This window comes from Schistocerca americana, chromosome 1 (genome assembly GCF_021461395.2).
Source record: "Schistocerca americana isolate TAMUIC-IGC-003095 chromosome 1, iqSchAmer2.1, whole genome shotgun sequence".
Classification (NCBI taxonomy): domain Eukaryota; kingdom Metazoa; phylum Arthropoda; class Insecta; order Orthoptera; family Acrididae; genus Schistocerca; species Schistocerca americana.
The window spans coordinates 1,268,079,756-1,268,151,844 of NC_060119.1; the positions used below are offsets into that span (position 1 = coordinate 1,268,079,756).

General features: G+C 43.5%; 1 pseudogene; it reads right to left on the bottom strand.

Annotated features, from left to right (window-relative positions):
• Positions 1-46,400: 46,400 nt before the first annotated feature.
• Positions 46,401-46,518, bottom strand: LOC124557260 (annotated as a pseudogene).
• Between the last annotated feature and the right edge of the window lie 25,571 nt (positions 46,519-72,089).

Sequence of the window (72,089 nt, forward strand, 5' to 3'; positions counted from 1 at the left end):
AATGTGCTGAACAAAGAACATGGGCTAGGAGGTGGCGAACGTCCCCCCATCAGTTCGAGAACAGACCAAATAGCGGGGGAAGTACTTCGCCCCAAGCCGGCAGGCCTGTCCCTCCTCCCAGGGATTTTTTTTTTTTTTTTTTTTTGGTAGGGTTTAAGGGCGCTCAACTGCTGAGGTCATTAGCGCCCAGTCACTGGTGTTAGAGCACAAGGAACCTGCTAAAACTCAAGGGGATGGGGGGACATCAAAAGGACCTGACAAAGATGCAGATGAAATAAGTAAAAAGGTTAGATGTCTTTGGTCAAGCCAGTTAAAGTTATAAAACGCAGAAGACGAGCAGCTGCTCGAGCGTCATCAGCTAAAACATCCGGTAAGGTAGATGGCAGGGACAGGACAACACGAAATTGACTAAAACGGGGACACGACAATAAAACATGGCGCACCGTTAATGCCTGACCACAAGGGCACTGCGGGGCTGGGTCACCAGAGAGCAGGTAGCGGTGGCTAAACCGGCAATGCCCAATCCGCAACCTGGTCAGAAGGACCTCCTCGCGCCGAGATGGTCGGGAGGAAGTTGACCAAGCAGTTGGGAGCGGTTTGACTGCCTGGAGCTTGTTTCCTTGGAGGGATGACCAAGCATCCCACCACAAGGACACAAGCCTCTTACATACAGCCCCACAAACGTCAGATGACGGGACACAATGGGAGGCTGGCCGAGGCTGGAGGACTGCAGCCTTGGCTGCAGCATCCGCAGCCTCATTCCCAGGCACTCCTACATGTCCGGGGACCCACAGAAAGCTGACAGAACCGCCATTATCGGCGAAACAATGGAGGGACTGCTGTATTCGTTGAATCAAGGGATGGACCGGATAGGGAGCCCCAAGGCTCTGAAGAGCACTGAGTGAGTCAGTGCAGAGGACATACGATGAATGGCGGTGGCGGCGGGCATACTGAATGGCCTGATGGAGAGCAAAAAGCTCGGCCGTAAAGCTGGAACATTGGTCAAGGAGCCGGTATTTAAAGGTGGCGGTCCCGACGACAAAGGCACAGCCGACACCATCGTCAGTTTTGGAGCCATCGGTGTAAATAAAGGTGTGACCAGCAAGTCGAGCACGAAGTTCGACAAACCGTGAGCAATACACTGCAGCCGGAGTACCCTCCTTCGGGAGTGAGCTGAGGTCGAGATAAATACGAACCGGAGCCTGGAGCCAAGGTGGTGTCGGGCTCTCACCCTCTCTGAAGGTGGTAGGGAGGGCAAAATCCAATTGTCGAAGCAGGCGACGGAAGCGGACTCCGGGGGGCAGCAGGGCAGACACATATAACCCATACTGACGGTCGAGAGAATCAGCGAAGAAGGACTTGTAAGAGGGGTGGTCGGGCATAGACAACAGCCGGCAGGCATACCGACACAGCAGTATGTCGCGCCGGTAGGTCAACGGTAACTCGGCAGCTTCAGCGTAAAGACTCTCGACAGGACTAGTGTAGAAGGCTCCGGTCGCAAGACGTATCCCCCGATGGTGGATGGAGTTGAGCCGGCGTAAGAGGGATGGCCGAGCGGACGAGTAGACGAAGCTCCCATAATCCAGCTTCGATCGGACTATGGACCGATACAAGCGAAGCAGGACAGTGCGATCCGCTCCCCAAGATGAACCGCTAAGAACTCTGAGGACATTAAGGGAACGTGTACAACGGGCCGCCAAATAAGAGACATGTGGAGACCAACACAGTTTCCGGTCCAACGTGAGGCCTAGAAACTTAGTTGTGTCCACGAATGGGAGAACAACGGGACCGAGATGTAAGGATGGCGGAAGGAACGCTTTATATCGCCAAAAGTTGATACAAACCGTCTTCTCTTCAGAGAACCGGAAGCCATTTGCCACGCTCCATGAGTAGAGGCTGTCTAGACAACGCTGGAGGCAGCGCTCCAGGAGGCATGTTCTCTGGGCACTGCAGTAGATCGCGAAGTCATCGACAAAGAGAGAGCCTGAGACATTAGGTGGAATGCAATCCATAATTGGATTGATCGCGATGGCAAAAAGGGCTACGCTCAAGACGGAGCCCTGAGGCACTCCGTTCTCCTGGAGGAAGACGTCGGACAATACTGAACCCACACGTACCCTAAACTTTCGATCCGTTAAAAAGGAATCAATAAAAAGGGGCAGACGACCACGTAGGCCCCACTTGTGCATAGTGCGGAGGATACCTCCTCTCCAACAGGTATCATAAGCCTTCTCCAAGTCGAAGAACACGGCTACCGTTTGGCGCCTTCGCAAAAAGTTGTTCATGATGAATGTCGACAAGGTCACAAGGTGGTCAACAGCGGAGCGGCGGCGACGAAAGCCGCATTGGACATTAGTAAGTAGTCGTCGAGATTCAAGAATCCAAACTAACCGAGCATTAACCATGCGCTCCATCACCTTACAGACACAGCTTGTAAGAGAAATGGGGCGGTAACTAGAAGGAAGGTGTCTATCCTTCCCGGGTTTGGGTATAGGAACAACAACGGCGTCACGCCAACGCATGGGGACCTGACCTTCGGTCCAGACGCGATTGTAGGTACGAAGAAGGAAGCTTTTGCCCGCCGGAGAAAGGTGTGCCAGCATCTGAACGTGAATGGCATCTGGCCCCGGAGCAGAGGACCGGGACAGTGCAAGCGCACGTTCGAGTTCCCGCATAGTAAAGGGGGCATTGTAAGTCTCCAGATTCAGCGAGTGGAAGGAAGGTCGCCGAGCCTCGTCTGCCTCTTTCCTGGGAAGGAAGGCAGGATGGTAATGGGCGGAGCTTGAAACCTCCGCGAAAAAGCGGCCAAAGGCGTTGGAGACAGCCACAGGATCAACAAGGACCTCATTACCTGAGGTCAGGCCAGGTACTGAGGAGTGGGCCTTAATGCCCGACAGCCGGCGCAGGCTACCCCAAACAACGGAAGAGGGAGTAAAACTGGTAAAGGAGCTCGTGAAAGAGGCCCAGCAAGCTTTTTTGCTGTCTTTGATGACTCTACGGCATTACGCTCGGAGTCGTTTGTATTCAATACAATTCGCCAACGTAGGATGGCGGCGAAAGGTGCGTAAAGCACGTCGTCGAGCACGGATAGCGTCCCTACAAGCCTCGTTCCACCAGGGGACGGAAACGCGACGTGAAGAAGAAGTAGTACGAGGTATGGAACGTTCGGCAGCATTGATAATAACAGCCGTAAGGTATTCGACCTGACTGTCACAACTGGAAAAATCGCGGTCCGGAAAGGTCGCCAGGGAGGAGTAAAGTCCCCAGTCAGCTTTCAGTATGTTCCAGCGCGAAGGACGTGGGGATGGGGTGTGGTGCAGGAGACGAACGACACAGGGGAAGTGGTCGCTCGAATAGGTGTCAGAAAGGACATACCACTCAAACCGACGGGCAAGAGTGGTAGAACAGATCGAGAGGTCCAAGTGGGAGTAGGTATGAGTAGAGTCCGAGAGGAAAGTCGGGGCGCCGGTATTGAGGCAGACAAGATTGAGATGGTTGAAGACATCCGCTAAGAGTGAGCCTCTTTGACAGGATGCAGGAGAGCCCCAAAGGGGATGATGGGCATTGAAGTCGCCAAACAATAAGAACGGCGGGGGAAGCTGATCGATCAGGTGCATCATGTCTGCCCGGCTAACAGCAGATGACGGTGGAGTGTAGACGGTACAAACTGAAAAAGTAAAAGCAGAAAGAGTAATGCGGATAGCTATTGCTTGGAGTGGGGTGGTCAATGGGATGGGATGGTAATAGACATCGTCCCGAACGAGCAACATGACCCCACCATGAGCTGGGATACCGGCCACAGGGGCGAGGTCATACCGCTCCGAGGTATAGTGGGAAAAGGCAATACGGTCAGTCGGGCGCAACTTGGTTTCCTGGAGACCAAGGACGAGCGGACAGTGCAGGCGGAGGAGCAGTTGTAATTCCTCCCGATTAGATCGAATACCTCTTATGTTCCAATGAAACAACGCCATTGCTAGTCAAAAAGTTGGGGGAACGAGACGGGGAAGAGCTGGTCACCTCGATGGCCGCGGAGGGCCAGGTTGCGAGGCAACAACGCTACAACTGACGGCAGGCGGATATGGTTCCATCGACTCGTCGCCAGCTGCGGCCGCTGTCCCTGATTGTGTAGGAGGGGCCGCATCATTTGCCGACAAAAGGCCGGCGGAACGCCTGGCAGCAGAGCGTCCTGGCGAAACTGAGGACGGCCGGGAGCAGCGACTCACGGATGAAGCGTCAGATGAAACGCGCCGGGGTGGAGAGGGGGAGAGAGATTTCTTCTTGGAGGCCTTCTTGGAAGGCCGAGGAGGCACAGGGATGTTGGGCTGGACCCGAAGAAGGTCCTCACGCGCGGGATCCGTTTTGGAACGCCGGACCTCGGAAGCTGGGGTCCGGAACGTTTCCCCGATGGACGCCTGAGAAGAGGATCGCTTCTCAGGTGGCGTGGGGGGAGGAGGAGGAGGAAGGGTGGCCCCTGGGGCAGGGGGGGTGGGGGCCGCGGGGGAGGAGGAGTTGGAAGGGAGGGATTTGGGAGGCGGAGGCAGAGCCCCCTGACGGGCAGAGGAGGCGGAGGGGGGACAGGATAAAGGTGAGGATACAGCGGAAGGAGTGGACACAACTGAGGCAAACGAAGTGGCCAGTGACACGGGATGAAGGCGGTCATACTTCTTCCTGGCCTCAGAATAAGAGAGCCGATCCAAAGTTTTGATTTCTTGTAACTTTTTCTCCTTCTGATACGCGGGGCAGTCTGGGGACCTAGGCGAGTGGACGCCAGGACAATTAGGGCACCGAGGTGGTGGGGTGCAAGTATGTTCCTCACGAAGAGGACGTCCACAGTCGCCGCAAAGGGGCTCAGCCTCACACCGGGACGACATGTGCCCAAAACGCAAACATCTAAAACAGCGCATAGGAGGCGGGACGTAAGGTCGCACGTCGCACCGGTAGCACATCACCTTTACCTTCTCCGGGAGAACGTCCCCCTCGAAGGCGAGGATAAAGGCCCCGGTGTCGATGCGACGGTCTTTGGGGCCGCGCTGGACTCGCCGGACGAAATGCACGCCGTGGCGCTCCAGGTTGGCCCTGAGCTCCTCATCAGATTGTAGCAGGAGGTCACGATGAAAAATGACCCCCTGCGTCCTATTGAGTGCCAGATGTGGGACAATGGAGACCGGGATGTCCCCTAGGCGGTCGCACGCCTGGAGTGCCGCCGATTGTGTGGCAGAGGTGGTCTTGATAAGAACGGACCCAGATCGCATCTTGCTGAGAGCCTCGATTTCCCCGAAGACGTCCTCAATGTGTTGAACAAAGAACATGGGCTTGGAGGTGGCGAACGTCCCCCCATCTGTTCGAGAACAGACCAAATAGCGGGGGAAGTACTTCGCCCCAAGCCGGCGGGCCTGTCCCTCTTCCCATGGAGTGGCCAAGGGGGAAAGGGCAGGAGAACCAGAACTAGAAACGGTACCTTTTCTTTTGGAAGACTCGGCCGCAGAGCGACCTGATACGTGCTGACGTTTCATGTGCGAAACATCCGCCCCGATACCACCCACTCCGACCAGGGGCTCTCCCCACGGGCGCCACCCAGCCGCAGCAAGGGCCACCTGGCAGGATGACCATTGCCGGGAGTCCTGATGCCCCAAGGAGACGGGCATCTACTCCTTGGCCGACGTGGGGAGGGTGCAGCTTAGGTATCGGCAGTACGATCCCTGTGTTGTCAGGGGGCTACAACCTAGAGGGTACATGACGACCCCACCACAACGGGCTGGCTACCGTGCTGGATTTCTGGTGCCATGGAAAGTCCATCATGATCGCTGGTGCAGATGGAGAGGCACTATGGGCGTAACGTGGACAACCCATCAGGCGTTTAGGCCCAATTTGAGGAATAGTGGGTATGGTTACAACGCCGGTACAATGCTGAGTGCCAATGTCTTAGTGCACTTAGGACCAGTGGTACATCATGTAAGGTGTCCTTCCCCAAAAGGCTCGTACTTCTGTAGAATTTTGAAAAATGGAGGTCAAACCCCAATGGGGACCATCACATTAAAGGCCGAAACAGTTGAGACTCCTTTTAGTCGCCTCTTACGACAGGCAGGAATACCGCGGGCCTATTCTTACCCCCGAACCCGCAGGGGGGATGCAAAAATAAAAGCGCTTCACAAGTCACCTCTTGTAAAAAAAGCGACATGACAGTTATTATTATACAAAAATTTTTTTAAGATCATAGCCTTCTGCGGATTGCGCAACTTATTAAGATTGACTTAAAATGATCCACTGGCTACAGTCGTTAACCATATACACGTAAAACACAGTGAAAAAACAACATAAAAACAGGAAAATGTTTGAAACACGATAAAACATACCGGCGTACTAGGAGGGGGAAGGACATACAAATAGCCACACTAATGGTGAGCACCGGCCTCAACGCCCTCCGACCAATCCTGTGGTTGACTAGGAGGGGGGGGGGGGGCGGGAGCGGTGGGGTTCCGGAAACTGTGACGGCACCCTCTGTGACGGAATGCTCCACGGCGGGCATTTCAACATCCGAAGAGAAAGGCGGCACCAAATCGTGGGTGGAAGGGGGGGCACGACGATGGTGCGAATCTTCGGCCTTTCTTTTAATCGGAAAGGGGGAAGGGGGAAGGTGTCACAGACAAAGGCGGATCCACCGCCATGCCGGAATCAGTAGCAGAAGTCGGTTGGCTCAGGAATGTTTTCAAATGTTGCACCGCGATGTCACGTTGTTGCGTTGCAGTAACGATATCACCCTGCGTCTGAGTGCGGGAAGACGTCTCCTTTTTCGCCTGGCGCCGACCGAGCTCCCGTAAGTAAGTTGCGTACCACTTCCAGAAATTTGAGACCAAAACCCATGCGCGACATGACCTGAAGGAGGTAGTCGTGGCTGACACGATCGAAGGCGTTGGCGAAGTCAATGGATAAGATTCCGGCGGAGGTACCAGGAGCCGCCGCTGAACAGACAACGTCCCTGTATGCAGAAGCCGCAGTAAAGATGTTACGACGCCGTACTCCAGACGACTGAGGAGCAGCAATGACCTTATCCATGACAGATTTCAACTTGTCAGCCACGCACCTCGCAACTATCTTATAGTCGGCATTCATTCAATAAGGTGATAGGCCGCAGATCTTGGACGCGACAGTCTCCTTCCTTCTTAGGAATAAGCACCACTCTACCGTCCATAAAACGGCTGGGTACTGCCACACCACGAAGGACGTCGTTAATCAATGAAGTGAACATGTCCCCAATAACGTCCCAGACGGCGAGATAAAATTCCGTCGGTAAACCGTCGGGCCCTGGAGACTTCCCTTTGGGACACGCCTTCAATATCGAAAAAAACATCTTGTGGCAACAACGCTGCAGTTAAGTCGGCGCGATCGTCGTCCGTTAAAAAACAACGCAGCTCGTCTAAACAGGCGGCAGTGGCGATGCCATCACCACCGTAGTTGGAAAACAACGCAGAATAATAAGCAGTGATGTGAGCAACCATATCCCGTCTGCCATTGAGGCGATCGCCAGCATCCGTTAACAAACTCTGAACACACTTCGTAGACGCCAAGCGTCTCTCCTTCGCCAAATAAAAAGTCGTCGGATGCTCCTCATCAACGGCGCCCGCAAAACGACTACGGACTATGTGACCTTTCGCCCTTTCGCGATGAATACCCAGAATCTTGCTTTTAATGCGATTGAGCCGTACACGGAGGTTACCATAGTGGTCAATAGGGGCGTCGAAAGCATCCCTGAGACACTGCTGGTAAAAGTCGAGCGTACGGTTCCTCCAGTACGACTCCTCGCGACTGAACGCTTGCGCGGCACGACGTAGCTGAGGCTTAGCTAACGCCAACCACCAATCGAGCGTCGAGGGCTAATTGCCAACTCTTTGAACGCAAGATTCCCACACAGCCGTAATCGTCAAGCGTAAACCGTCCTTCGGCAAGTGAGTGACATTGAGCTTCCAAACCCGCGGGACAGGAGCCGCAGCCCCACCCTGCAGCCGCACATCACAAACGTAGCCACAATGATCACTGAACGCCACGGGGAGCGCGTCAACACGAAGGAGAGCATCCTTGAGGGCGCGAGAAACGTAAATACGGTCAAGGCGACTGCCCCCGGTGTTTTAGAGGTGCGTGAATACAGTGCGACGTGGGTGGAAATGTCGCCAAGTATCACACAAATCAGCAGCAGAAATCAACGCGGCAAGTTCTTGACACAGCGTGGGAGCGGTACTCATACCTCCAGCATCAACAACACAGTTAAAATCCCCCCCCCCTACCACAAGTGGGCGACCAGTTGTTAGAAAAGGATAAATCTCAGAGCTGAAAAAACGCGACCGGTCACGGCGCTTGTCCCTGCCCGATGCCGCATAGATATTGACAACACGGACTCCCCTTATCGTACACGCAATGGCCGTCAGGCACCACCTGAACATCTTGTGGCTGTAACGAGTCTTTGTATAAAATGGCAGTGCCACACTTAAGAGTCACGGTCCACATTGTAAATAACAGCATAGCCAGGAATATCACTAAAAACTCTACCGGCCACCTCCTGAAGGAGAACATCATCATAACGGCCAAATTTTAAGAGGTCAGTGAATAATAAAACTTTGTACGCAGCCGTTACGGTATTGACATTCAACGTGAAGATCGAAAATAAACTCATCGGTCTAGAGGTGGAGTGCAGAGAAAAACAACAAGCCATCCGACGGTAGGCGCGTCACGTAACATGGTATGAAAATACACAAGGCGATATGCATATGGTGGGGATACAAATGGAAGTCAACAGGTAAAAATATAAAAGTGGAAAGAGACAGAACATGCTTAATGAAAAATAAAACTTAAAACACAATTGGGCAGATACCACATAGCCACCCAGTAAGGAGTACAGTAGGACAAGTTGTAAAAGAAACATGACAGAACAGTGACCTGAATTACGCCATACGAAAAGTTGCAAGCATGCAGGAAATTGCACAAAAAAAAACAGCAAACAAAAACCCCGCAATAAAGCAAACCCCATCTGAGAGTTGCAACAGATAGGACATTAGTCACGCATAATCAAAGTAACACAGTGGAGGCAGAAAAACATGCACCGAGTTGTGCGTTGAACATGCGCACAGCGCAGACCGAACACAGAGGAACACAACAGCTGCGCGAAATGACAACATCGAACACCACATAATGCAACGTGCGTGTACAATAGTTCCGTAAAGACGGCGGAAACACGCGACAAACATGGCATGCCAAGGTCATTAATATAACGCGTGAGAATGACGCCAAACGTACATCATCGCTGACACATTACAAAATTTCACGATAACAGCAATACAGCAAGGTAGACATGAATATTGATCGACAGTAACAAACCGTCTATAGAACAACAGACATTTGACAGCAAAAAGACACAGGAAAACGCACGGATTTCTAAAAAAAATCTGCTGCATAAAAAAAACGCCAAAAAGCAAACAGAAACCGCCCCTCAACATAGCAACATTGCCACAAGACAACGCGACAGTAAAAGCGAAACATTATAACAGTACAAGCACGACATTGAGATCAAATTATAACGGCGGCAACAGGAAGTGAAACGGCTATACTGCACCGTCCAAAGGCTGACAAACACGTCATGGCAAACATCCACAGTAAAAGATAACACCGTTGATACTCTCGTAAACCTTTGGCAAGCCACTGTACAAAAATAGCAAAAGGGAGAAAGCTCTATCGCAACCGTAAAATATTGTCCACGTGCAAGACACAGCGTGATTAGTACAAACAAATAAACATTGACAATCACAGAAAGGTAACATTAAAACAACTACTGAGTGGTTTGAACAGGAATGCATTTACGTAGGTGCGGGTGGGGGGTCCGGAACCACCCCCGACAGTGGGGCGTCCTCCGGCGACTTCCACCAAGCGTCATCCTGCTCCATACGATCCCTGTCGACAACCTGCGAAGATTCTGCTTCCATCGGTTCCGCACGTGGGGGGAGGCCGCAGCCGCCCCCGAAAGCGTGCGTTGCCGTCTCAGTGACTGATCGCCGGCCTGCTCACTTTTACGTTTAACAGGCGGCTCAGCCTTATCGCCCTGATTGCCCAGTAGCTGACGCAAATGCTGGGTCTGCTCTTGGATGCGCGTCTCCCTCATGTCTTTCGTCCCACCCCCTGAGCACGACGACAGTGTCTCAGAGTCACTGCCACTCCCTGAGAGAGCGGTCGGTAAACTGTCCCTGGATTTCTTCCCCTTAACCTTACGCTTACGCTGATGCTTCGGCAGCGTAGGCTTTTCCTTCGGGGCGGGCGGCGGGGGCAGAATTGCCTCCACGTGTTCAGAAACAGGGACAGAAGTTTCCGGTAATGCAGCTGGCGCAACAGACACTGGCCGCGAAGAAAGAGATTCTACTGGTGACGCGTCAACAAGATCAATAGCATCAGTAACCGGTTCGACGGAAACAGAGAGAACGGTTGCGTCTGCTGCAGGTGGCGGAATCGGTTGAACGGGTTGGGATACCGTGCCCGCTACAACTTCACTCAGAAGCGGCACAAACTGACCAGAGGCGTCTACAGGCCGTTCGCGCGGGAGCTGAACAGGGCATCGCCGAGGGCAGTCCGTACGCAAATGTTCAGACGAGTGGCAGACAGAACAAGTTGGCTGTTGCCCGACATAACTAATTTGCGCACGCACGCCCGCGATCATAAAGTAAGGCGGAATGTGCTTTTTGATATCTATTCGCACACTCCGTACACCACTGTTTACTTGGTAACGGTACCCGCTACCCCACTTGTCATTACTGATAGACAATACCGTGCCAAACCGCGGGATATATAATCATTTGGACATTCAGGTGGAACACTGAAAACGCGAACAGTTCGCACACCGTAGCCAGAGGAAATAATCTGAACATTACCGACACTGCCATCAAAATGTTTAAACTTGCGCACGGCAGCAAACATTTCAATAAATTTATCATAGTGGTCAGCATTGGTAAACTTAATAAACAAGGGATACAATACAAAGCCCAACTGGAAAGTGTCTACAATTTCATCCGGTAATTTAAGTTCGTCAAAGATCCATTCGTGAATCTCAAATGCTGTCGGCCGCTTAGCATTCCGATCGAATAAGCACTGAGCGCTATTCGCCCTGTTAAATGTCGACATTGTACTCACCGGCTGTAGAGCAGCAAACAGGAGCAACCACGCGCCGACAGCGAAGTCACGACTGACCGCTAGACCCCCTTAGCGGTACGACCAGCGCGCTCGGCGTCTCAGACGCGACTGCCGAACCAAGGTGAGGCGCACAACACAGCTGCTCGATGCACCGCTTGTCATTTGTTTGGTGCGTGCGGCCTCCGACACTGGCTGGCGACGCACCTTCTTCCTGTTATGCGGCGCAGGGCTTGCGCGCGGCCGGGTGGCGGAGGGGGCCTGCGCGGGGTGTGGCGGTGTCCTGCTGGACCAGCGGAAGCTTTCTCACCTGCCCAAAACGCGCCACGTGTCCAGATATTTGCGTAATATGCGCGGTACATCAACGCCGCTCGCTGCCGCTCACGTCGTGGTCCATATGACAGCGCAAGCACGAGAAATGACTGCGAGAGGAGGCGAGACGACTAAAGAATACATTTATGATTACAAATCGAATTTGGAGCTGTACACCGCTGCAGAACAATAGGCGCTAAGTATTACGGAGCATACCTGCCGAATCGTACTGTTCTGTCGTTTTCAAAGACTTCCTGACAAACTTCGTTAGCACATTCTCCCTCAGACTGAGTTAATTACGGCAGTTTCGTACCTTACGGACGTTACAGTCGTTGAAAATGCTTAAGGAAGTATCTTTGTGACAAGAGAAAGGTGGTATGGAAAGAGGGCTGGCAGGGGCAGTGAATAAAAAGCAAAAACTGAAGACAGCCAGGGTGCCCAGGCGGTCACCCGTCTGAGTACTGACGACGTTGCTTGACTTAGGTGATCGGACGAGAACGGCAGATTTTTTTTGTCTTTTGTTTATTTACTTTGTGGAATTTAGCACTCCTTCAAAACAGTAGGCCCTGACGTATTTCAGAACTCATCTGTCAATGCGTAGGTTGGTTGGTTATTTTCATGGTGTTCTAGCACTCTTCTTTCGCGCATCCTTGCTCAAACTGAGTTCATTACTGTAATTTCGTATCTTACGTTTAATACAGTAGTTTAAAATGCTTGTGCAAGCATCTTTGTCACACCTGAAAGTTAGTATGAAACGAGGCCTGGCAGGTGTAGCGACGTAAAAATGAAAAAATGAGATAGAGCCAACAGCACCCGGTGTTCCCAGGCGGTCACCCATCCAAGTACTAACCGGGCCCGATGTTGCTTAACTGTGGTGTTCGGATGAGAACCGGTGTATTTTTTTCGTTTTTCTTTTCTTTTTTTCTCTTAGTTTTCTTTTTATTTTTTATTTTTTATTTTTTTATTTACCGGTGTATTTTTCTTTTTTGTTTTCTTTGTCTCTTTTTTTTCTTATTCTTTAAGTTAACGATAATGGAACCGCATCCTATTACTCAGTTATTCTCTTTCTCTAACTTTCTTGCTTTTTTTTCCTTTTTGTCTAATATGATCATATATATACTAGTTTATCGGTAGGCATTCAACAAAGATAGACAGATACATGGAGACTGGTTATATTTCACCAACCTGACGCTAACTATATGTCTAAACTTATTTTTGCTAGAACAACATGTAAGACGCAAGAATGAGTTCGGTGTACTAAGCATCAAAACTCAATTGCGATACTAAATGAACAATTGAAGGAAATTGAGAGGACCTCGCACACATCTTAGAGTTGTTTCGCATATGCATGATGCAATGCAGCTGATAAGAAATTGGCAAAATATTCATGGTGTTTTTCACTATTGCATATTGTTCCCAAATGTAAGTCAGAAAGGTGAGTCCATCGTGAATTTGTCGGCCGATGAGGGCGTAGACAGTATGGCCCAACAACCACACAGCAGTATTGTGTTTTGCACGCGGGAAATATTTGAAATCAGGTACAATGACACTGTCAACTGAGACGTGCGCCGGAGTAGTTCGCGTGATGAGCGCCACCATTATCTGGCAAGTCCTCCACACATCGGAAACGGCTTGACATTGCAGGCGGTGTTCTCTGGTGTCAGGCACGCCACACCTGCTACAGTTGGGGGAGGCGAGAAGCTGAATATCGGCTAAACGCTGATTGGTGGGCAGTGTGTTGTTGACTAGTTTGTACCACAAGGCAGACACATCGGACGGCAAAATACTGCTATTAACATTTGACCACACTTGCTTCCAGTTCACAGTAGGTAAGCGGACTTCCAATTTACTAAGGGGAGGTTGTCCCATCAATTCAATATATAGTTGCCGTGCTGTCCTGTGTGGATTCGTGGCCGTGCGGAGGACGTAGCTTCTATTTAGGATATACTCTCGTACAAAGAACATGCGGTAAGGGATGTTGGCCACCGATACTGGGGCGCTTTCAGATTATGGCCGATAGATTTCCAACAGGGATGCTCTCGATCCATCAGGAAAGCCGGGCTGCATTTCAGCGGTGCGGTTGACAAGCAACGCTGCACATTTGCGACTGAAGTCTACTAGCCAGAGTCCTCCATGTGACGGGTCCAAGACACAAACTGTTGCTCGCACTTTAAAAATTTCGTGACGCCAGAGTAACCAGTATACTGCTTGAGATATAGCGCGTCCTATTTGTTTTGGCACGCTAAGCAACTGCGCCATATACCACGCCTTGGAGAGAATAAAGGGATTGATTAGTTTCACTTTCTGGTGCAAGTTAAGGTGCCGGGTTGCGTGGCTTTTGCAGGGGCCCTTAATGGAGTTGAGAATTCTTCTCCAATTTCGTGCTTGCATCTGCGTATGCCACACATTTAATGGAAGCATTGTGTATTTGTACACCTTTTGACGTCTTGCCTATTGGTCTGAGAAGCGGGTCTACGGCGATCACGAATAAGAACATTGACAGCGGACACCCTTGCCTGACAGAGCGGCAAATAGGGATCGGTTTAGTTTGCCATCCATTTAATGTGACTATTGATCTTGCTCCCGTGACATTATTTTCAATAATTTTGATAAATTTTCGGCCGAATCCCATTTTTTTCATGACCTGTAGCAAGTATTTGTGGCTTATGCGATCGAAAGCGTTCGCAAAGTCAATGGATAGAATAGCTGTCGATAATTTATGGACTGCCGTGTGAGCTACTATGTCTCGGTATAAGGACGCTGCGTGGAAAATATTGTGGTGTGTTACTCTGCACGTTTGGTAGGAGCTGATAGCTTTGTTCATGACTGGCTTCATCTTTGCTGCAAGGCACCTTGCAACGATTTTGTAATCCGTATTGAGTAACGTGATGGGCCGGAAATCTTGGACACGACATGTATGTTGCGTTTTGGGGACGAGCACAACTCGACCTTCCAGAAATTTTGCGGGAATTTCGGTGCCACGAATTACTTCATTTACTATGTCGGTGAGTTTTTGCCCAAAGATGTCCCAGTAGACCTGATAGAATTCAGTTGGCAGGCCATCAGGTCCCGGCGACTTTCCTTTAGAGCACGATTGTACAATAGGTTTTGTGTTCTGTACTGTCATCTCTGCTATCAACTGTTCTCGGTCCGCGTTCGTAATGTCAGTCTGCAGGTCGCATAACAAATAATTTAGCGCCACGTCGTCTGTCGCAACGTCTCGAAATAAGTCCGTGTAGTGGGCTGTAATATGTTGGAGAATGTCTGTTTTCCATGTAAGGCGCTCGCCTGACGCAGTCGTTATCGATTCTACGTGTTTGAGTCTTGCCCGTGTTTTTTCACGCGTGAGATGATAGGACGACGGTTCTCCGTCGTCCAAAGCGCACAAGGCGCGACTTCGGACCAAAATTCCTTTTGCCTTTTCGTTATGTATACGGAGAATCTTTGCTTTAATACGGTTTAAGCGGAGGCGGAGATTTTCATTTGGTCCGACGGGGGCGTTTAACGCGTCTTTGAGGCATTGTTGGTAAAATTCTGTTGTGCGCTGCGTCCAGAAGGATACCTCCTGGCTATAACATTGAGCAATCATCCTAATTTGCGGCTTTGCGTAGAAGGTCCACCACTCTAGTGCTGAGCTGTAGTTTTTCTCTTTCTGCAGGCAATGCTGCCTTACAGATTGCATTTTCGAGCGGAAGTCTGTCGCGGCAGGATGTTTCGTATTAAGCTTCCACAAACTGGGAGTAGGTGTTTCATTTGTACGCTCTAGGTGTATGGCAGCAACATAACCGCAATGGTCGCTAAACGCGACAGGGATGATGTCTACGCTATTTAGATTGTTTGTCATCTGTTGAGAGACGTATATGCGGTCTATTCTGCTTGCTCCACTATTGTATATGTGCGTATACTGCGTTGTGTGTGGGTGGAGGAGACGCCACGTGTCTCGCAGATCTTTGGCGGTCAACAGTTTCACTAATTCAGGACACATAGTGGCCGTAGGATGCTGGTCGGATGGGTCTGTTACACAGTTAAAATCGCCGCCGAGAACTGTGGGACGGGTAGTATCAAACAAGGAAATTATTTCGTGATTGAAAAATGCTGCGCGCATTCGTGTATTATCTGCCCCTGAGGGGCCGTAAATATTGATAAATCTCATCCCTTGTATTCTGAGGTGTGTGGGGTTGATCTATTATTCTGTTATTCTGCGCAACGGGTTAATCTGAAATGTACCCTTTACCCTGTGGCTCCTGCAAAATGCAATTTCCACCCCCACACTACTACAGAAGTCAGACAGACGCTCCTAACGTTCTAAAGAGAAATGCCTGAAAAACTTTCTGAAATAAATATCTTCTGGAGCCGTCCGCTGCAAAGAAATGACACATTCACGAAATTTCTTACGTAACTAGTGGGATTCTTGGGTGCTCTCCCAGTGAGGAGAGACTTGTTCCTCGCTCCAAGAGCGACAACGGAACGCCCCCTCTCCATGCCAGACATGTACGGGTATATCTTTCGGTCTCTTCCATTGTTCCTTCAGCTCAAGGCATCAGAAATATCGTCTGCCAATCAGCATTGCTCTTCTAAAACGGGAGAATGACGTTTCGTTTAAGGTGACCAATCTGGAAGCTTGTAGCTTCGGCGTTTGGCGTTTGCTGTCTCCCTGTGAAAATCTCTGAAACTGCGTGCTATGTGTAAAGAATGCGTAGGCTCGCCGCTCCCACTCAATGTAGCGGAATTTGCTTTTAAGCCGAACACGGGGTTGTTCCCCCCATTCCAGTCGGGCCCACGCTGTCCGCTACGGGCGGTCACCGGCCGACATGGGCTGGGTCGTCCTCTGAAGGGCTTGGCGTCCCGCTGTGCGGCCTCTCTCCAGAACTAGAAGCCTCTGTGACCGTCGTGTCTGGAATGTATGTGTGCACGCCAGCCTCGAGTATTTCAACCACGGTGCGCTCACTTGTCAACTGCAAATCGTTTACATGAATTTATACAACACTGACTTTATCTTGTTGAGTTTGGGTTCGAATGAAGCGTCTTGATGTGCGGAACATGATTGTGAGGGCGGAATATGTAAGCACTGGAGGTCAGGAGACCACGACGTCTTACAGTATATTGCACGCAATTGTGGGTCCGCTTGGCAACGTTTGGACATTGTCTGGCTCTAGGGAATTTTTGTATAAAATCGCGGTACCGCATTTTATATTATTGTTAATGTTATAAGTAACACCATATCCTTTTATGTTATGGAGGATGTTTGCGATAACTTCCTGAAGGAATATTACGTCAAAACTACTGTAATGTACAAAGTCCACTAGGGATAAAATTTTGTGCACTGCAGAAATCCCGTTTACATTTAAGGTAAGAATAGATAAATCTTTTATTTGCATATAACAGACAGGCATTGGAAGTGGAGAAAGAAACAGAGAAACATTAACTAAGGGAGACGGGGTATAAATGGAGATAATTTCATTCTGCGAATGGTTTGTTTTGTTATGTGACGAGTATTGCAACTAATTTTCAACCGAGTTTGTACCGAAACGTCATCGGACCAAACAGTACTGCGTTGTTGATCTGACCAGGGGGATCATTGTTGGTTTCCATCAGTATGTGCGTATGTGGCGAATCGACTTGCATGGCATGGACGGCACGAATGTCGTCCGTCAGGACGTGGGCTGTGTGCCGAGCACGACATTCGCGCATTTCCTCTGCCTTTCTTTTAATTGGCGCTGATAATACTGCCTCGGTTACGAGCGGTTGTACGCTGAGTTCTTTCTCTTTCCCTTGCTTATTAAGAAATTCCCTTCGATGTCGAACAGCTGCATCGCGCCGGCGTTCTGCTTCTGTTTCAGGCGACGCAACAGGGACGACTGTCAGAGGGCATTGTTGATCGGATTTAGAACTTACATCCGAAATTCCGTTTCCACGGCCGCGTCGATGTTTTCTTTTTGAAGTTTTATTCGGTGAATGTGAAACGTCCCCTTAGAAAAATTTGTGAATTTCTGTGTTGGTAAACCTCTTATATTATTTGGTTTTCAAACAGCTGAGCAGAACCGAACGTACTCAGACATTTCGCTCTTTACTTACTCTGATCAACACTAAACTGACACACAATATTTTTTTAGCGCAACGCAATCTGACTTTCAATAATCCCTACAAACGAATGGCTCTGACTAACAATGCTCTATACCTTTCATGAATCACTTACCTCGCAAAAATCTTCGCTACTCGAACTACTGCAATACAGCGAGCGCCACTACTGCCAGCTAAATAAAAGATTCTAACTGTTGAAGGCACTAACTACTGGTAGGCATAGTTAGCAAATTATAGATTTTGATAGAGAACAAACAATGCATTTACCTTAATAGTGTTCAAAAGTCATAATATATAGATAGCAGTTCAGGACATCCAGTCTTACAAATTTACTGTCTCTGATGGACAAACGTCCAGATCATCCGCTCTCAAAACTCCGCCATTTCTCTCCCCACATCCACCACTGCTGGCGGCTCACCTCCAACTGCGCAACGCTACGCGCTGTTCACATCCAACTGCCCAACACTACAATTGCGACTATTCCAACAACAATGCCAACCAGCCACAGACTGCACACAGCACAGCCAGTGATTTTCATAGAGAGCGCTACGTGGCGTTACCAATATAAAACCTAAACAGCCTACTTACAAATGGCTCACCAACCTCCTACTCGGGGATGGACTGGGGTCTTTACGTGAAACACGCTTTTCTGAGGGGACAGCAGCAGGGCTGCGTCCACTCTCTGAATTTTGCGTGTTGTTCGGAAAAATATCTGATGCAGTATCGTCACTTTTTGGCGGCTCTGGGTGAACGTCAGCCACAACCGTAACGTTTGTCGCATTATTGCCGAGAGAATTTTCTGGAATGACGGCTTTTTCATCAATTTCTGTTACGTCCATGACATTGTCCGTGTTCGCTGGGGTCGCAGACGATTCGCACGCAGCCTCTGTCACGGGAAGTGACGAGGGCCGAATCGGAGCAACACCCAACGCTACAGACGCATACGAATTTTTCAGCGTTTGTGCGCTATCCGCGCCGAGCGGGAGCTGCACAGGGCGACGCCTATTCGGACAATTTTGTCCAAAGTGATCAGTTGCATTGCAGTACGAGCACGTCTGTGGCTGTCCAATGTAACCGCCTATGACGAGAAAAGACGGGATGTGCTGTCTGGTTTCACTAAGAAGAAACACTTTATACTACTACTATACTTCACTATTTGATGCGAGGGGAGAAAGCACTTTATCTTTTGTGTTGCACTTGTTCTCTATCACTGCACACGTTCTTCTTGTGGTGAGGTGGCTGGTGGCGGTGCTGAGGGTCACAGGCTGGGAAGGACTCTGGCGATTGCTGTCTGCAGTGGAATCTGCAGGAAGTTTTTGAAGTTCTCGCGGTAGCGCCTGTACTGCTGCGCCGTCTTGTTCTCCTCCCAGAGGTCCATCAGGAAGGCCAGCTGGTCGGTCTGCCTCCGCGCTACGATGGCGTGTGCTGTCATGGCGAGGATCCAGAGAGTCGCCAGTCGCTCGGGTCGTGGAAATGGGTTGCAGTCTGGGGCGGTGATTGCTTCCACTGTGATGCTTCCCGGCGCCGTTCTGTTGATGGGGGCCACCATCTGCTGGCACGCTTCCCATATGTCGATGGGATTCCCGCAGGTCAATCAGTGCTAGAGTGTGTCGGTCACGGCACATACGTCGTACTTGTCACTTGCGACGAGTTTCATCTCCGCCGGTCTTTGGTTGGTTGGTACCGTTCCGTTGACTACTTTGTACCATGTCTCCTTCGCATGTTTAGGCAATATGTTATCCGAGACGTTTCCCCATATTTGTTTCCAATTGTATTGCGGGAGTTTGTGTTCAATTTTATTTTTTGCCGGTTTTCCCCCGAGGGCCCAGTATATTCTCTTGGCTGTTCTGTGGCTGGGTTTCGCCACGGTGTCCAGAAGTAACTTTTGTTGGTGTAGTGCAGCCTGACGTGTCGCATTCTACATCTACATCCATACTCCGAAGGGAATGTGCGTCGTGTCGACCGACCCTTTTTCTGATGCGGGCTTGTATCTTCCAATTATCTTGGCTGTGACGCTGTCAGGATTTTTGTCCTGGATGGCGAGCGTTCGTTTTAGTAGAAGGGCTGCACATTTGGTCTTTATATCAACTAGACCTAGTCCCCCTTCTTTCGTTGGCAGCGAGCACGTTGCTTGCGCCACTTTGAATATATTTCGACGCCACAACAGGTAGTACACTGCGCTCGTTAGTGCTCGCGCAATTTCTGTCGGGATGCTTAAGATTTGCGCCAGGTACCAAGCTTTCGACAGGATCGTCGTGTTTATCAGGTCTGTTTTCTGGTGGATTGTTAGTTTCCGGTTCGCGTGCTGTCTGGAGAGACCTCTTATGGTGTGTAGCACGTCCCTCCAGTTGTATGCGGCCATTCTAAGTGGACAAGACTGTATATACACTCCTGGAAATTGAAATAAGAACACCGTGAATTCATTGTCCCAGGAAGGGGAAACTTTATTGACACATTCCTGGGGTCAGATACATCACATGATCACACTGACAGAACCACAGGCACATAGACACAGGCAACAGAGCATGCACAATGTCGGCACTAGTACAGTGTATATCCACCTTTCGCAGCAATGCAGGCTGCTATTCTCCCATGGAGACGATCGTAGAGATGCTGGATGTAGTCCTGTGGAACGGCTTGCCATGCCATTTCCACCTGGCGCCTCAGTTGGACCAGCGTTCATGCTGGATGTGCAGACCGCGTGAGACGACGCTGCATCCAGTCCCAAACATGCTCAATGGGGGACAGATCCGGAGATCTTGCTGGCCAGGGTAGTTGACTTACACCTTCTAGAGCACGTTGGGTGGCACGGGATACATTCGGACGTGCATTGTCCTGTTGGAACAGCAAGTTCCCTTGCCGGTCTAGGAATGGTAGAACGATGGGTTCGATGACGGTTTGGATGTACCGTGCACTATTCAGTGTCCCCTCGACGATCACCAGTGGTGTACGGCCAGTGTAGGAGATCGCTCCCCACATCATGATGCCGGGTGTTGGCCCTGTGTGCCTCGGTCGTATGCAGTCCTGATTGTGGCGCTCACCTGCACGGCGCCAAACACGCATACGACCATCATTGGCACCAAGGCAGAAGCGACTCTCATCGCTGAAAACGACACGTCTCCATTCGTCCCTCCATTCACGCCTGTCGCGACACCACTGGAGGCGGGCTGCACGATGTTGGGGCGTGAGCGGAAGACGGCCTAACAGTGTGCGGGACCGTAGCCCAGCTTCATGGAGACGGTTGCGAATGGTCCTCGCCGATACCCCAGGAGCAACAGTGTCCCTAATTTGCTGGGAAGTGGCGGTGCGGTCCCCTACGGCACTGCGTAGGATCCTACGGTCTTGGAGTGCATCCGTGCGTCGCTGCGGTCCGGTCCCAGGTCGACGGGCACATGCACCTTCCGCCGACCACTGGCGACAACATCGATGTACTGTGGAGACCTCACGCCCCACGTGTTGAGCAATTCGGCGGTACGTCCACCCGGCCTCCCGCATGCTCACTATACGCCCTCGCTCAAAGTCCGTCAACTGCACATACGGTTCACGTCCACGCTGTCGCGGCATGCTACCAGTGTTAAAGACTGCGATGGAGCTCCGTATGCCACGACAAACTGGCTGACACTGACGGCGGCGGTGCACAAACGCTGCGCAGCTAGCGCCATTTGACGGCCAACACCGCGGTTCCTGGTGTGTCCGCTGTGCCGTGCGTGTGATCATTGCTTGTACAGCCCTCTCGCAGTGTCCGGAGCAAGTATGGTGGGTCTGACACACCGGTGTCAATGTGTTCTTTTTTCCATTTCCAGGAGTGTATATTCCAAGAACTTTATGGCTTTCTGCTATTTTATACCACTTGTAAGTAGGCTGTTTAGGTTTTTTTATTGGTAACGCCACCTCTGTATGAAAATCACTGGCTGTGCTGTGTGCAGTCTGTGGCTGCTTTGCATTGTTGTAATACTCGCCATTGTAGTGTTGGGCAGCGGCAGCTGGATGTGAACAGCACGTAGCGTTGCGCAGTTGGAGGTTTTCCGCCAGCAGTGGTGGATGTGGGGAGAGAGATGGCGGAGTTTTGAAATTTGTCATGAACTGCTATATTTATATATGATGATATCAAGGTAAATACATTGTTTGTTCTCTATTAATATCTTTCATTTGCTAACTATCCCTATCAGTAGTTACTGCCTTCAGTAGTTTGAATCTTTTATTTAGCTGGCAATAGTGGCGCTCGCTGTATTGCAGTAGCTTGAGCAGCGAAGATTTTTGTGAAAGGTATAGTTTAATGTTAGTCAGGGCCATTCTTTTGTAGGGAATTTTGAAAGTCAGATTGCATTGCGCTAACAAAATATTGTGTGTCAGTTTAAGCACAGTCATGTACAATTGTTCAAAGGGGACGTTTCATATGGCGACCCTGCCAGGATACCTCACTGGAATCTTCTGAATTTTTGCTTGTAGTTTGTGTAATTAGCGTAGATTTTGTTTATTTCTAGCGCGTAATTGTAGAGAGAATCTCCTTTGTAGTTGCAGTCTTTCATTGTTGTACAGTAAAACAGTTGTGGCATGCATGTATATTTGCACCAAGTATTTCGCAGCTGCAATTAACTAGATATTATTTTCAGTGCTATGTTAATGTGTTCTCTTATTTTTGATCTTCAAATTGTGTTTTTCTGTGTTGTCGTGTGAAATACTGTGACAATAATGGCGTGTGAAAATCGTAATACTAGGCTCCAAAGTAAACTCAGAAATGACAGTGAAAATGAAAGCAGTGTGTTAGCGCCACCGAGTAATGAATTAACTGATGTTCAAAGTAGTAATTTGGTAATTGTGCATAGGGAAATGGAGCGGGCTGCAAACAATGGTGTAGACATTGAAACAGGTAGTGAACAGGGAAGCATTATCGATCGATCGATCGGCAACAGCTCGCCTCAGGAATCCGAAATGACAGGACACAATTTCGCAAATACTGTAGATTCAGGTTTTGGTTCATCACTGTTTTCTCAAATAAGTCAAGACACGTTTTCTGCTTGTCAAAATGTGAATGTTGCCGGTGCAAATGCACTGCCGAAAAGCGTAGAGAAACAGATTCCAGACACTAATACATTATTATTGCAATTAATGCAACAAATGGAACAAAATCAGAGACAAATGGGAGAAAATCTTAAAAAGTTAGACACAGTGGAACAAAATCTTAAAAAGTTAGACACAGTGAAACAAAATCTTAAAAAGTTAGACACAATGGAACAACACCAGAGACAAACACAGCAAAGTTAGACACAATGGAACAAAATCTTCAAAAGTTAGACACCACACTTGAACAAACACATGAAGATTTAACTACTGAGTTACATAACATTGAATCGAAATGTCAAAAAGTCTGTAATGACGTAAAAACACAAATTTGTGAGCATTTTCAACCTATTTTTTCGCGGCATGAAAATGCATTACAGAATCACGAAGCAGCCATAAAAGAACTGCAAACCATTGTTTATGAAAATCATGAGACCTTGTGGGCTAAAATTGACTCAGTTGCATCTACCGATTCGGTTACGCAACTTGCAAAATCTCAGGAAAACTTAATGGACACAGTAGATTCGATTTCAACACAAATGGACACTCTGAAACTTGGTTCAGAAAAACACACTGAGGAAATGTGTTCACTATCGGAGAAAGTAGCCGAACTTTCGGATCAGGTCACTAACTTATCTACAAAGGTAGATGATGATCTGAATGACACAAGACCCGTAGCCTTCACTGACACAGAAGAGTATGAACAAATAAGAAAATTCAAACAAAATCAAAATCAAATCAATACACAGTACAAAAGAGAAATCCGGGAAGTACAAGATCAGTTGACGCAGGTGATACAAGAATTACATATTTCAGAGGACACTTGCGCTCCAACACGGGAAGAGGAACTTAGAAATACGGAAAAGCCACAAAGTAATAACACAGGGCATTTCGGAAGTTGTGAAAGAAATTGGCAATGTGCACCGAATTTTGAGATGGAACGGCCGACACGACCTAACAATGACCGATATGCGACTCGCCGACATGATGATTTTGACTATAAGCTGTTCATTACTACACGTAAATTCAAAACATTTAAGAATTCTGGCAACGACATTCATCCACAAGCATGGCTCCATCAATTCTCGCATTGTTTTCCTCAAAACTGGTCGTTAGAACACAGATTAGAATTTATGTGTGGCTACTTGGAGAATGAACCAGCTGTAAGAATGCGATCGGTAATTCACGATTGCCACAGTGAAGGAGAGTTTTACCATGCCTTCCTCTCAGCATATTGGTCTCAAGCCACACAAGACCGAGTAAAACATAGCATCATAATGATGAAACGTTTCGAACAATCTGAATTTTCCAGGCTTTTGAAATATTTTGAAGACATGTTACATAAGAATCAGTATCTTTCAAACCCATACAGCCCCTCAAAACTCATCCGCATTTGCTTAATCAAATTGCCTGAACATTTACGACATATTATTTTGGCAGGACGTTGCAAAGATGACATTGAAGCTTTTCAGGGACTCCTACAAGAATTAGAAATTGACGCAGACAGTCACCGGGTGCGAAAACAGGAAAACAATCACTACAGGTCACATACGTCACAATTCCGTGACGACAGAAACAATAACTGGACACAACAAGGCTATTCTTACAACGCAAATCGTGACCAAAACAGACACCACCCATATGACAACCACTGGCAGAGTAATAATAGTTACAGAGGAAGATCGCATTTCCGTAGTAATGAATATGACAGAGATTACCTTAGAAACAGACAATATGGGAACCAAAACAATTATTATCAAGGGAGACAGAATAACTTCAGACGCAACAGTTCAGCGCGAAGGTACGATTCAGGAAGAAATTCTCCACCACATGACCGACAAGAAAGGAACTACAGGAACTACCGACATGACGACAGACGATATAATCATAACGATAGACGTGAATTTCTTCAGAACTGGCGGGATTCTAACAGAGCTGGGCCCTCTCGGCAAGGCGAATTTGTAGAAGTTAGGTCTCCTAATCCCAATAACGACGCGCGCCAACAAAGGGACAGACAATGACTTGCACCGCAGGCAGCCACGTTCGCCGGCTGGCTGGGAGAAAAATAACATAGCTAACCTTGAGAAAAATTCCAGTATTCTTTACCGACGTATACGACATGATAATTCCGTTGAAGTTCGAGCTTTGCATAGTAGGAAGAGTAAAGGCTTGCACCACGTTTCACATGTAAAACCGTTTATTGAAAGATAATCTGCTTTTTAACTTAGTCTTTGCCATAAAATTTTTCGCTTCACATTTCTAGTATGCTTTGTCAGACTTAGAATCTGTTAACATGCAACAATGTTTGAAGTTAAATATCCAGTCAAGAACCAAGAGAACTTATTTAAACAGAAATTACGAATGCATTGTTATTGTGAAGAGACGACACAGTGTTATTGTGTGTGTGCATTCTTGCTTGTTAGTTGCACGATTACGTAATGACTATAAGGCTCACATACTTCGAACATTTACCAGTACTGCTAATGAGATTTTAATGCAACATTTTGGTTTACTTCAAAATACATTCTGGATTTAAAGTACTTTCCTGGAGATACCAGACGACACAGTGGTTAGTTTATGTGACAACTACACGATTTTATCACGACGCTACTAATGAGTGACAATTTACAATGTTGCTTTTGCGGTGTTTCTGTTTCATAATTGCAGTTTTTCTGTATTATTCTGGAAAGTAAAACACGTTTTAGTAGTAACTTTTGTGGTATAGCTACAATGACACAGCCTTTTCCGTAGCACAACAATACGTTACAGCACAGTACTTTCTTCATCACGGCAATAAGCGTAATAACTAAGATATCTATACGCAAAGCATTTCACTTTTGTTTATCATGAGGTAAGTACATTGACTTTTGCGGAACTTAGCTTTCGGAGGACGTAACTACGACACTTCCACAGAGATTATCTTACAAGAAGCCGCACAGTTTAGCGCTGCAGGACACGCATTTCAGTGATTAATTTTGTACTTAAAACATTTATTTTAAAAAATTTTTTTGAATTACAAAGAAAGTTTTCCGTGATAGATTTCGTTCCATTGCTGTAATCTGTAACACCTGAGGGTATAATTACATTAATCCTCAGGGGAATACACGCCTACTTTGTGCACCATGTGTGTGGCAACCGCAAGGAACCCTAGCTAATATGGTATTTGCTTATACAACTTTACACATCGGTACCATATTTCTCTAACACATAAATTACACAGCTATCTGATCATTTAACTGAGAGATAAACATGTTTTTTACTACGTCAGTGACACATGTTTACGCAATCCACAGTTGGGTAACTTCACACTTATGAAACTGTATTTTGTCAGTACTTTGTAAACTGTTCACATTTTTTCGGAATCATTGTGATACTATGAGAGCTTTGAATGATGTATTTGGTAAGGGAGCATGATTTTAAAGTATGTTTGAGGTAGATGACACTATTGAAATGAGCAGAGAATTTTTTTTAGGTTTTGAAAATATTGGAGGAAGCTACGACGATTTTGAGAGTTGACTGAGATGTTACGATATTTTTACGACGACGATGTGTATTATGCTGTAAGATTTTGTTTCTACACATTTGCAACGCAAATTCTTGACCTGTGAAATATTTTTATATGAGACTGTCACTGTAGCGGAAGCTGCTGTTGTAAATATTTCCGTAAGAAAGTTAAGTGACCACCTGCACGTAATGCGTCGTCGGCACACTGCTGTGTCAGACACCTGGAGAACAAGCCATTAGGGTGTGCCTTTCCGGAAGCACAGGTAGAAAAAAAAAGGGGAGGCCAAAAAGGGGAGACCATTGACATTTTCTGGTTGAAAGCATACTGTGGAGCTCGTAATTTATGATATTTACTGAAATGCCTAATGAAATGACGAGAAATATTTTTACATCTGCACACCTGATTACGACAAGCGTCTTTCTACGAGAGTTGAGGGAATTTCTACTAACTTATGAAATGTCACATGACTATTGAATGATATTTTTATGCTTTGGTTTGCGTAATTTCTTATTTCATTTGATACCTGTTTTCCAGCTGTGTTACAGCATTAGTTTTATAAAATAAACTTAGATGCATTTGCTAATGTGAACACTTTCTGTCAACAGATCTATTAAATAATAATTTTATGACCCAAATTCTTCGAAAAAGGAGCACTTGGAAAGGAAAGAACAATAAGAAGGGACTAGTAACAGTAACTGCATTCATAATTTTCTTTTCAAGTAATTGGTAACTTTTTGGTAGAATAACTTCTTGTGGTGCACCACTTTAATTACATAGACATTAAGATGTGAATATACATTTCCCTTATCTGCATTGTTGTTTCTACTGTAATATTTTTTCTGCTTGAGCTATGTCATGTTTAGGTATAAGTTACTGCTGTTTGCCAGGCATAGTGTTACTGAACTTTAATTTGTGTTACTCTGCTAAGCCAGATTTTTTTTTTTTTTTTTTTTTTTTTTTTTGCTGCGCATTGTCTCATATTAGTTGTAACGTTGCATTGCTTGGTAATTTAGATTTACTGTAGCTTGCTTTGCAATTTTCCATTTTTTTTTTGCATTGCTGTTTGTGATTTGTTATGTGCTGCTGCATTGCCTCGTCCCTTAGTTTAGCATTTGAGCTCAGTAGATTTAAGTTAGCTTAAGAGGGGGTAGCCTATAAGAGAATGAGTTGCGATGAATTTGAAGAAATGCACTGAGAGGCTATACGAGAAAAGTACAGAAAGCAGGTATAGATAGGACTTTTTGGGAATAATGATGAATGAAGGGAGATCTCCAAGAAGTAAAGAAAGTTTTGTTTGCAAAATACTGCAGTACAACAAACCCTGTCCTTTCGTTTTGTATTATTCCGCTATATGTATATGTACCCTTGTGTATTTGTCTTTTTCCTGTCTTTATGTGTTTAGCTAATAAGATTTATGTTGTAGAATTTTTCAAATACTATGTTATTTTCTTTGTAAAGATGTTTATACATTATTTATTCTGTTCTGTCTTAATGTTCATGTGTGAAGTTGGTGTTTCGAAAGTTATTCTGATCTTTTATGTATGCACTCATGTCATAATTCCTGGAACACTGACGTATATGTTATTTCGATTCTTTTGTAAAGCCTGTACTACAAATGTTATCTGTATTGTTATGTTCTTTAATGATGTATTTTGTACCTTTGTAATTGTATTTTCATGTTGTAAATTTATAATTGTATAGACACCAGTTCTTCAAATTAAGTTACATTTCACTGCACACATTTCTGTTGGTCATAGTATATGGACAATATGTGAGAAGTTGGGACTGTTAGTGTTTGCACGTGTGTTACTAATTCAGCAAGGGACTGGATAACAGCATTGCTGGTTCTAAGGACAATTCCAAAAACTTTGTGAGTGCACAAGTGGTGGTTTATGGACTTGCTATATTCTCCGCAAGACTCTTCGATGGTGAATGTGCACCTGCACAATCGCAACAGATGGCTGCTGGCTATCTCTACAAGGACTACAGTGGGTCTGCATCTTTGATGACCCACCAATACCATTATTTCTACAAGGATTGCAGTGGGTCTGCACCTCTGGTGGCCCACCAATACCACAATCTCTACCAGGACTACAGTGGGCCTGTCCACACTTTCTACAAGGACTGCAGTGGGTTTGCACCTCTGGTGGCCCACCAATACCATACTCTCTACCAGGACTACAGTGGGTCTGCTCTGTGATGACCTACCTACCAATACTCTTCAAAATTTCGACTGACTCTGCTGTGGGTTTGCTCTGTTGTGGCCCATTACCTGTATGCATGTCAAGAGTCAGCACTGTCTTTCCGTTGGAAGGACAACACTACTTCTTCAGGACTGCATGGAAATCCACTACTTCTGTGTGCATTTTCTTTTACTGCTCAGACTTTGAGAAAAACACTGCAATTTTACTGTGATGAACAATCTGGACTGTCTTTATGGACTGTAAGAAATTTTTACCTTTTGACCAACATTGTATCAATAAGTGTGTGCATTTGATTTCTTTGTTATTGTAATTATAAAAAAAAATTTTTCAAATCTGTATTGGCCACTGCCCAATCCAATTTGTAAAATTTTTGGGGGGAGCATGGGGGCTATGTAAGTAGGCTGTTTAGGTTTTTTTATTGGTAACGCAAACCTCTGTATGAAAATCACTGGCTGTGCTGTGTGCAGTCTGTGGCTGCTTTGCATTGTTGTAATACTCGCCATTGTAGTGTTGGGCAGCGGCAGCTGGATGTGAACAGCACGTAGTGTTGCGCAGTTGGAGGTGTTGGGGCGTGAGCGGAAGACGGCCTAACAGTGTGCGGGACCGTAGCCCAGCTTCATGGAGACGGTTGCGAATGGTCCTCGCCGATACCCCAGGAGCAACAGTGTCCCTAATTTGCTGGGAAGTGGCGGTGCGGTCCCCTACGGCACTGCGTAGGATCCTACGGTCTTGGCGTCCATCCGTGCGTCGCTGCGGTCCGGTACCAGGTCGACGGACACGTGCACCTTCCGCCGACCACTGGCGACAACATCGATGTACTGTGGAGACCTCACGCCCCACGTGTTGAGCAATTCGGCGGTACGTCCACCCGGCCTCCCGCATGCTCACTATACGCCCTCGCTCAAAGTCCGTCAACTGCACATACGGTTCACGTCCACGCTGTCGCGGCATGCTACCAGTGTTAAAGACTGCGATGGAGCTCCGTATGCCACGACAAACTGGCTGACACTGACGGCGGCGGTGCACAAACGCTGCGCAGCTAGCGCCATTTGACGGCCAACACCGCGGTTCCTGGTGTGTCCGCTGTGCCGTGCGTGTGATCATTGCTTGTACAGCCCTCTCGCAGTGTCCGGAGCAAGTATGGTGGGTCTGACACACCGGTGTCAATGTGTTCTTTTTTCCATTTCCAGGAGTGTATATTCCAAGAACTTTATGGCTTTCTGCTATTTTATACCACTTGTAAGTAGGCTGTTTAGGTTTTTTTATTGGTAACGCCACCTCTGTATGAAAATCACTGGCTGTGCTGTGTGCAGTCTGTGGCTGCTTTGCATTGTTGTAATACTCGCCATTGTAGTGTTGGGCAGCGGCAGCTGGATGTGAACAGCACGTAGCGTTGCGCAGTTGGAGGTTTTCCGCCAGCAGTGGTGGATGTGGGGAGAGAGATGGCGGAGTTTTGAAATTTGTCATGAACTGCTATATTTATATATGATGATATCAAGGTAAATACATTGTTTGTTCTCTATTAATATCTTTCATTTGCTAACTATCCCTATCAGTAGTTACTGCCTTCAGTAGTTTGAATCTTTTATTTAGCTGGCAGTAGTGGCGCTCGCTGTATTGCAGTAGCTTGAGCAGCGAAGATTTTTGTGAGGTAAGTGATTTGTGAAAGGTATAGTTTAATGTTAGTCAGGGCCATTCTTTTGTAGGGAATTTTGAAAGTCAGATTGCGTTGCGCTAACAAAATATTGTGTGTCAGTTTAAGCGCAGTCATGTATAATTGTTCAAAGGGGACGTTTCACACTGGCTGTCGTCGATTCCCTATCGGCAGTAGCACTGTTTTTCTGGGGTTGGTTTGGGCGCCTGACGCTTTTTGGAATGTGTTCATGATGGTTTATACTCTCCCAATATCTTCCTGATCTTCAATAAAGATGCCTAGGTCGTCAGCGTAGGCTATACATGCTATTGCTTTGTCTCCTACGGAGAATGCTCTGATGTCATTTGTGAGTTTCCGCAGCAGCAGGTCCAGTGCTATAGCGAATAAAGCCATTGACAATGGACAGCGTTGCCTCACGGATCTGTCCAGTTTTATCTGTTTTGTTTTCCAACTGTTGATAATAACTGTCGATCTCGCAGTACTTAGTGTCTTCTGGATGATTGTGATGAATTTTTGCCCAAACCCGAGTCTGTTTAGTGTCTCTTCGAGATATTTGTGATCGATCCTGTCGAAGGCTTTGTTGAAGTCCACCGAAATTATGGCACCAACGCTTCTGGTGGTGGCTGCCTGTGCTATTATGTCCCTGTAAGTGCATGTAGCGTCAAATACATTTTTCCCTGGAAATACATTTTTCCCTGGTACCGCACATGTTTGCCACGGACTGATGACTTTCCTCATCGCCGATTTCAGGTTGTTTGCGATGCATTTCGCTATTATTTTATAGTCGGCGTTGAGGAGCGTAATCGGACGAAACTCTTCAATGCGGCGGGCAGCTCTCTTCTTAGAGATGAGGGTTGTGGCCCCTTCGGTCAACCCAGGTGGAATTTCCGCCCCAGCGAGTATCTCGTTCAACATCTCCGTCAATTGCACTGCTAGCACGTCCCAATATGCGAGGTAGAACTCGAGCGGGATGCCGTCGGCGCCGGGTGCTCTGCCTCTTGCGCTGGTCCTCATCGTTCCTTTGATGTCATCCACGTCGGAATTTTCTGTCAGCAACGCCCTGTCTGCGTCTGTGAGCACGCTCCTCGTCTGCTGGAGCATTTCAGCAGTTGCCGCGTCGTTCGTCGCTTCTCGACGGAACATGTCTCGGAAATAGTCCTCGATGTGTTTTGTTAACTCCGTTTTCGTCGTGAGCGTCTTTCCATGCTTGTCCTGAAGCTCACTTACGCACTTTCCTGCGCCTCTCTCCCTTTCCCTATTTAGGTGGTGCATGGTGAGTGGCTCGTCATTCACCTCGCCATATGTTTTACTTCTGGTGAGGACGCCTCTTATTTGCTGTTTCTTTATTTGGAGGAGTTTTGCCTCGACTCTCCTTACACGCGGCAGGTATCGCTGGTCGTCTGCTGGTGCGTCGAGTGCGTCTTTCAGGCACTGCTCGCAGAACTCGGCCGCGGTCCGCCTCCAGTATGACTTTTCCGCGCTGCATGTTATTATGCTTCGCTCGTGCCAGCCACCACTCGGTCGTGCTGCTGTAGCGTGCGCGCTGTGCCAGGCATTCTTGCCACGTTTCCACTATTTGCTTGCGCAGTTCCGCGTCCTGCAGGTGATGTAAGTAGGCTGTTTAGGTTTTCTTATTGATAACGCCACGTAGTGCTCTGTATGAAAATCACTGGCTGTGCTGTGTGCAGTCTGTGGCTAGTTTGCATTGTTGTCTGCCATTGTAGTGTTGGGCAGCTGGATGTTAACAGCGCGTAGCGTTGCGCAGTTGGAGGTGAGCCGCCAGCAGTGGTGGATGTGGGGAAGTGAGATGGCGGATTTTTGAGAGCGGATGATCTGGACGTGTGTCCATCAGAAACAGTACGTTTGCAAGAATGGATGTCATGAACTGCTATATATATTATGACTTTCTTTGTTCTCTATCAAAATCTTTCATTTGCTAACTATGCCTATCAGTAGTTAGTGCCTTCAGTAGTTAGAATCTTTTATTTAGCTGGCAGTAGTAACGCTCGCTGTATTGCAGTAGTTCGAGTAATGAAGATTTTTGTGAGGTAAGTGATTCATGAAAGGTATAGCTTTACGTTAGTCAGGGCTATTCTTTTGTAGGGATTACTGAAAGTCAGATTGCGTTGCGCTAAAAAAAAAAGAATATTGTGTGTCGGTTTAAGCACAGTCATTTATAATTTTTCTAAGGGGACGTTTCATATGTCGACCCTTAGTCGAGGATACCTCACTGGAATCTTCTGATTTTTTCTTGTAGTTTGTGTAATTAGTGTAGCTATTGTTTATTGCTAGCGCGTAATTATAGAGAGAATTTCCTTTGTATTTGTAGTTTTTCATTGTTGTACAGTAAAACAGTTGTGGCATTCATGTAGATTTGTGTTTTTTTTTATTTTGCTCTTCAAATTGTGCTTTTCTGTGTTGTTGTATGAAATATTGTGACAATAATGGCGTGTGAAAAACGTAATACTAGGCTCCAAAGTACACTGAGAAATGACAGTGAAGTCGAATGCAGTGTGTCAGCGCCACCGTGTAATGAATTAACTAATGTTCAAACTAGTAATTTGATAACTGTGCATATGGAAATGGAGCGGGCTGCAGATAATGGTGTAGACAGTGAAACAATTAGTGAACAGGGAAGCATTATCGATCGATCGGTCAGCAACAGTTCGCTCAGGAATCCGAAATGACAGGACACAATCTTGCAAATACGTAGATTCAGGTTTTGCGTCTACACCGTTTTCTCAAATAAGTCAAGACACATTTTCTGCTCGTCAAAATGTGAGTGTTGCCGGTGCAAATGCACTGCCGAAAAGCATAGAGAAACACATTCCAGACACTAATACATTATTATTGCAATTAATGCAACAAACGAAACAAAATCAGAGACAAACACAGCAACAGTTAGACACAGTGGAACAAAATCTTCAACAGTTAGACACAATGGAACAACACCAGAGACAAACACAGCAACAGTTAGACGCAATGGAACAAAATCTTCACACCACGCTTGAACAAACATGTGAAGATTTAACTACTGAGTTACATAAAATCGAATAGAAATGTCAAAAAGTCTGTAATGACGTAAAAACACAAATTTGTGAGCATTTCCAACCTATTTTTTCGCGGCATGAAAATGCATTACAGAATCACGAAGCAGCCATAAAGGAGCTGCAAACTATTGTTCATGAAAATCATGACATCTTGCAAGCTAAAATTGACTCAGTTGCATCTGCCGATTCGGTTACGCAACTTGCAAAAACTCAGGAAAACTTAAAGGACACAGTAGATACTATTTCAACACAAATGGACACTCTGAAACTTGGTTCAGAAAAACACACTGAGGAAATAAGTTCACTATCGGAGAAAGTAGCCGAACTTTCGGATCAGTTCACTAACTTATCTACAAAGGTGGATGAAGATCTGAGTGACACAGGACCTGTAGCCATCACTGACACAGAAGAGTATGAACAAATTAAGAAATTCAAACAAAATCAGAATCAAATTAATACGCAACACAAAAGAGAAATCCGGGAAGTACAACATCAGTTGGCACAAGTAATGCAAGAATTACATACACTCCTGGAAACGGAAAAAAGAACACATTGACACCGGTGTGTCAGACCCACCATACTTGCTCCGGACACTGCGAGAGGGCTGTACAAGCAATGATCACACGCACGGCACAGCGGACACACCAGGAGCCGCGGTGTTGGCCGTCGAATGGCGCTAGCTGCGCAGCATTTGTGCACCGCCGCCGTCAGTGTCAGCCAGTTTGCCGTGGCATACGGAGCTCCAGCGCAGTCTTTAACACTGGTAGCATGCCGCGACAGCGTGGACGTGAACCGTATGTGCAGTTGACGGACTTTGAGCGAGGGCGTATAGTGGGCATGCGGGAGGCCGGGTGGACGTACCGCCGAATTGCTCAACACGTGGGGCGTGAGGTCTCCACAGTACATCGATGTTGTCGCCAGTGGTCGGCGGAAGGTGCACGTGCCCGTCGACCTGGGACCGGACCGCAGCGACGCACGGATGCACGCCAAGACCGTAGGATCCTACACAGTGCCGTAGGGGACCGCACCGCCACTTCCCAGCAAATTAGGGACACTGTTGCTCCTGGGGTATCGGCGAGGACCATTCGCAACCGTCTCCATGAAGCTGGGCTACGGTCCCGCTCACCGTTAGGCCGTCTTCCGCTCACGCCCCAACATCGTGCAGCCCGCCTCCAGTGGTGTCGCGACAGGCGTGAATGGAGGGACGAATGGAGACGTGTCGTCTTCAGCGATGAGAGTCGCTTCTGCCTTGGTGCCAATGATGGTCGTATGCGTGTTTGGAGCCGTGCAGGTGAGCGCCACAATCAGGACTGCATACGACCGAGGCACACAGGGCCAACACCCGGCATCATGGTGTGGGGAGCGATCTCCTACACTGGCCGTACACCACTGGTGATCGTCGAGGGGACACTGAATAGTGCACGGTACATCCAAACCGTCATCGAACCCATCGTTCTACCATTCCTAGACCGGCAAGGGAACTTGCTGTTCCAACAGGACAATGCACGTCCGCATGTATCCCGTGCCACCCAACGTGCTCTAGAAGGTGTACGTCAACTACCCTGGCCAGCAAGATCTCCGGATCTGTTCCCCATTGAGCATGTTTGGGACTGGATGAAGCGTCGTCTCACGCGGTCTGCACGTCCAGCACGAACGCTGGTCCAACTGAGGCGCCAGGTGGAAATGGCATGGCAAGCCGTTCCACAGGACTACATCCAGCATCTCTACGATCGTCTCCATGGGAGAATAGCAGCCTGCATTGCTGCGAAAGGTGGATATACACTGTACTAGTGCCGACATTGTGCATGCTCTGTTGCCTGTGTCTATGTGCCTGTGGTTCTGTCAGTGTGATCATGTGATGTATCTGACCCCAGGAATGTGTCAATAAAGTTTCCCCTTCCTGGGACAATGAATTCACGGTGTTCTTATTTCAATTTCCAGGAGTGTATTTCAGAGGACACTCACGCTCCAACACGGGAAGAGGAACTTAGAAATACGGAAAAGCCACAAAGTAATAACACAGGGCATTTCGGAAGTTGTGAAAGAAATTGGCAATGTGCACCGAATTTTGAAATGGAACCGCCGAAACGACGTAACAATGACCGACATGCGACTCGCCGACACGATGATTTTGACTATAAGCTGTTCATTACTACACGTAAATTCAAAACATTTAAGAATTCTGGCAACGACATTCATCCACAACCGTGGCTTCATCAATTCTCTCATTGTTTTCCTCCCAACTGGTCATTAGAGCACAGATTAGAATTTATGTGTGGCTATTTAGAGAATGAACCAGCTGTAAGAATGCGATCGGTCATTCACGATTGCCACAGTGAAGGAGAATTTTATCATGCCTTCCTCTCAGCATATTGGTCTCAAGCTACACAGGACCGAGTAAAACATAGCATCATAATGATGAAACATTTCGAAGAATTTAAATTTTCCAGTCTTTGTGAAATATTTTGAAGACATGTTGCACAAGAATCAGTACCTGTCAAACCCATACAGCCCCTCAGAACTCATCCGCATTTGCTTAATCAAATTGCCTGAACATTTGCGACACATTATTTTGGCAGGACGTTGCAAAGACGACATTGAAGCTTTTCAGGGGCTCTTACAAGAACTGGAAATTGACACTGACAATCGCGGAACGCGAAAACAGGAGCACAACAATTACAGGTCACATCCGTCACAGTTCTGCGATGACAGAAATAATAACTGGACATGACAAGGCTATTCTTACAACGTAAATCGTGACCAAAACAGTCACCACCCATATGACAACCGTTGGCAGAGTTGTAATAATGACAGGGAAAGATCACCTCTCCGCTGTAATGACTATCACAGAGACAATCAGAGAAACAGACAGTATGGAAACCAAAATAATTATTATCAAGGGAGACAGAATAACTTCAGACGCAACGGTCCACCACGCAGTTACGATTCTGGGAGAAATTCTCCACCACGTGGACAACAAGAAAGAAACTATGGAATCTCCCGACAGGACGACAGACGATATGATCGTAACGACAGACCTGAATTGCATCAGAACTGGCGGGATTCAAACAGGGCAGGGCCCTCTCGACAAGGTGAATTTGTAGAAGTTAGGTCTCCAAACCCCAATAACGACGCGCGCCAACAAAGAGGCAATAGGCAATGACTCATACCGCTGGCAGCCACAAAACTTACTTATGAAACTAACGACGCAGCTGCCGTAGCTAGTAATTACGTAAAAATGGAAGACATTAGGGACATCTTACTCCAGGAACACGACGTAAAATATAACAACATTGCATATCCTGTGATTCACGTTGCAGTAAATGACGTAAAATTTACGGCAGTACTTGACTCTGGCAGTCCCAGTTCAGCAATTAGTGAAACAGCCTTTAGTAAATGCAACAAATCAAACGATTGCCCCACACTTCCGTTACGTAAGATTAAATTACAAGGTGCAATCGTTGGAAAAAGTGTAGATGTACGCCAACAAACCAACTTGGAATTCTTTTGTCAAAGCCACAGCGTCTCTATGAACTTTCTTATTGTTCCATTATTGTCGACGGAAATTATATTGAGAGTAGACTTTTTGAATGAATACAAAGCAATCTTAAACTTTCACGACGCTGAAATAAGTTTAGAGAAAGAAAGTAAGTCAATAGCATTGAAATTTGAAGATTGGCTCTCAAACCATGACGAGGAAATTAATCGGCTTTACCTTCTGTTAGACAACAGTTCGGAATTTTCTACGGAACTAGACACTAACAATCACTCTGCAAGTACTGACAGGGATGATATCGACGACTTATTTGAAACTAATGAGTTAATTCAGAATAAAATCCAAACAATTGAAAATTGTAATGACACTGATAGGAAGGACCTTTTTGAGATTTTTCAAGCACATTCCACAGTTTTTACTCACAAAACAGGAACAATCAAGGTATTTAAATACCAATTTCGTGTTCGTGAGCATACTAAATTTTGTGTTAGACCATATATAATTCCAGCACATTATAGGGACCGTGTTAGAACAGAAATACAATTTATGCTTGACGATGGCGTTATTGAGCCTGTAGTAAGTTCATACAACAATCCATTACATGTTGTTGAGAAGAAAAATGGATCGATCAGACTTGTCTTAGATTCGAGACAAATCAATACTATCATTATTCCTGAAACAGACAGGCCGCAAACGATGGAAGAACTTCTTCAAAATTTTAATGGTGTAAAAGTGTTGTCTTCTATTGATCTCAGATCCAGCTTTTATCAGATCGAACTTCATCCAGAATGTAGAAAATACACAGCTTTTTTTTGTTTCGGCGTTCGTTATCAATTTCGGAAACTTCCTTTTGGTTTGAACATTTCTTCGGCAGCGTTCATTCGCGGACTAAATTCCATATTACCTGATTTCTTGAAACGTCACATCACCTTATATGTGGATGATATTCTAATAGCAGAAGCCTCATGGGAACAACATAATCGCATCCTCATCAGTTTGTAACGTATTTTTGCAGAATCTGGAATTACAGTTAACTTGGAAAAGTCTGAATTCGGTAGGTCAAAGGTGAGGTTTTTGGGACATATTATTTCTTCTGAAGGCATTCAGCCGGATCCTGAAAAGTCAGAAGCTATCAGAGCCATTCCAGTTCAATCCACAAAAAAAACAAGTCCACAGTTTTCTAGGTCTCGTAAATTTTTACCGTCGTTTTCTGAATACGCAAATTCTAGTTACACCAAAACTTTGTTCTCTCACTGGAAAAAATACTATTTGGAACTGGGACGAACAAGCACAGCTGGAATTCAATTCTTTGAAAGAATCGCTACTTAATGCGCCAAAACTAGCTCATCCAGATCTGTCACAAGATTTCTGTCTTAGCATGGATTCTTCTAAAGTCGGTCTTGGTGCCCATTTATTTCAAGAAGCCATAGAAAATCACACTACTGTTCAGAAAGCCATTGCTTTTGCTAGCCGAGTGCTAACAAAATCTGAAAAAAATTATTCCGTTACTGAATTAGAAGCTTGAGCTATCGTTAGGGCATTTAACAAATTCCGTTTCTTTCTTTCTGGCAAGCACGTAAAAGTATACAGTGATCATCGTGCATTACAATTTCTTATGTCTTCAAAATTAAATCATGACAGGTTAAAACGTTGGGCATTGTTTCTGCAAGAATTCCACTTCACAATAGTCTACATTCCCGGCAAGGAGAACATTGTTGCGGACGCACTGTCACGCGCACTGGCTGGCCTTGAGAAAAGTAACACAGAAGGCCACCTTGAGAAAAACTTCAGTATTCTTTACATTCAGAAAGTCGCCTTTGAAAACTTCATCACCACATCTTTAAAGGACATTGCTCATGAACAAGATAAAGATCCGATTTGGAAAGACATCAAAAGTAAATGGCATGAAAAGCCGCACACTCAGATTCGGTATTATTATCTGGTTAGAAACAATATACACTTCAAACGTTGCACTGTTGATGACAAGCTATGGGTACTTTGCATTCCAGACGATTTTGTTAATAAGCTCATTTGGTACATTCATTTCAGCTACGCACATTTTGGTCCACGAAAATGTTATCATATTCTTCGAACGACTTGTTATTTTAACAATATGGAAAAGAGAATTCGAAGAGTCTTGTCTATTTGTAAACTTTGTCAAAAGGCGAAACCATCTACTATCTCACATCGTGCTCCATTGTTTCGTATCATTCCTTCTAAATTAAAAGAATTTGCTGCTGTTGATCTCTTGGGACCCCTTGTCAGAACATCGAATGGATTTTCGTACGTTCTAGTCGCTGTTGAACTTACTTCAAAATTTGTTTCTTTCACTCCGTTACGTAAAGCCACTGGACGGTCTGTATCCAACGCCTTTGTTAAAAATTTCTTACGTGAAGTTGGACACGTTAGTAAAGCCATTTCAGATAACGGACCGCAATTCAGATCTGCTGTTTGGTCACACATGCTTCGGAACCATAAAATCAAACCTGTTTTTATTTCATTGTACTCACCACATTGTAACCCATCTGAACGGATTATGAAAGAAATCAATAAGCCTTGCAAACTTTATTGTCACAGAAAGCATCAGCATTGGGACAGATATTTACACTTATTTCAAAACGTGCTGAATGAAATGCCTCATGACTCCACTGCTTTACCACCTATTCTTGTACTGAAGAATGAAGAACCACCGAACAGAATCAGAGAGATTGTACCCTTACCGAATACACGTAAACTTCGACACAAAGACATAATTGATTTGGCTATTAAAAATATAAAATCTGCAGCAGACAAAAGGAGAAAACTACACAGTAAAGCAAATGCAAAGAAATTATATATTGGCCAGAAAGTTGTCATTAAAGCTCATTCATTGTCACATAAGAAGAAACACTTGAGTCACAAATTCTTTCTAGTTTACAATGGACCTTACAGAATCCGACGTATACCACATGACAACTGCGTTGAAGTTGAAACTCTGCGTACTAGGAAGAGTAAAGGATTGCACCACAATTCACATGTAAAAGCGTTTATTGAAAGATAATCTGCTTTTTAACTTATTCTTTGCCATAAAACTTTTCACATCACATTTCTAGTATGCTTTGTCAGACTTAGAAACTGTTAACATGCAACAATGTTTGAAGTTAAATATCCAGTCAAGAACCAAGAGAACTTATTTAGACAGTATTTACGAGTACATCGTTATAGTGAACAGACGACACAGTGTTATTGTGTGTGTACATTCTTGCTTGTTAGTTGTACGATTACGTAACGACTATAAGGCTTACATACTTAGAACATATACAGGTACTGCTAATGAGATTTTAATGTGACATTTTGGTTTACTTGAAAATAGATTCTGGATTTAAAGTACTTTCTGAGAGATACCAGATGACACAGTGGTTAGTTTATGTGACAGCTACACGATTATATCACGACGCTACTAATGAGTGACAATTTACATTGTTTCTTTTGCGGTGTATCTGTTTTATATCTGCACAGTTTTTCTGTATTATTCTGGAAAGTAAAACATGTTTTAGTAGTAACTTTTGTGGTATAACTACAATGAGACAGCCTTTTCTGTAGCACAACAATATGTTACAGCACAGTACTTTCTTCACTATGGCAATAAGCGTAATAATTAAGATATCTATACGCAAAGCATTTCACTTTTGTTTATGAGGAGGTGAGTACATTGACTTCAGCAGAACTTTGCTTACAGAGGACGATAACTACGACAGTTCCACAGAATTATCTTACAGCAAGACGCACATTTATCGCTACATGACACGCATTTGAGTGATTAATTTATTTTTAAAGATTTTTGAATTACAGTGATACAAAGGTTTTCCGTGATGCATAATTGCTGTAATCTGTAACACCTGAGGGTATAATTACATTAATCCTCAGGGGGTACACGTTTACTTTGTGTACCATGTGTTTGGCAAGCACAAGGAGCCCCAGCTAATATGGTATTTGCTTATACAACTTTACACATCAGTACCATATTTCTCTAGCACAGAATTACACAGCTATCTGATTATTTAACAGAGAAACAAACATTTTTTTTACTATGTCAGTGACACCTGTTTACGCAATTACAGTGTTGGATAACTTCACACTTATGAAATTGTATTTTGTCTGTACTTTGTGAACTGTTCATATTTTTTTTGGAACCATTGTGATACTATGAGAGCTTTGAATGATGTATTTGGTATGGGATCATGATTTTTAAAGTACGTTTGAGGTAGATGACACTATTGAAATGAACAGATAATTTTTTTTAGGTTTTGACATTATTGCAGAAAGCTACGACATTTTTGAGATTTGGCTGAGTTTTTATGATATTATTACGATGACAATGTGTATTATGCTGTTGAGGTATGTTTATGATCAATAAGCTGATGCTATATGAGGAATTTGATTATGCTATGTATTTATTATGATGAAATATTGAAGGTGTGTCGACGAATATGTATATAGGTAATAAGGTAAGGAATAATGAGTAGTGGTTAGGCACTCTGATTTGAGAAAAAGGATGTTGGAAACCAAGAATCGTACTTTAAGAGTTATGAAATGTGTGTAAATGCGTGAATGTATCACAGTGCCGATGAATATTTTTGGGACACTGTTATATTTATAGGATTTTGTTTCCACAGATTTGCAACGCAAATTCTCGACCTGTGAAATTTTTTATATGAGACTGTCACTGTAGTGCAAACTGGTGTCGTAAATATTTCGGTAAGAAAGTTAAGTGAGGTCACCTTCACGTAATGCGTAGTGGGCACCCGGCTCCGCGACAGTCGCCTGGAAAAAAGCCATTAGTGTGCGCCTTTCAGAGGCATAGGTGGAGAAAAAAGGAGGCCATTATCCTCGCTGTTGACGTTTCTTTGTAGAAAGCATCACAAATCGACACGCTCAATCTTGAAAATATATGATTACACTGTGGAGCTCTTAATTTATGATATTTACTAAAATCCCTAATGAAATGATGAGAAACATTTTATATCTACTGTCTTTCTAGTTGAGAGATTGCTCATTTTGTTTAATATCTAGTTTGTAGCTGCACTACAGCATTGGTTAATATAAAATTTAATAGATGTACTAATGTAAATGTTTTCTGTCTACAGATCCATTAAACAATAATTTTATAATCAACTTTCTTAAAAAGAGGGAACACAAATAGACATTTCCCTTCACAGGAATTGCGTAAATAATTTTTTTAACGACTTGGTAACTTTCTTGCAGAGTAAGATTTTGTGATGCATCACTCTAGTGTTAAGATGTGACATAGGTATTAGACATGGCCATCTTTACTGTAATTTTTTTTCTGCTTCAGCTTTGTCATGTTTAGATATAAATTATAGCATTTGCTGCTGCTGTTTGCCAGGTATAGTGTTACTGAATTTCACTTTGTATTAGTCTGTTAAGCCAGTTTTACTACTGATTTATTTTTCTTTTTGCTGCACATTGGCTCATATTAGTGATAATGTTTCATTTTCTTTGCTAACATATATATATATATTGCTGCTTGCTTTGCCAATTTGAATTTTTTGTCATTGCTGTTTGTGTTAATTGTTATGTGCTGCTGCATTGCCTCGTCCCTTGGTATATATATCTGAGCTCCACAGATTTAAGTTAGCCTAAGAAAGGGTAGGATATATAAGAGAATGAGTTGTGATGAATTGGAAGAAATGCATTCAGAAGCTATAAGAAAATGGTTTGGCCAAAAAAGTATTTTGAAAGAGGATGTGAACAAAAAAGTAGGGTTTAGATACAACAGGTTTGGGTAGGATTTTCTTGGAAATAAATGATGAGGTAAGATAATGGAAAATAAATAATGAGGTAGGAAATATGTGAACATATAAATACAGAAAGCATTCTTGGATAGGATTTTTTTGGTGGAAACAAATGTTGAAATAAGACGAAAGATCTATGGAATGAAGTTTTGGGTTGGACTGCAGTACCAAATGTTACACTGAAAACAAACCCTGCACTTTCCTCTTGTGTTATTCTGCTATGTGTTTGTGTACCCTTGTTTATTTGTGTTTTTGCTGTCTTTATCTGTTTAGCTAATAAGATTTATGTTGTAGAATTTTTCAAATACTATGTTATTTTCTTTGTAAAGATGTTTAGACATTATTTATTCTGTTTTGTTTTAATGCTCATGTGTGAAGTTGATGTTTCAAAAGTTATTCTGATCTTTTATGTATGTACCTATATCATAATTCTTGTAACAGTGATGTACATGTTTATTTCTATTCTTTTGTAAAGCCTGTGTTACTACAAATGTTACCTGTATTGTTATGTTCTTTAATGATGCATTTTGTACCTTTGTTATTGTATTCTTATGTTATAAAATTGTAATTGACACCAGTTCATCAAATTAAGCAACTTATAAGTTACATTTCACTGCACACGTTTCTGTTGGTCATAGTATATGGACAATATGTGAGAAGTAGGGACTGATAGTGTTTGTACATGTGTTAATAATTCAGTAAGGGACTGGTTAACAGCATTGCTGGTTCTAATGACAATTAAAAAAAAGCTTTGTGCGTGCACAAGTGGTGGTTTATGGACTTGCTATATTGTCCACAAGACTCTTCAATGGTGATTGTGCACCTGCACAGTCGCAACTGATGGCTGCTAGCCATCTCTACAAGGACTACAGTGGGTCTGCACCTCTGGTGGTCCACCAATATCATACTCTCTACCAAGACTATAGTGTGTCTGCTCTGTGATGACCTACCTACCAATATTCTTTAAAACTTCGACTGATTCTGCTGTGGGTTTGCTCTGTTGTGGCCCATTACCTGTCTGCAAGTCGAGAGTCAGCACTGTCTTTCCGTTGGAAGGACAACACTACTTCTCCAAGAGTGCATGGAAATCCACTAGTTCTGTGTGCATTTTCAAAAAAGGAAAAACACTGCAATTTTACTGTGATGATAGGTCAGGACCGTCTTTATGGATTGTGAGAAAATTTTAGCTTTTGACCAACATTGTATCAATAGGTGTGTGCATTTGATATCATTGTTATTGTAATTATGAAAAATTTTATCAAATCATTATTGGCCACTGCCCAAAACTATTTGTAAACTTTTTTGTGGGGAGCACGGGGGCTATGTAAGTAGGCTGTTTAGGTTTTCTTATTGGTAACGCCACGTAGTGCTCTGTATGAAAATCACTGGCTGTGCTGTGTGCAGTCTGTGGCTAGTTTGCATTGTTGTCTGCCATTGTAGTGTTGGGCAGCTGGATGTTAACAGCGCGTAGCGTTGCACAGTTGGAGGTGAGCCGCCAGCAGTGGTGGATGTGGGGAGAGAGATGGCGGAGTTTTGAGAGCGGGTGATCTGGACGTGTGTCGATCAGAAACAGTACATTGTAAGAATGGATGTCATGAACTGCTATATATATTATGACTTTTGAACATTATTAAGGTAAATACATTGTTTGTTCTCTATCAAAATCTTTCATTTGCTAACTATGCCTATCAGCAGTTAGTGCCTTCAATAGTTAGAATCTTTTATTTAGCTGGCAGTAGTGGCGCTCGCTGTATTGCATTAGTTCGAGTAATAAAGATTTTTGTGAGGTAAGTGATTCATGAAAGGTATAGGTTAATGTTAGTCAGGGCCATTCTTTTGTAGGGATTACTGAAAGTCAGATTGCGTTGCGCTAAAAAAAAAAAAAAATATTGTGTGTCGGTTTAAGCACAGTCATGTATAATTTTTCTAAGGGGACATTTCAGTGTTCGGTATTTAGCTTCCACGTGCTTCTTGTGCCCACGTTCTTTCGTTTCTGGAGATGCAGGCTGCATTCGTAGCTGCAGTGGTCCGAAAAGATGACAGGATAGACTTCGACGTGCGCTACATTTTTAGTTGCTGCTCAGCTGACATATATACGGTCCAGTCTGCTTTTACCATTTTTGTGGTGGTATGTAAATTCAGTGTGTGTTGGATGGAGAAGGCGCCACAAATCTTCTATTTTCAGTCGTCGGATCAGTTGTTGCAGTTCTAGGCACATGTTTGCTAGAGGTATTTGGTCTTCAGCTGCGGCGACACAGTTAAAATCTCCTCCAAGGATGATGTTGTTATTGTTCTGTATCAGCAGATCGGCTACTTCTTCATTATAGAAGTTGCTTCTTGCTCGCTTGTTGTCTGTGCCAGAAGGTGCGTATATGTCGGTAAAGAGCGTCTCTTCTATGTTTAGCGCCATCCCTCGGCCGCTTGACAACATTTCAGTCCCGCCAAAGTCGATCCCGTTCCGTACCATTATTGCCGTACCGCATTGGGATTCTGGGTCCATATTTGTGATTTCCGCATATCCTGGTATCTGGTTTATTTTAGTCGTAACCACTTCTTGCAATAGTGCAACGTCTGTTCTTCTATGGCGTAGGAAGTACGCGAGGGCTCGAATTTTTAAAGGTGTGCTCATTTCATTTATGTTAACTGTGACAACTTTATGGATTGTATTTGCCTGCCTGCTCATTTAGTTTATCAGTCGGTGCTGTAGTCTGTGTCCATGTGGACATATCTCTGGCTGTTTTCTCTTCGGTCCTGTGACGAGTTGGAGCTGCGTCTTTTCTTGTTTTTCTTTGCGGGTTTGTTTACCATTTTCGTCGTTTGTGTCTGTTCGTCGTCTGTATTTTGTTTTTTTTCGGTTTGTCACCTGGTGGAGCACTTTGCGGTGACATCGTCGTTTTGGTTGAGCTTTAAAACTTTTCTCAGGTGGTTACTCTTCTCCTTTATCCACTGCTCGCGCGTCTGCTCCACGGTCGGGACGGCGTTCTCGCCCGCGGGCGTCGTCGCCTCGATTTGCATATTTTCGGTGGCCTGTTCCTCTCGTATTTCCTCCTACAACTGTTGTGGCGAGCGCTCGGTCATCGGCTGACCTTGCTGCTCCGCCTCGTCAGAGCTGGCGTCGCTAATCTGCCTTTTACCTGCGTTTCCTGCCGGCTGGCCCGCAGCGGGGGCAGGGACCGGTTCACCCTCGCCGCCGTTGCCTCCCCCCGGCTGGGCTGCCGCTGCCCGCCTTCTCCTGCGGCTGTCTCTGCTGTGGCGCGTCCCTAATCGGGGGAAATTCGGCAGCGAGATTCTGCGCTCTCCCAGCGTACGTATCTTCTCTGGGCAGCTGTAGTGGTCTTTTTCGCGGGCATTCATTTCTCATATGTCCTGTAGCGTGACAGATGGAGCAGGTCTGCGGCTGTCCGGTATACGAAACGAAACCCCTGAGCCCACAAACGTTAATGAAAGACGGGATATGTTATCTGAGGTCCATTTATACCGTTCGGACGCCCGACTCCACCTGTATTCGGTAAGCACTCCTCCATTTTTCTCTTGTTAGTCTAAAAACATTCCCATAAAGCCTACAGCTCTTAATGACTTCCTCGTCCGCTACTTCAAACGGTAAATTGTAGATTTTGACGTTACGGATCCCGCAGCCAGAAGGCTGCATCTGAACGTTGCTTAGTGACCCATCTCTGTGTTTAAATTTCCAGGGTCCCCCATTTGTATTCACCAGTCTGTCAATTTCTGGGGGATTTCCTATTTTTATAAACAGAGCGTACAGAATAAAGTCCAACTGAATTCCGAGAATGTCCTCTATCGGCACTTTTACGTCATCAATTAACCAATTGTGGATGTCGAAAGCAGTCCGCTTCTCCAAATTCCTATCAAATGTCCACTGGATCGTGTCTTCACGATTGAGCGTCGCCAAGATTTCCGATTTTGAAACGTTAAAGGTACAAAGTTTTATACTCGCCAAGGCGAAGAGGCTGCAGCTCGCTCGGCGTCCACCTCGTGCAGCGGGCACGGTGCGGGGGCGGTCTCGTGGCCGGCCGGCGACGGCGGGGCGGCCGGGAAATCCTCGGCTACCTGCGACGCACAATGGCGAGCGGCACACGCGTTGCCAGGCGGGCAGCCAGCGAAGTACTAACCGGGCCCGATGTTGCTTAACTTCGGTGATCGGACGAGAACCGGTGTATTCAACATGGTATGGCCGTTGGCGTCCTTATACTGTAGCCGCGCCACAGAGGAAGCATTCGCCTCTTCTCCCAACACAAGCGATCGCCGCTTTCCGTAGCACATTTTCGCGGGAGACGCATCTTGTTCCTGTTATCCGGCGCGGGGGGGGGGGGGGGGGGGCTGCGCGGGGTGTGGCAGTGTCCTGCTGGAGGGCGCCCCTGCTGCCGACGCAAGTTTTCTCACGTGACACGCGCCGCGCTGCCGGATATTTGCGGTGCATTCGCGCCAGTGCCCTTCCGTCCTGACTGGCCTCGACTCTGCCCGACTGCCGCTCACTACCTCTCGGGTCGTGGTCCATATGACAGCACAAGCGCGAGAAACGTCTGCGGGAGGAGGCTAGACGAATAAATTTATGATTACAAATCGAATTTGGAGCTGTACACCGCTGCAGAACGATAGGCGCTAACGTATTTCGGAGCATACCTGCCGATTCATACTGTTTTGTCGTTTTCAAAGACTTCCTGGCAAACTTCATTAGCACATTCTCCCTCGGACTGAGTTAATGATTGAAGCAATTAACAGGACTACTTTCAATGTAAATGTATAACACCCACAAATGAAATTCATACAGTAGTAGCAATTAGATGTGTTCTTTAACCCATGCATGCAGCATTGTTGTCATTGTTCACCAAAATAAACGTAGTTTTAATTATAAGTATTGAATATGGAGAAATATGGATAAATGCTTTTTAGGTCATGCCGAGAGCTGACGCGATTTTCTAGATGCAGGGAGATGTTGAAGTCATGCCGTGCGCCGACGATTATTAACCATGAATATTTTATTGTAGGTAATGCAGAGAGATATAGAAGCCATGCCGTGCGCTGACAATTATCAACGGTGAATATTTTTTATTATAGGTTATGAAGAGAGATGACACGAGGTACAAAGGAGAGAGGAGAATGAAGATGTTAGTATGTAAGGAATATAACTTAGCAATGGTTTATTTTGATAACAGGTGACACAGCGCACCACATTAAATTGCTTACTATATGTACTTCGCTATTCGAAAAAATTTTTCTGCATTGAACACGATATCTTTTACATCAAATACATACATACGTAAAACAGATCATGCCAAATGTCAGCATACCGATTCGCATTCTGCGTAAAATACAAATGTTTTCTCTTAAATAACAATGACGATGTTTGCTACACAACTCAAACATAATTTATAGTCGACTGACAATATGACTCGTAACTGACGACCACATTGCCGAACATACTAAACTCACAGAAAGTGACATAGTTTGTATAAAGGTACTTGTCTATTTTATTTAAAACGTTGATGCCTAAATGTACTACTAAATTCCACCTACAGGAATATTTGCTTGTGTTATTGACTGTCACGTAATGTCATATGTACTGTAGGCTGAATTCACTACAGATGAAAAATGTGTTTTTTTGTAATTGTTAAAAACTATAAACTTTTTCTACAGTCACACAAGGTGACATATTTGTCCTTTTAAACGTAAAATAAGAATACGGTAAAGATAATTTTTATGAGCACAGAGGAAAGAGATGATGTAAAATTTGGTAATAACCGTATCCGTAAACCTTTTGGCAAAATGCATATACCCGTACCTTAATTCCTATGCATCCCCATGGTTATGGAGCATAAACAAAGTGAATAGCGAACCACGTTACTTCAATGTACGATGTTACCTATGAGGTGTCGGCATTCCAAGATGCACACCACTGTCATGATGTACGGCAATAGGTGCTTGCATACCAAGATGCACACCATCACTACTAATGGAGAACTGGAGTTGGAACTTGTACCTGATGTAGCTGCGGCAACTCAGGCAATTCGACGGTTAACTTAGTGTTTGGTTACACTAAAACTATGGATCAAAGAGTCGACGGAATCACATGGCGAAAACTGGTGTTGTGCTATGTGAGGGAAAGAAACGGACTTTTGAGTGCATTCACAGACAGTTGCCAGTGCTTTGACCATAATATCCAATTCCTTTTTTTTCCCCTTCCTTGAATAAGGTACTAATAGATGCCAATTTTACCAGAGAAACAAATTTATAATGAAACATAAACTATGTTCTAATTTTTGGCCATCCATTACTATTAGAGAAATAAATTACTTTTACTACCTGACGTACACTGCCAACTTACTGACTCACATTATTTATATATTTTGATGAATACTCTTTTGAATATTCTATTTGTTGGGCTTAGGAAAACAAATTCTTATGACAGTAAGTGTATGTGCTTTGTTGAAAGAAATATTCTATCATTAACTTACTTATTACTGCACATATTTCTATAATCAAATTTTCTCCTTACGTCAAGTCCAAAGGACTTAACGGCGTAGGAAAATTTTAAGGAAACCCAGTGGAGGGTTATGTAAGACGTGTATATGTCTATTTTCAAACCACAATTTATGAAAGATGTTTATATTTTATCAATAGGATTAAGTAGGAATAATTAATATTTGTCATGTTGGAAATAACTGTGATAGCAGGGAATGTCTGCACCAGAAAGCATTGTTGGCAGGAGAGACCACACTATAGCGTTCGTAGGAAGTCAGTAGTAAGCGAGATGTGAAGCGAGTCGGTAGCAGGTCTGAAGCGAGAGGTTGAGAGGAGCGGTGTGCCTGCCAGCCACCAGCCACCAGCTATGATTTACGAGAGATTATAAACGGATGTACAGAGACATCAGCTAACTATTATCATAAGAGGAACTAATATTATTGAATTATTCTTTGTGAGAAACTCAAGACTACTGAAGGTATGTTTACAGAATGCTAGTTCTAAGATTATTGTCAAAAGTAAGTCCCATTTGAACGTTTGTAAAATCATTTCATTCAGAATATAATTAATTTTTGCCGGCAATATTGCGTTACTGATTATCATCCATCCCAAAAACCATCAACGTAAAACTTTGCAAAATTTTAATGTTGTCAAGAAAAAGTTTAACTATGAATTACGTAACTTCAGTCAAATTAATTAAAGAATAACGTCAGCTTTGCTATTAAAGAATAACGTCAGGTTTGGTAAGAAATACAGCCACTTATTATGACAGCCCACCGGCAGCTAATAGAGTATAGTAAAACAGAGTAAGTATATTCATGTCGCATTTCGATGTAGCAGTCAGATGGCGATCCAGTAACAGTAAAAAAGGTAAGGAATAGTTTTGGGTTATTGCAGGCAACGACTGAGGGCCACGACGACGACACAGTCTATGTTTCGTCGAAATAATCAGAAAATCACTTTTAATAAGCAGCAATTACATTTGTATGCGAAGATTGAGAAAGAAATTTTATTTCAAAGGGATGATTTCATTTGTTATAATTAAGCAAGAGACAGAAATCCTAAGGGAAGGTTTCATAGGTTATTGTAGGAGGGAAGGTTGCGTAACAAGAGAGATATAGAGGAGACGGGAAGGTTTCACTATTTTAAAATCAGCTTGGGAGGAGAGCGTTGATTTCGGCATTGTCATCTATTTAGCTGCTTTAAAGTAAATGGATCGAAGGTGGATCCAAGTCTGACTAGACTTATTAAGAAACCTAAGTCGGCCCCCAGTGAGTTAAATTGCTTCCCCAGGGGGAAGGCGTGCCGGTTCCCGGCGGACTAGGGCCGAGGTCCTGTGTGCCGGCCAGCCTGAGGGTGGTGTTTAAGGTCGTTTTCCATCTGCCTCGGCGAATGCGGGCTGGTTCCCTTATTCCGCCTTAGTTACACTGTGTCCGCGATTGCTGCGCAAACATTGTATCCACGTATGCGTACACCATAATTACTCTACCACGCAAACGTTGGGGTTACACTCGTGTGGAATTAGACGTTTCCGGGGGGGTCAACTGGGGGCCGAACTGCACGACAACCGTGGGTTCCGTATGGGGCGGTGGTGGGGTGCGTGGACTGCTGTAGCCTGTTGTGGGGTTGTGTAACTCTGGGGGCTATGGCGGAGACGAAGCCTCTCCGTCGTTTCTAGGTCCCCAGTACAATACATACATACATATGTTTTAAAACCAAGTTAATAAAGTTGTAAAAGTTTACAGGTGAAAACAACTTATTAGAGAAACGGTGCCTGCCCGTACTCCGCACAACTTCCACGTATTCGAAGTATTGGCCTTCGGACGTTGTCAGTTGCTTTCCCCGGTATGTATCTCAGCTGACGCCTATGGGGCCATGTCAACCACATTGGCAGCTCGGTGTTGCAGGAACTCTGTAAGGGTGTCTGTCTGTCAACCGAACTCATCTTATTTACATTGAACGTTATAACCTTAGAGGCAAAGCGTTCCTGCGTTTAAGCGCTATGTGGAGGCGGGGGTTGTGGCTGCTGTGGGCCGTCCGGCCGGAGTTCGAGGTCCTCTGGTTCGGTGTTTTGGTTTCCCGAGTTCGCGGACGACGTGTCTGGCGCTTCCTCGCCGGATGTCTCCATCCTCTCGTCATTCGATCCGCTGTTACGGCTTCGCCGTCTATTGCGTCGCCTTTTCGTTTTTGTCAAATGGGAGTCGTTTCTCTCTTTGCGCTGCTCGTCGGATTCCTTAAGGATCGGCGCTAGCTTGGTCACTTGGTTCTTTAAGTCCTGCTCGCGCCCCTAGAGTCTGATAGAAAGCATTACCTTGAAGTATTACTTGGTTCTTTCAATTTGACATCAGTTGTTGATTTTCCTAATCTCGTAATCGGATGGTACGGGAAAGCAGCACACTGATAGATAATGTTTTCATAGACCAAGATATATTTAACCAAATAAAAACTTTTCCTGTTAAGAATGGTCTGTCTGATCATGATGCACAGCTGGTTACAGTATATGATATAGCGCCATACAGCAATGTAAAACAGTCCTCCAAAGTAGTATGTTCAATTAAGGTTGGGGAAAGCTAGCAGCAGTTAGATTGGGATGAGGTGTGCAGGGAACATGATGCTAATTTAAAATTTCACCTATTTCATTATACCTTTGTGAGGATACTTGGAAACAGTTTCCCTAAGAAAACAGTGAAATATAATTGTAAGAAACCATATAAAAAGCCGTGGCTTACTAAAGGGATAAAAATATCTTGTAAACGGAAAAGGGAAATGTATGTTATATCTAGGAGGATTAATGATCGCGAAACAGTGAAACATTATAAAAACTACTGCACTGCATTAAGAAAAGTTATTAAATGGTCCAGAAGTATTGTAAGTAGGCTGCTTAGGTTTTTATATTGGTAACGCCACGTAGCGCTCTGTATGAAAATCACTGGCTGTGCTGTGTGCAGTCAGTGGCTGGTTGGCATTGTAGTAATACTCGACATTGTAGTGTTGGGCAGCTGGATGTTAACAGCGCGTAGCGTTGCGCAGTTGGAGGTGAGCCGCCAGCAGTGGTGGATGTGGGGAAGTGAGATGGCGGATTTTGGAGAGCGGATGATCTGGACATGTGTCCATCAGAAACAGTACATTTGTAAGATTGAATATCATGAACTGGTATATATATTATGACTTTTGAACACTATTAAGGTAAATACATTGTTTGTTCTCTATTAAAATCTTTCATTTGCTAACTATGCCTACCAGTAGTTAGTGCCTTCCGTAGTTTGAATCTTTTATTTAGCTGGGAGTAGTGGCGCTCGCTGTATTGCAGTAGTTCGAGTAACGAAGATTTTTGTGAGGTAAGTGATTTGTGAAAGGTATAGGTTAATGTTAGTCAGGGCCATTCTTTTGTAGGGTTCATTGAAAGTCAGATTGCGTTGCGCTAAAGAGATATTGTGTGTCAGTTTAGTGTTGATCGGAATAGGTAAAGAGCGAAATGTCTGAGTACGTTCAGTTTTACTCAGCTGTTTGAAAATCAAATAATATAAGAGATTTAACAGCACAGTAATTCAATAATTTTTCTAAGGGGACGTTTCAGTATATGCATGATGTCTGAGATTAGCATAACTGATAATAAAATTACAACAATTTGAAATATTGTTAAAAGGGAAACAGGGCAACTGTGAGCACAGGAAGACTGTATTTATATCAAATACAATGAAAAGTTTGTTAACAAGAAGTTAGAAATAGAAAACACTTTTAATAATCATTTTTAAGTGTTGTAGAGAAAATAGGGTCCAGCTATTCAATAGAAAATAGAAGGCAGTATATGGGAGAGGTAGTACCTATGCCTTATGACAAAACTTAAATTCAACCCACCTCTCCTACTGAATTTAGGAAAATAACAGATTCACTAGAAAGTAAAATCTCACATGGAATTGATGGCATTTCCAACAGAGTACTAAAAGCACTTCCTAGTTTCTCACACCTGACTTGTTCTTAATTTTGACAAACAGTCTGTGCACTGTAAAGTCTAACTGGAGGCCTTCAATTTCCTTCGATGTCGACGAATGAAGGCCTCTCAAAACTGCTGTCGACAGCGCACTGAACTATGGCGGTAAGACGTTGACATTTTCGTGGATCGTTCTTAACTCACCAACCGGCAACCTGCCACTCACAGCGGGCAGCGGCGCGCGGCCTCCCAGCCGGGCAGCAGCCAGCCAGCCACTGACGGGGCCCCGTGTCGCCTAACTTCAGTCATCGGACGAGGACCGGTGTATTCAACGTGGTATGACCGTTGGAGTCGTTTTACTTCAGCTGCACGCGAGAAGACGCATTTGTCTTTTCTGCCAACATATACAATTGCAGTTTTCGGTCGAAATGGCACACGTTTGACGCAAAGCACGTCCTTCCGCAACAGCTAGAGCGAGTTCGCTTGCAGACGCGGAAGTGTTAAGACGTGCTACGCGGTCGCTCTTCCGTTTGACGCTTGTGTTTACCTACTAGTGCACGCGCGTAACAGCTTTCGTTTGGTACGGTTTTCTGTTAGGCACATTAACACCTAACATTACTATCGGTGACGGCAAGCCCCGCCATGTATGGTGGGGTGTATGGAGAAGGGGGTGGTGACTTCGACGCCCCCATGGGACAACGTCAACAACAACCACCTGGCCAGCGGCTACATCCAGATGCAGCACCCTCACCAGCTCCTCCAGGAACTCCATTGGACAACACGACGGCTGTGATCAGCCACTCGTTAGCAGTTGTTCGGGGAGAATCTGGAATACAGCCGGCAGAAGAGCATATGGATTTATCGGAACAGGATTCCTCCAGCTTCTCCGCTACGAGAAACAAGCGGCAAAGTGAGGTCAGTCTGGATTTAAGAAATTCCAAAACCTTCATAGCAGACGCTAATCAACTATTACCTGTAACTGACGTTTCAAACGTAGCTGACCCCCCCTATAGCAACTGCTTCTGGGCTCACTCCTAACCAACATGCTGCAACTAACGCCCCTCCTGTGGGACCTGCACCTACTCCGAGGTCTCTCAACTTTTACAAACGTACAGATGGGGGACCATTCGTAGTTTATATGGAATGTTTGGACAAAAACTTAGGCCGCTTGCACCCTATGGCACTAGGGAAATTATTGCATATTTCCTTGCCAGAAGTGAAGAATTCTATACTTAACATCTTTTCAGCAGGAAAAACAAAGGTTAAGGTGGAACTGAAAACCCCGGACAAGGCTAATTTCCTAGTTACCTGCTGCTCACAGATTAACAACCCCGCAAGCGCCGAATCAACGACAGCCTCAAGGTCATGCTGAACTTATAGATAAGATAATAAATGTGATTGATATTGTTATGCAAAACATGAGACAAAATAGTGCTATGAGCAATTCCGATATCCGGCACCTCGTTACTGGCATATTTCAGTCTCTCTCTCCCTAAATTATGGCGGCTTTAAAAGTATTGCAGTGGAATGCGAGATCGGCTAATTCTAATAGAGAAAGCTTGCAACGACAACTGTTCGTCAGTCAGCCTGATATCGTTCTGTTATGTGAAACTTGGTTCAAATTCGAACGCACTGTTCGCTTTCAAAATTATTCTATAGTAAGGGAAGACCATCTCGATGGGTGGGGCGGCGCAGCTATACTGGTAAAAACTCCGCTGCCGCATCGACCACACCCGTTACACGTACCTGTCACCAGCCTTGAATTAGTTGCTGTGGAGATACGAACTGCCCACAAAACCTTTACAGTTGTCTCGTTGCATAACGCTCCCCACCACAGTATCGTGGAAGATGGCTGGAGACAATTAATACGTCAGCTTCGTCCTCCCTTTATCGTAGCTGGAGACGTGAATGCCCACCATGTAGCGTGGGGAGGATACGTGACAGACAGGAACGGCAGGACCTTGATAAGCGTTATCGGAGATAATAACCTAGTGATACTCAACGATGGCTCTCCTACTATGATAACTTCACCTCTCCGTAGACCCTCCGCAGTTGATGTAACTCTTTGCACCCCCTGCTTTACTGAAATATCTAATTGGTGCGTTAAAAAGGATTCAATGGGATCCGATCATCTCCCAATAGAGTTTCACATTAGCATCAACATCGATACTACGCACAAATGGTTCAAATGGCTCTGAGCACTATGGGACTCAACTGCTGAGGTCATTAGTCCCCTAGAACTTAGAACTAGTTAAACCTAACTAACCTAAGGACATCACAAACATCCATGCCCGAGGCAGGATTCGAACCTGCGACCGTAGCGGCCTTGCGGTTCCAGACTGCAGCGCCTTTAACCGCACGGCCACTTCGGCCGGCAATATACTACGCACATCTGTTACTCTAATAGTACGTGGAAAATCAAGGAAGCCAATTGGGCCTCTTATAAGGAAACGGTTCGGAGGGCACTCGCAAATACGAGACGTGACTTACGGGACGAAGACGCATACCCAGTTTTACTCAATGCTATGAACGTCGCAGCTGGCAACAGCATCCCCAAGAAAAAAAGAGTTTACAGTAATGAAGCACCGTTCTCCTCCTTGGTGGAATTCTGAATGCTCTCGGGAAGTTGCGAAGCGACGACTCGTCTTGAAAACCTATCGTCAGAATCCTTCATTGAACAACGTCTTGGCTGTACAAAAAGTGAATGCGCGAGTTAACAAATTCCTGAAGAAAACCAAGAAGGACAGTTGGAAACAATTTTGCCTGTCCCTAAATAATGAAACCAGTATGGCAAGCATCTGGCATAAAATAAAAGCTTTTAGAACAAGAAGACTGTCTTCCTCCCCTCCTGATACCACGGCCTGGTTAGAGGAATTCATAGATACAATCGCTCCTCCCACGGTGCCATTTTTAAACCATAGGTTCCCTGCTGAAGAAGACCGCTATCATGTTCTCCTTCGTCCTTTCTCTAAAGAAGAACTCAACGAAGCTATTAACGTATCGAGCGACAGTTGCCCTGGCATTGATCATATACACTACTCTATGCTTTGCACACCTGCCTATAGAAGCGAAAGACTTTCTCTTGTGAAACGTGTATGTATTTAGTACAGCGATGGCGAGGCATGACAGAATCTCTGACCAGAGAGTTATTTATCGTTGCTAGTCTGCGCTTGACCGCGCGAGAGTGCAGTTGCATGTAGACTGTCGGTAGTTGCAGTTGCGTGTGTGAGGAGTCGGCGGGCGTCGACGTGGGTCTCTGGTCAAGATTCAGGACGAGGTATATATTTTAAATAAGGTAATGAAGCAGCATTGCGCACATCTGAGAATGTAATGTATCTTAACTGTAATTAATTTGTTCAAGAAACGCCCCAATAATAATTTTGTTCTCAAAGCAATTTTTTAAGAAAACAAACATTTTATTGAAAGAAAATTTCCCATGCATTTCCTTAAAGAAAAAATTTACTTAAATTCAAAGAATAATTGCGATGCATTTCCTCCAAGCTATGGCGAAAAATAAGAGCAGATGCAATTTTACTGAGGTAAGAACAGGGCCTAAGATCGACATTTCGGTCTATTTGCGTTTTCATTGTGACTGAGACTTCATTTTTTATTGAATTGACTTTCATTTTTTTGTGGGGAGCTTACACATGGCTCAGATTGCTATTTTTCATTTATTGTCATTGTCATTAAATTCCATTGCTGGGAGGTTACACTTAGCTCTATGTCCATTAGCATTAGAAAAAGAATACTTTTTACATTTTTTGTGGGGAGGTTACACTTGGCGACATCCAGTCCAGGATCGTATTTCTTTGGGAATCTTCTAAGAAACAGTCAGATATCTGCTCTTATTTGCTTACGTATAATTAGCATTTGGTGCAACGCTTTTACTAATTTTCTGACTTTCTTTCCTCAGATCATCGGCAATTCGTTGCTCTGTTGTATTTGTGTTTGTTGCTTTTTGTATTGTGCTTATTTCATTTGTGAATAATTGTGACTATTATAAAAATGCCACGAAAGACTGTGAATAGTGTATCCCGAGGTATAATGAATGAAATTACTGATTTAAACAACTTCACCGATAGTAATTGTGACGCGCAGTGTAATGATGACACTCTTGCGTTCACTGACAATCAGTGCGTTCCAACCACCCGGTTTGGAAAATTCGAGTAAAGTACAGACAAATTTTTCTAATGAAAATGGACAGTGTACTGAAAGTACGACGGATTTATTTAATTCCGAAATAGTGTCTGACAGTGTACATCCGACTGATAAACCTTTTTGTAAATCTCAGAATAACCAAATGGTTACAGAAAGCGAGACAATTCCAGATCCACCATTAAACAGCACAGAGAATAGATATGCTAATTTTGTGTCGGATCCAGTTAGGGCATTATTGCTACAAATTCTTGAATCAAACAAACAACAGAGTGAAGATCTCAAACAACACTTTAATAAAAAACTAGACAATAATAATGAAGATCTTAAACAACTTAGTGAACAGGTCAGACAACAGAGTGAAGATAACAAACAAGATAACGAAAAACTCAAACAATACTTTAATGAAATTAGACAACAATTCCAGACAGTTAAATGAAAAATTAGACAACAATTAGAGACAGCTTAGTGAACAAATTAGAGACGTTGCTGCACAATGTCATGATACCAAGGAACAGTTACGCGAGGAAATTGAGGCTTGTTCAAGAAAAAGTAGCGAAGAAATTAGATCTGTTGCGCAAGAATTAAGAGATATGCAAACAGCTGCAACAGAAACACTTAGAGAGGAAATTAGCGGAGTCGCTAAACAATGCTCTGAAAAAGCTACACAATTACGCGACGAATTTAAATTAATGACAGCAGAACTTTCGCGCACAATGGACGCAAAGATGGACGCGAAATTCGAACAACAGAACACTCAAATTGACGAGCGCTTTAATCAGCACATACAAAACAGTGATACGCGTTTCCGCAAATTTATTCAGGATCAAAATAAAGTAAAACGTCAAGTCATGGTAACAATCACTGCTCAAAGACAAGAAGACAAACGTAAAATGTTTGCGAAGGCAAAAACATATGTACACAACAATATTGCTACAGTATCGGACAAAATTAATACCATCGAACAGTTGAACACTGAATTACGTGATGAGATTTCTGACCTTAAATCAAAAACAGATACACACTCAGTAGATTTTCAAACAGTGACCGACAGACTCGAACAATTAGAACTAACACAGGATTCCGATGTCGTCAAAGCTGACGTTAAAAAATTGAACGAAACCACACATAAATTACAAAAACAGATTAATGCCTCTGACACTAAAACCGATGATCAGATAAAAATACTGACTGAAAAATGTGATGAATTGGCCAGTCGTATTGATGTTATTGAAAGTAATAATGACAACAAATCAGACGATACTGCACCGATTTTGTTTAATCAAACATGTGAATTTCAAAATTTACAGCAGACAATTAATGAGATAGATTCATCTAATAACACATTGCGTAGAAAACTGTCAAGTTTACAGCAAGAAGTAACAGAGATGAAAAGTATTTCAGTTAATAACACATCACAGCAGACGCCACTTTGCGAACATTTTTCAGACTCACACAGCGCGTATAATTTGAGTAATCTACAGAGAGTACGGGACTTAGATTCAGAACAGACACAGACAAATAGATTCTCTTACAATCCTGAAACTGTTCCGTCATACAGAGAAGATAATTTCGATTACAAACATTTTCTATCAGTGAGAAAATTTAAAGTGTTTAAAAATGACAGAACACAGATTCATCTGCTAGATTGGATACAACAATTTAGCTTTGCTTTTCCACCGACTTGGCCTGTTACGCATAAACTTGAATTTATTTGCAGTTTTTTGGAAGGCGAACCGGCAACTCGTATGAGACCGATCGTGAGGCAATGTTATTCGGTAGAAGAGTTTCAGAATTCTTTTCTGTCAGTGTATTGGTTGAAGACGACACAGCGCAGAATTAAAGATCAGTTAATTAGTTTACCAAATTATGAGAACTCAAATTTTCCCAGTGTGACGCAATTTTTTGAGCACATGGTGCAACAAAACCAGTACCTAAGTGAACCATACAGTGAATCTGCACTTATACAATTATGCATTTCTAAATTACCACGGTCATTAAGAGTGTCACTTCTTACGGTTCAGCAAAAAGAAAACATTTTGGCATTCAGAGATCTGTTTCAGCTTTTGGAAGTACAGCAATCTGATTATTACTTTGTAAACAAAAATTTTTCGTATAACAACCAAGGCCAACAAACTTACAGCAGTTACGATCAGCCACGTAATTTCAATACCAAAGGTAATAGACGGTTTAGGAATGACAACCAACAGAACTTTAATAACAGACAAAATTTTGATTATCAATATTGTCAAAATTTTCAGCAACAGGAAGCACATTTTGGTAACAATAGACGTTTTCCACCACAACAGCATGAAAGTCAGCCGGTTAGCATACCTAACCAACAATGGAATGGACAAGGTCAACCAGGCTTTAATGTTTCGCCGCGTACACGTATAGTCCCTGATACAACAAATAGTAACGCACGGCAGCAAAGGAACAACTACGTAAAGAAAACACAGTATTTCAATTCCTATCGTAATGCACCGTATAAAAATGACTATTACGACAGACGTAAAAATAACGAGCACAATTTTCAGCGTACATCTAATAACAGTCAGTCTTACCAACAGCAAAATTATCCACAAGAACACATTCTCATGAATGAACCCGAAAGTAGATATCATCCAGAGCGTAATACGTCTGGAAGAAGTAATAGAACAGTTCGAATAGTGGAAATGCCACAACATCCTCCTGAAAATAGTAACACGTCAGATAGAATCTGACTAGGTACTGTACAGGTCGCATCTTCCAATAACACAAGCACAACTTTAGACACACAGAATGTTATTCACGAAAATGTTAATACTTTTGACGATATCAGAGACACTCTTTTGCAGGAAAGACCAGTTGTTCAGAAAACCATTTCACATCCTGTCATCGAAATTAAAATTGGTTCATCGAAATTTTCAGCAGTAATTGATTCTGGATCTCCTATGTCAGTAATAAATGAAGAAACTTTCAACGAATGTAACAAAGAGAATACGTATCCTACATTACCATTAGGCAAAACGAAAGTAAAAGGAGCAGTATCGAGTAAAGGAGTGGACGTTAAATTACAGACGCATTTATCATTTTATATTGCAGGTCACACATTTCACTCAAATTTTTGGATTGTTCCTTTATTGACAACAGACGTTATTTTAGGTACTAATTTTCTCGTACAACACGACGCAGAAGTTGATTTTCAGAATTCCTATTTAATGTTGAAGGATGAAAATGTGCAATTGGCTTTAGAATTTCAGCACTCACTATCTGCGGAAGAACAAACAATTAACCGCACAGAGGTCATTTCCGTATCACGTAACATAGACTGTAATTCCACATTGTTCACGGATACGTACGTACATAACTATAACACTCCAGACGAAGCTGACTACGACGTAATGCAAATGATTTCTGATAAAGTTCAACAAAGCAGTGCAAATACAGACGACGAACGCAAGCAACTATACAAAATTCTTTTACAGCAAGCTCCAGTTTTTGACAACATTCCTGGTACTACGTCCGGTTTTATGTATGAATTCCAAGACAAACAGCACGACACATTTAAAGCAAAGCATTATCCGATTCCATATATCCACAGAGAACAAGTTAAAAAAGAATTGCAAGATATGCTCGACCAAGGAATTATTGAACCAGTAGTTAGTCCGTACATAAACCCGCTACATATTGTTAAGAAAAAAGATGGCTCACTTCGCCTCGTACTTGATTCACGTCACATCAATGACATAATAATTAATGAAACAGATCGACCACAGACATTAGAGGAACTTCTACAGAAATTTCACGGTACTGCTATTTATTCTACATTGGATTTGAAATCGGGATTTTGGCAAATGCTTCTATAAAATTTCTTGGACACGTAATTTCAGCAGAAGGCATTGCGCCTGATCCGGAAAAACTTCAAGCTCTACGTGACATTACTGTTCCTACGACGAAGAAACAATTACGCAGCTTTTTGGAATTAATTAACTTTTTTCGTAAATTTATTCATCACTCTGCTTTAGACACACCTAGATTATGCCAATTAACAGGTAAAAACACTATTTGGTCTTGGGATAAGCAAGCACATTCTGAATTTATGAACCTGAATCATGCTTTGTTGAATGCACCACTTTTATCGCACCCAGATCTTACCAGAAATTTTTCCATTGCCACCGACAGTTCCAACACCGCTTTAGGCGTACACATTTTTCAGGAAATTGAAGAAGATGGCTCTACAGTAATCAAAAACATCGCATTTGTAAGCCGCATTCTGTCACCTGCTGAGCGAAATTATTCTGTTACAGAACTGGAAATGTTATGTGTTGTATGGGCTTTTACGAGATTTCGGCACTTTCTTTATGGAAGACACACCACCGTTTACACAGACCATAGAGCTATACAATTCTTACTTTCGGCTAAATTCACTCACGACAGATTAAGCAGATGGAAACTTTATTTACAGGAATTTAATTTTACGATTGTTCACATTCCCGGCACACAAAATGTTATAGCAGACGCACTTTCTCGTTCTCTCAGCAACAATCAGCATGACATCGCAACCAACTTCTGCAAAGCAAATTTCAGCGTTATGTACATTCAGCAAGTTGCATTTGAAAATTTTATTTCGTCGTCATTACAGGACATAGCAAAAGAGCAAAATAAAGACAACGTGTGGAAAGAAATTAAACACCTTTGGCAAAATAAGAATAATGTTACGATTAGAAACCATTACACTGTACGCAATGACATTCTATTTCGCCGCTCTCATCCTGACCACAACAATTGGTTATTATGCATTCCTGACGAACTGGTTAACAAATTAATATGGTATACTCATTTAAGTTATGCACATTACGAAGCCAGAAAATGTTTTCTTATACTGAGACAGAACTGTTATTTTACCAACATGGAAAAACGTATACGACGAGTTTTAGCGTCATGTAAAATTTGCCGGAAAGCTAAGTCAGACACCACTTCACATATTCCTCCATTATATCCCATTGTAACTATTAAATTAAGACATATGGCCGCAGTAGACATTTTTGGTCCAATTCCGAGAACTAATAGAGGTTTTTGCTACATCTTTGTCGCTGTTGAACTCACTTCAAAATTTGTTACTTTCACCCCGTTACGCAAAGCTACTGCTAAAACTGTTTCGAGAGCATTTGTAAAACATTTTCTATTTCATGTAGGGCATGTGTTGAAAGTAATTTCTGACAATGGATCACAATTTCGTTCTGCTATATGGACACGCATGTTACGAGCTAGAAACATTTCTCCGATCTATATATCCAGGTACCATGCTTCCTCGAACCCTTGTGAACGATTAATGAAAGAAATTGGTAAACTGTGTAGAATATACTGCCACAAAAGACATTGATTGGGATACACACATATTCTCCTTCCAAGATGTAATTAATTCCATACCAAATGAATCCACTATGCTATCTCCGTCTGTTATACTGAAAAATGCTGAACCACCTAACAAAATTAAAGAATTAGTACACTTTCCTACATCTCGTCGATTACGACACCATGAAATAATTAACATTGCGCTAAACAACATCAAACGTGCCGCAGAGCGCCGAAGAAGACAGCAAAAAAAGGTTTGTACAGGCCGTGACTTTCACATTGGACAGAAGATATTAGTACGTACATACTATTTATCCAGCAGAATAAAAGGTAAGTGCAGTAAATGTGAACTTCTATACGCAGGTCCATATCGGATTCGCAGCATTCCTCACCCCAATGTTGTACACGTCGAAACTTTGAGAACCAGGAAAAGTAAGGGGAACCACCATGTGTACAATATTAAACCCTTTATTGAATGAAACCACTTTATGATTTAATGTGCTATGATGCCACTTATGACCACTGATACAATTATATTCACGTGATTAATTATTGATGACTATCGTATTTTTTCTTGGCAAGTGCCCGGCAAGGTAAGGTTAGCAGGTCGCTCTTCTTGTCGTTACACATCAGACCGTGCATATTTTTCCAGACAAACTTACGTATTTTATGAATAATTATGCAATTCTATGTAGTGACGTATTAATTTTATCAAATTCTCTCTCCATTAAAGTCTTTAATTCTCGCTTCTATTAACTACACTACATACAAGCTGAACACAACGAACGTCACATTTTGTCTTTCTTATGTATGTACGATTGTTTTCACGTTTTGTTTGTATGCACTGTGAAATAGTTAAGGTATAACACACACCAGTTGACTTTGACAGTTTTTGCCCTATGATATCTCAACATCGTGTCTGTTTTACATTTTTCTTTTTTTTTGCTGCTGCATTGTGATATTCTCTGTACATTTTTGCCTTTGAACACTGTCTATGCTTTTGACATATTACGTTTTCTGTCATGTTATGCTGTATGCTTCATTATGTCACCATAAACCAGTCATTATTTAGTGAGTATATGATGTAAATGCAAGACATTAATCTTTGTTCATCATTTTCAGAAAGAAATAACGTGTAAAGGAAATAAATTAAACAGAAATGGGAATTTCAACTGCGGAATGATCGAAAGAAGATGCAAACCTCGTGAGGAAGAGTAAATGGATCAGAATTAACAAGCATTAACAAGAATATATTATACACATCGTAGAATAGCAGTCTTAACTAATTTTTTCTTTCAGAATACAAGGCGATTGATGCAGGCTGTCAGACAGAACTACACATCTTAGTTTTAGTGATGAAATATGCTAGAGATAAGGAATAGTTGTATAATGAGTAATGAAGTGATTTTTTACAGATGATAATGAATACTGATGAAGAGTAATGATGAAGAATATGCTACTATGAATAATGAAGTTTTTCTTTACAGGTGATGATAATAATGAAGTTATGATAATATGGATAATGAAATGATGGATAATGAAGTTTTTTCTTTACAGATGAGGATGATGTTGAAGTTTATGTATTTATGCTATGTAGTTATTTACGTATTTGTTGCAGTTTGTTTTGACAGTATGTTTTATATCATATGGTATGATGACTGAAGGTTTTGGAAAGGACAGCTATGGAACACATTTTTTATACACATTTCACTACCTGTTAATTCGAAGTTCACTACTTTTCAGCATAGTATGCGTTTCTTCTTTCAGCTCAATAATCAATTTTTTTTTCAGGAGAAGCTTTTCATGATACTTACTAAACCTGTTACTTATTAAACCTGTACTAGTACTTGCATTTTTTTAGCCAGTTGTGTCTATCATTTATAAATGTGATCACATACTTCCTTGTTTCATAACCTTGCTACAGCTGACTCATGACGAATGACGTTACACATTTTTCATTTACAGGAACAACCCAGAAGCAAATTTTTTCTTTTTCTCTTCTTGCTCTCCCTTATAATTACCCAAAGCAATGCATTGCTAACAAAAAAAAGTGTGTATCACCAGTTCCAAATAATGCTACCCATTTAAGAGAGTTCTGAATAATACTGAATGATGAACAATGTTTTGTACTATTCAATACTTACTGGCCACTGAGTGCCAATAATTAGTGTAACTAAATGAATTATGTTAATACTATACCATTCATTAGCTCCTGTTTTCAATGATGACTTTTGATGTTTTGTAACTGGCCAGTGAGTGCCAATAATTAGTGTAATTAAATGAATTATGTTAATACTATGCCATTCATTAGCTCCTGTTTTCAATGATGACTTTTGATGTTTTGTAACTGGCCAATGAGTGCCAATAATTAGTATAACTAAATGAATTATGTTAATACTATGCCATCATTAGCTCCTGTTTTCAATGATGACTTCTGATATTTTGTAACTGGCCAATGAGTGCCAACAATTAGTATAACTAAATGAATGTTGACTATAATCAGATGATTTATGAACATTATTCTGTAATACTTCATACATGGTACAGAAATGTTCAGTAACTGGGCGATGAGTGCCACCAATTACTTAAAGCAGCTGTTACACTAATGTAATTCTCAATGAAGACTAGTATGTGACTTAATGTCCTTCACCTACTGACCTAACTAACCTGAATTACTGCAATATCCATTTGTCCTGTCCATCCTCATGATCATGGAGCACTATATTTGGTTTTTGCAGTAATTCTACGTTGGTGTGCCTTGTAAGAGCGTGGTGTTGACACGACATGCTGTCCACCACCGTGAGCGATGGAGACGTTATTATGGTCACACTGTTTGGTGTACCTGATGTACTGCCAAAATGATAATATGGAATATTACTGCGACATTCCAGTGTCTTGGCTACCGTGATAAATACCTCTGGGAAAAGAACTTCAAATTGTGTCACTTGGTGTTGTACTTCCGTGGAAAGATATGGACTTTCAGAGCAGCTGCGTGCAACCTAAAGTGCTACAACCATGATGCAATCCTTCCCTTTCCTATCCTAATTCTTGTAACATAGTGAAAATCATTTCTTTTGCTAACATAATTTCTATTTATATACCTTTTGTGATTTGCTGATATATTCTCAACTGCAGTGCATGTGCACTTATGTAACTTGTCAACATGATTTTTTTTGCCATTATGTTTATTTGTTGTGAAAATGCTAAAGACATTTTTTTTCGATTTGTTGATATATTCTGAAGTACAGTATATGTGCACTCTTGTCATTTATATTGTATATAGATTTTGTGATTTGATGATTTTTTGCCATTACATTTAGTTGTTGTGAAAACGTTGAAGAATTTTTCAGTGCATGTGCACTTATGTCATGTGTTAACATGTTCTGTGCTGAACGTCAGTGTGCACTTTTTCATTTATCAATATGATCTGTATATACATTTTTCTGATTTGCTGATACGTTCTGTACTCATTTTATATATATATATATATATATATATTTTTTTGTCATTGTCTGAAATGTTTTGTACTCGGTGCATGTACACCACATTTAATTCATGTTCTACGTCTGAATATTCTGTAAATTGTAAAAGTTATTTAATTAAGAAAAAATTTGTTGCTCATGGCAAGTCCAAATGACTCACCATCGCTGCCAAATTTTTGCCCCCCCCCCCCCCCCCCCCCCAGTGGAGGGTTATGAAACGCGTATGTATTTCGTACAGCGATGGCGAGGCATGACAGAATCTCTGACCAGAGAGATATTTATCGTTGCTAGTCTGCGCTTGACCGCGCGAGAGTGCAGTTGCATGTAGACTGTCGGTAGTTGCAGTTGCGTGTGTGAGGAGTCGGCGGGCGTCGACATGGGTCTCTGGTCAAGATTCAGGACGAGGTATATATTTTAAATAAGGTAATGAAGCAGCATTGCGCACATCTGAGAATGTAATGTATCTTAACTGTAATTAATTTGTTCAAGAAACGCCCCAATAATAATTTTGTTCCCAGAGCAATTTTTTAAGAAAACAAACATTTTATTGAAAGAAAATTTCCCATGCATTTCCTTAAAAAAAAAATTTACTTAAATTCAAAGAATAATTGCGATGCATTTCCTCCAAGCTATGGCGAAAAATAAGAGCAGATGCAATTTTACTGAGGTAAGAACAGGGCCTAAGATCGACATTTCGGTCTATTTGCGTTTTCATTGTCACTGAGATTTCATTATCAATGAATTGACTTACATTTTTGTGGGCAGCTTACACTTGGCTCAGATTGCTATTTATCATTTAATTGTCTTTGTCCATAAATTATTTTTATTGCTGGGAGGTTACACTTAGCTAGATGTCTATTCTCATTTAAAAATTATCTTTCATTTTTGCTAGAAAGTTACACTTGGGTCTATTCCCATTAACATTTAAATATTGTCTCTTTTCGAAATTTTGTGGGGAGGTTACACTTGAACATTTTTAATCAGTACTGGATGAAGAAAGACCTCATATCAACATGGAAAACGCAAGTAATAATTCCAATTCTCAAAAGTGGTAAAGATCCAAATGTCGGTTCTAATTATAGACCTATTGCCTTGTCGTCGTGTGCTGCAAAAACACTGGAACGAATGGTAAAAAGGAGACTAGAATGGTGGCTTGAAAAAAGCAATTTGTTGCCTCGGAGTCAATACGGCTTCAGAAAAGGCAAAGGGACCATGGATAACCTGTTTTTGCTTAATATGGATATCACGTCAGCCTTTCAAACGAAAGAGACCGTTGTGGCAGCTTTTCTTGACGTTAGGGATGGATATGATCACGTACAAATATCGATACTCTTGGACAAGCTGGCAGGATTCGGAATTCCTTCACGGATGATCCACGGTATCAGTACCCTGATTACTCACAGAACGATCTACGTCCGTTTCAAAGGTACCATGATCCGACCTTTTTATGTCTCCCAGGGCTTGCCGCAAGGTGCAATTTTAAGTCCTCTCCTGTATACTCTATATACGCACGACCTAGAACGCATACTTACTCCCCCCACAAAAATCCTACAGTATGCTGATGATATATGTGTTTATTCTACTGCTGCTTCATATCTTCAGGCCAAAACGGCATTAACCACAACCATCGCACACATCAATGAGTGGCTCTCTATCAATGGGCTGGAGATCTCGGCTGACAGCTCGCACTGAAGATCACATTACCTGTGGCAAGTACACCTTCCAAATAAAATCTCACGTTCGATTTCTGGGGATGATTTTTGACTCTCGGTTAAGCTGGGCGCCCCACATCCGATCCACCGTTACCAAGTGTGAAGAAGATTTAAATGTAATCAGATCACTCACTCGTGTCTGGTGGGGAGCGCACCAGAGTGTTTTACTCACCATGTACCGAGGGATAATTCGATCTCGATTAGACTATGGGTGTCAATTCTACCACACTGCGTCAAAGATTCATCTCTCCAAATTAGATACTCTTCAATATAGAGCCATTCGTACCTGTCTTGGAGCCATGCGATCGACGCCCACCAACGCCCTTTTAATAGTAGCAGGGGAGATGCCCTTGAGCATTAGGCGCCATATGTTATCGGACAAATTCTTCATTCAAGGCATGGCCATTATGGACAGTTCCGTCTATCAAAGTAGAGACTGCATTTATCGACTGTGGATTGCATCCCACAGAAGGAATAAAGTGCCAGCCGTTTGTGCAAGCTTTGACACTTGCTCACCTGTCATACATTCTATACGGCGTTCAGCGCACCTACCGCTTTTTGAATATGATCTTCAAACGCTCTGCTCCCAGATCCCAGTCCATTATTCAAGTACGACCTGGCTGGACAGTACTAATGTCAACGTCGGCTTCAATCGTCTCGTTCAAGCACAATGGCCGGGTTTTCTCTGTGTATATACCGATGGCTCCAAAATTCCGCAAGAAGAGTGTACAGGATGCGCTTTTTTTCTGCCCTCAGATCCAGATTCGCAAAACCTTCAAACTGCCTACGAGCACTTCTATTTTTACGGCGAAGACACTGGCAGTTTTGGAAGCACTTAAGTTTGTCTCTAGCACTTCCTTCCCCAAGATACTAATAGTATCTGACTCGCAAAGCGTTCTTAAAAACATTCAGTACAGTCAATGGAACAAAACAACCAACAGATATATCTTGGATGTGATATCTGAATGTATTCGCAGCACACGCACGGGCCAGACGATCCATTTGTTGTGGGTACCTTCCCACTCTGGTATCCTCTATAATGATGAAGTTGATGCATTAGCCAAACAAGCGGCAACCTTAGGCACCGTCCTGGATCTGCACCTTCCGTATACAGACTACTTACGTGAAGTCAAGGATCACGCCAGACGACAATGGCAGGAAATGTGGAACGTTTCTCAACAGACAGAAGGCGGTTATTACGCAGTGCTCCAACCTCGGATTCCTTCACAGCCGTGGTTCATGAGGACACATCTGGGCCGAGCCACGATTTCTACCATCATAAGACTCCGCTTCAATCGTTCCTCTTTCCCACAACATCTACATCGGATCAACGTTTACAGTTCACCAGCATGTGAGTGTGATCCCGAGTCGGAAGCTGATGTCAACCACATCTTATTTATGTGCCCCAAATTTGACCGTGAACGGTTGGTCTTTCTGAAGACATTGCTGCGTATGGGCTACCATCTTCCTCAATCAGCTTCTTCTCTTTTGTGTACTAAAGACGTTCGTCTATATAAAGTGATAGTTAACTTCATCAAGAGTACTGGTTACAATCTGTAGGTTTTAATGGCGTTCGTAAATCATAAATATGTCTTGCTGATGAAGATATTTCAGAATTGGTGTGAATTGTAAGCCGATATACTTTTAATTATTTTCCAATTCAATTCAATTTTTAAAAGATTATGTACAAAACTGTAACAGTTAAGCTTTTTATTCTTGTAAATAAGCATTTCTGTATATGTTCGTTCAATTATGTGTACATTGTCACTGTGTGTTGCCGATGGCTAAATTGAGTGCACACTCAAAGGCCAAATAAACAAAAAAAAAAAAAAAAAAAAAAAGCAGTTAGAGCCTCGAAGGCGGCGCAGCGCCGTGTGTGAGCCAGGTGCAGTGTCCCAGGAGCGATTGCCGAGTAAGCGGCTGCGGCGCCACGTGCGTCAGACACACACACACACAGCCGCTCGATGCCCCGCCTGTCATTCGCTCGTCACGTGCGGCCTCGTTATTCATCTTTATTAGTTCCTTTATGATCGTCTGGAATCACATTTACGTTAGTCTACGTCTCATTCGTAGCCGTGCATACGCTTCACACTAATTAAGTTCATGCCACTGAACCGACCCAGTAATTACAGTGATCGTTATTACGTTTATGTGCAACCGATATCTAGGATGAGGCCTATTTAATCTTCTGCATCTACAGATACATGCATACCCTGCCAACAACCGTACGGTGCGTCGTGAAGGGTGCCCTGTAGTGGTTGGCAAGAAATCGCGTATCTCTTAGAAATCACGGTGACTGAGAAGTCACAGATATCACAGTAACGACTTTACACAATCTAAATGCGATTTCAGTGACATTAGCAGTCGCAAGTAGCATTTCACACTCGACACAGTGTGCCATCTGTTGGCCGAATTTCGTACTGCTTTCTGTAAACCTGGTGTCATGCTACGGAATTAGCTGCGATTTCAGTGACAAGTCGCGGCTAGAAGTTGCAAGTCGCATCTAAAAATCGCAGTTAACATTCTTTGCCTAGTACCATCTGTTGACCGACCTTCGTACTTCTTTATAAGAACCTTGTGCCTCACGAGATCGATGTACTGTGTATGCATATTATATGACGAAAGCACATTCGGCACCAGTTATCGTTGGTCAAACACAGCTGTGACTCTGAATGTATTATACCAATAATAAGCAACATTGCCTTTTTCTCCTGCAAAAATACTTTGATAGACAAGTAATTTAAAAATGTGTTTTCTTCTGCTTCCCATATGAGAGTTGTGGTTAATACTCTACATGCCTATGGGAATTCGCAACGTTAACACAGCAGAACTGAGACATCTATATAAGTGTAATGAAATGAAAACAATATTATTGAGTCATATGAGTGCCTCACTTTTAGCTCCGATCTATTTCAAGACTCTGGAGAAAAATTTTACACCTGGTGTTCCACATGCCAACTGCACACACAAGAAATTTTTGCCGACACTACAACCACCTACACAAGTAAGCTTTTCCTGTGTTACCTTCAAGTACTGCACTTAAAGTATTCCTGATTTAACTGGAAGATCCGTACTTCCCATTTTCATATCAACAGCCTCAAAGCGCATACTCTAGACCTCAGGCTATGTTACAGGTCAGCGTCAGCACACCAAGATTGAAGGGAAAGGGGGGGGGGGGGCGGCATGTCACTCTCCAACAAGTCTTTACCAACAATTACATGGCGCAAAACTTACGGGTATTGGACGGCTTAACGTGGGGAAAATCAGATTTTCGTTATTCACACACCGTATTTAACATTTATTTATCATTCCCTTAAAATCGCATATTAACTTCAATTAAACACAGTTCAATCACTCAAGCTGCACACTTATTTCATAATTATGGCACCGTTAAACTGCAAATCCTCTAAGAGTTGTCTTGAATCTTCACGATCCTCTCTCAAGAGCCTTGATGTGGATAGATACGTACAGCAACCAGTAATCAGAGTCAGAACTGCTTCTGCAAAATCACAAGGTTTATTAAACATTTTTGCTGTCACTAATTATAAGCAATGTAATTGCGGAGTAGTATTGCTAATATTTCCTGGAATGAAAGCCACTCAATGGGGATGTTTCATATTTTCAGTAACGATCTCACTGAAGTAATTAAGTTCATAGAAATACCTAGAAACTAACCTCTCGTCTGACGAAGACAGTTTAAAGACGCAGTAGCAATTTCTCCAGATCTGTTGACAGTAACATTTTGAATTATCGCTATAATGAGTGTCTTATATGTAGTTCAGATACCTGTGAACATAGCAATACGTTTTCTAAACACGAACTATTACGGTACTGTATGGCTACTTACATATTTAATTACACTATTAATATTTTCACAATTGTTTCTTTAATACAAAATTAAAGCCAACGGAAGGACAAATGTAAAACATACTTACTAATGACAGTTTTGTTGAGATGCAATTTTTTGTGTGGACAAGTGTAACTTATTCATACGGTGATAAATCGCAGGAGTCACAGGAATCGGAGAAGTTGCAGGAGTTGCAAAAGTCATCGCAGAAACAGCAGTGGTAGAGTGTGGAGGGACTCAAGACCTGGACTCGTTAATTGCGATTTTTAACTGCGACAAATCGCAGTTAAGAATAACAGACACTGAAAAGTAGCATTCACAGAAATCACTGAAATCGGAAAATCGCAGTTTAAACTGAGGAGCGAGCGAGCGAGCGAGCGAGTCCCCACAAGGCGCTACTGCAGGCCGTTTCACAACGTAGTACCGGCCACGCCTCGGAGCGCGCTTTAAATCTGCGGCGCGCCGTGCATAGATACGACCCGGCTGCGTTTATTTTTAGACAAGTGCGCTAAGACTATAAGGAATGCAAAAGACGATAACTTCTTCGGAAACACAACATTATAGAGTAAATAATATTAACATAAGAACGAAGTCAGAGATCCACTACAAACACAGAACCGAATGCCTGCTCATGTGAATGTATGTTCCTCTATTGCTATTCGTAAAACGAACCCCATATAACGCAATCAATCTGTAGAATTTAAAGCTTGTTCTTACTTTGTGTTTCAACTGAAAGGTAGAAGTTTTCTTTGAGGAGCTGCATTGAAACTTAACTTCTAAGCAACACCAAGAATATTTAAAAAGTATCAAGAAATTTATAATTTTGT